The sequence below is a fragment of the Oryctolagus cuniculus genome, chromosome 1, assembly GCF_964237555.1.
Source record: "Oryctolagus cuniculus chromosome 1, mOryCun1.1, whole genome shotgun sequence".
NCBI classification, from domain to species: Eukaryota; Metazoa; Chordata; class Mammalia; order Lagomorpha; family Leporidae; genus Oryctolagus; species Oryctolagus cuniculus.
The window spans coordinates 140800901-140872989 of NC_091432.1; the positions used below are offsets into that span (position 1 = coordinate 140800901).

General features: G+C 45.2%; 2 long non-coding RNA genes and 1 pseudogene across 2 annotated transcripts; all 3 read left to right on the plus strand.

Moving 5' to 3' along the window:
- Nucleotides 1–10612: 10612 nt before the first annotated feature.
- Nucleotides 10613–11517, plus strand: LOC138843899 (uncharacterized). Its single transcript, XR_011379065.1, has 2 exons — nucleotides 10613–11000; nucleotides 11235–11517. It is a non-coding gene; the product is annotated as an uncharacterized lncRNA (long non-coding RNA).
- Nucleotides 11518–37367: 25850 nt separating this feature from the next.
- On the plus strand, nucleotides 37368–37991 carry LOC100343529 (adenosine 5'-monophosphoramidase HINT1 pseudogene; annotated as a pseudogene).
- A 5091-nt stretch (nucleotides 37992–43082) lies between these two features.
- On the plus strand, nucleotides 43083–52418 carry LOC108176738 (uncharacterized). The gene is made up of 3 exons (XR_001793458.3): nucleotides 43083–43430; nucleotides 45279–45339; nucleotides 51056–52418. It is a non-coding gene; the product is annotated as an uncharacterized lncRNA (long non-coding RNA).
- The last annotated feature ends 19671 nt before the right edge of the window (nucleotides 52419–72089 follow it).

The following is a 72089-nucleotide window of genomic DNA, read 5'->3' on the forward strand; positions in this document are numbered from 1 at the left end:
TCATAGAATGATCTCAATAGATACAGAGAAAGCATTTGATAAAATACAGCATCCTTTCTTTTTTTTTTTCTTTTTTTTTTCTTTTTTTTTTTTCTTTTTTTTTTTTTCTTTTTTTTTTTTTTCGGACAGGCAGAGTAGACAGTAAGAGAGAGAAACAGAGAGAAAGGTCTTCCTTTACCATTGGTTCACCCTCCAATGGCCGCTGAGGCCGGTGCACCGCGCTGATCTGAAGCCAGGAGCCAGGTGCTTCTCCTGGTCTCCCATGGGGTGCAGGGCCCAAGCACTTGGGCCATCCTCCACTGCACTCCCGGGCCACAGCAGAGAGCTGGCCTGGAAGAGGGGCAACCAGGACAGAATCTGGCGCCCCAACCGGGACTAGAACCAGGGTGCCGGCGCCGCAAGGCGGAGGATTAGCCTTGTGAGCTGCAGCGCCGGTCCAGCATCCTTTCATAGAAAAAAAAAAAAACCCTTAAGCAAATTGAATACAAAAGGAACACACCTTTAGATAATCGAGGTAATATATGACAAACTCAGAGCCAGCATTATACTGAATGGGGAGAAGCTGGAAGCCTTTCCACTAAGACTGAGGACTAAACAAGGATGCCCCCCTCATCATGTGTATTCAATATAATTCTGGAAGTTTTAATCAGAGCCATTAGATAAGAAAAAGAAATCAAAGGGATAGAAATGGGAAAGGAGAAAGCCAAGGTATCCCTATTTGCAGATGACATGATCCTATACTGATAGGAACCAAAGACTCCATTAAGAGATTATTAGGACTCATAAGAGAGTTTAGCAAAGTTGCAAGGTATAAAATCAACACACAAAAATCGATAGCCATTGTATATACAGACAATGACATGGCTGAGAAAGAATTTGTAAGATCAATCCCATTCATAATAGCTACAAAAAATGTAAATACCTTGGGATAAATTTAGCCAAGGATGTGAGAGATCTCTACATTGAAAATTACCAAAAAATTAAGGAAATACAAGAAGACAGAAAAATGGAAAAATCTTCCATGTTCATGGATCAGAAGAGTTAATATTATCAAAATGCCCATACTTCCCAAAGCAATGTGCAGATTTAATGTGATCCCAATGAAAACACCAAAGATGGCATCGGATCTAGAAAATATGACCCTAAAATTCACATAAAATCAAATGAGACCCTGAAGAACCAAAGTAATCCTAAACAATAAAAATAAAGCCGGAGGCATGATAACACCAGATTTCAAATCATATTATAGGGCAGCTATAATCAAAACAGCCTGGTACTGTCACAAGAATAGATCTCTATTTTGGTTATTGGTCCATTTAGGTTTTCTGTATCTTAACTCAATTTTGGTAAATTGTGTGTGTCCAGAAATCTCTGTTTCTTCTAGATTTTCCCATTTGTTGGCATATAGCTTTTTTTTTTGTAATTCCTGATGATTCTTTTTATTTCTGTGATATCCAGTGTAACACCTCCTTCTTCATCTCTGAGTTTATGAATTTGATTAGAGACAGCAGAAATCAATGCATGCATCTACAACCAAATAATCTTCGACAAAGGAGCTAAAATTACTCCCTGGAGGAATGACAGTCTCTAACAAGTGGTGCTGGGAAAATTGGATCTCTGCATGCAGAAGTATGACACAAGACCCCTGCCTTACAACACTATACAAAAATCAGCCCACAGTGAATCAGGGATCTAAACCTAAGACCTGAAACCATCACATCACTGGAGGAAACCACAGGGGAAACACGGCAAGATATTGGCATAGGCAAGGAATTCTTCCCAGAACCACAGGCCATAAAGGCAAAAATAGACAAATGGGATTATATCAAGTTGAGAAGCTTCTGTACGGCAAAGGAAACACTCAACTAAGGACACAACCAACAGAAAGAAGAAGACATTTGCAAATTATACATCTGATGGAAAGATTAATATCCAGAATATATAAGGAGCTTGAGAAACTCAACAACAACAAAACAAGCAATCCAATTAAGAAATGAACTAAGGATATGAAGAGGCATTTTTCAAAGGGTGAAATCCAAATGGCCAACAGACACATGAAAGATGCGCAGGATCACTAGCCGTCTGGGAAATTCAAATACAAACCACAATGAGGTTTCACCTCAGCCCAAACAGCTATCAGCCAAAAATCAAATACAACCAATGCTGGCAAAGTTGTGGAGGAAAAGGTACCCTAATCCACTGTGGTTGGGAATACAAACTAGTATGGAAGAGTTTGGATTTCCTTGGAAATCTAAAAATAGATCTACCATATGACCAGCAACCCCTCTCCTAGGAATTTATCCAAAGTAAATGAAATCAGCATATGAAATAGTTATCTGTACCCCCATGCTTATAGCAACTCAACTCACAATAGCTAAGATACGTAATCAGGCCAGCACCGCGGCTCACTAGGCTAATCCTCCACCTTGCGGCGCCGGCACACCGGGTTCTAGTCCAAGTCGGGGCGACGGATTCTGTCCCAGTTGCCCCTCTTCCAGGCCAGCTCTCTGCTGTGGCCCGGGAGTGCAGTGGAGGTTGATACGTAATCAACCCAGATATCCAACTCATGACGGCATAAAGAAATTGTGGTATATATACACTATGGAATACCACCCAACCATAAAAAAGAATAACATCCTGTCTTTTGCAATAAAATGGATGCAATTAGAGACCACTACGTTTAGTGAAATAAGCCAGTCCTCAAAAGATTAATGTCATATGTCTTCTCTGATTTGTGGTAACTAATATACAGAGTACCAAAAAATATAATGTATATGAGCAAAACTGATATTTTGTGATTTGATTATTATAACTCTTGTCTATACTGTGGAGGAACAGTGGTTTTTCTACTTGTTGAATTCTTCATTTAGTGGAGGGTTAACATTGAGATTATAAAGTAAACCGAAAGTATGTCATTGAAAAAAAATTGAAATAAAAAACGGGGCCAGTGCTGTGGCTTAGCAGGTAAAGCCTCTACCTACAGTTCCAACATCCCACATGAGCAGTGGTTCAGAGTCCCACCTGCTCCAGTTTTGACCCAGCTCTCTGCTATGGCCTGGGAAAGCAGTAGAATATGGCCCAATTCCTTGAGCCCCTGCACCTAGGTGGGAGACCTGAAAGAAGCTCCAGGTTCCTGGCTTCAGATCAGCCCAGCTCCAGCCGTTGCAACCATTTGGGGATTGAATCAGCAGATGGACAGCCTCTATCTGTGTGTCTCTATTTCTGTCTCCCTCTCTTTCTCTCTCTCTTTCTCTCTCTCTCTCTCTCTGCCTCTGTAACTGTGCCTTTCAAATAAATAAATAAATCTAAAAAAAATAAAGAGCAGAAAGGAAAGAGAAGAGGGAAGGAGGGAGGGCAGGCTGGGTTGGAAGTATCATTATGTTCTTAAAACTGCATATATGAAAAAGATGAAATTTGTACCATTTATATAAATAATTTAAAAAGAGGGGAAGGGCCGGTGCTGTGGCGTAGCAGGTTAAGCCACTGCCTGCAGTGCTGGCAACACATGTGGGCACTGGTTTGAGTTCTGGCTGCTCCACTTTCAGTCCAGCTCCCTGTTAATGCACCTGGAAAAACAACAGCAGATAGCACAAGTCTTTGGGCCCTTGTAGTCACATGGGAGACCCTGAAGAAGCTCCTGGCTCCTGGCTCCTGTCTGGCCTACCCCCGTCCAGTGAACCGGCAGATGGAAGAGTGGAAGAGCTCTCTAACTTTATCTCTCTGTCTCTCCCTCTTCTCTCTCTCTCTCTCTCTGTAACTCTTTTTTTTTTTTTTTTTTTTTTTTGGACAGGCAGAGTTAGACAGTGAGAGAGAGAGACAGAAAGGTCTTCCTTCCGTTGGGTCACCTCCAAAATGGCCACTACAGGAGAAATGGGGACACAACCGGTGCACCAACCGAGACTAGAACCCAGGGTACTGGCACCACAGGCGGAGGATTAGCCTAGTAAGCCGCGGCACCGGCCCTCTCTGTAACTCTTTGAAGTAAACCTTTAAAAAAAAAAAGTGGGGTGGGGAGAGAAGACCCAGAATAACCAAAGCAATCCTGAAAAATAAAAAATAGAGCTGGGGGCTGGCGCCGTGGCTCACTTGGTTAATCCTCCGCCTGTGGCAACGGTATCCCATATCCCGGTTACTCCTCTTCCAGTCCAGCTCTCTGCTATGGCCCGGGAAGGCAGGGGAAGGTGGCTCAAGTGCTTGGGCCCCTGCACCCACATGGGAGAACAGGAAGGGGAACCTGGCTCTTTGGATTGGCATAGCTCCGGCCATTGTGGCCATTTGGGGGGTGAGCCATCGTATGGAAGAACTTTCTCTCTGTCTCTGTCTCTCTCTCTCTCTCTCTCACTGTCTGTAACTCTACCTGTCAAATAAATAAATGAAAAATCTTAAAAAAAAAAAAAAATAGAGCTGGGCTGGCACTGTGGTACAGTGGGTTAAAGCCCCTGCCTGTAGTGCTAGCATCCCATATGGGTACCGGTTCGAGTCCTGACTGCTCCACTTCCAATCCAGCTCTCTGCTATGGCCTGGGAAAGCAGTAGAAGATGGCCCAGGTCCTTGGGCCCCTGCGCCCACATAGGAGACCCGGAAGAAGCTCCTGGCTCCTAGCTTAGGATTAGCTCAGTTCTGGCTGTTGCAGTCATTTGGGGAGTGAACCAAAGGAATGGAAGACCTCTCTCTCTCTGTCTCTACCTCTCTCTGTAACTTTGTCTTTCAAATAAATAAAATACATTTTTAATAAATAAAGTTACAAGCATCACAATACCTGACTTCAAAGCATCTGTAAGGCTATATTAATTGAAGCAGCATGACACTGGCATAAAATCAGCACACTGAACAATGAGACAATGAGAACAGTGAGCAGAGAATCCACAAATTAATACACATATATATAAGCAATTGATTTTTGACAAAGATGCCAAGAACATATGCTGGAAAAAGGGCAGTCTCTTCAATGAATCCCACTATCAAAACTGTATATATATTTGTAAAAGAATGCAATTAGATCCCTACCCCTCACCATATACAAAAACAAACTCAAAATGTAGTAAAAACCTGAAACTACAAAATTGCTAGAAGAAAACATAAAAGAAATACTTCAAGATTTTGGTGCAGTCAAAGACTATTTTAAAGATTTTATTTATTTATTTGAAAGGTAGAGTTACAGACAGAGGGAAAGGTCTTCCATCCACTGGTTCACGCCCCAGATGGCCACAACGGCCAGAGCTGCGCAGATCGGAAGCCAGGAGTCAGGAGCTTCCTCTGGGTCTACCACGCAGGTGCAGAGGCTCAAGCACTTGGGCCATCCTCTGCTGCTTTCCCAGGCCATAGCAGAGAGCTGGATCAGAACTGGGGCAGCCAGGGCTCAAACCTGTGCCCATATGGGATGCTGGCACCTAGGCAGAGGCTTAACCTACTATGCTACAGCACTGGCAAAGATTTTTTTAAATAAATCCCCAAAAGCACAGGCAACAAAAGTAAAACTAGATGAATGGGATTATATTACACCAAGAAGCTTCTACACAGCAAAGGAAACAATCAACAGAGTGAAGAGACAACTGACAGAATAGGAGAAAATATTTGCAAGCTATTTATCCAATAAAAGATTAATATCCAGAATATATAAGGAACTTAAAAAATCTCAGCAACAAAAAACAACCAACTCAGCTAGCAAATGGACAAAGGATCTTAATACACAGTTTTCAAAAGAAGGAAGACATGGGGCCAATGCTATGGCGCAGCAGATTAACGCCCTGGCCTGAAACGCCGGCATCCCGTATGGGCGCCAGTTCTAGTCCCGGCTGCTCCTCTTCTGATCCAGCTCTCTGTTATGGCCTGGGAAAGCAGTAGAAGATGGCCCAAGTCCTTGGACCCCTGCACATGTGTGGGAGACCCAGAAGAAGCTCCTGGCTCCTGGCTTCAAATCAGCACATCTCCAGCCGTTGCAGCTACTTGGGGAGTAAACCAGCGGATGGAAGTCCTCTTTCCCTCTGCCTTTCTGTAACTCTGACTTTCAAATAAATAAATAAATCTTTTTTTAAAATTTGTCAATTTCTTTTTTTTGACAGGCAGAGTGGACAGTGAGAGAGAGAGACGGAGAGAAAGGTCTTCCTTTTTCCGTTGGTTCACCCTCCAATGGCCACTGCGGCCGGCACGCTGTGGCCGGCGCACCGCGCTGATCAGAAGCCAGGAGCCAGGTGCTTCTCCTGGTCTCCCATGGGGTGCAGGGCCCAAGCACTTGGGCCATGCTCCACTGCCTTCCTGGGCCACAGCAGAGAGCTGGCCTGGAAGAGGGGCAACCGGGACAGAATCCGGCGCCCCGACCGGGACTAGAACCCGGTGTGCTGGTGCCGCAGGCGGAGGATTAGCCTATTGAGCCTTGGTGCTGGCCAAAATTTGTCAATTTCAATTGATCTCTATGTTTGTATCTAGTCTCTTTCTGTTATAAAACCTTTTTAATGAGCTTTATTTTTTGGAGCAGTTTAGGTTCAAAGCAAAACTGAGCAGAAAATATAGTTCCCTCCCCATATGCACAGCCTCCACATCTGTGTGTGGATAAAAATCTGTGTAGTGATGGTAGCACAACAATATAAGTGCACCTAATGCCACTGAACTATAAATTTAAAAATAGTCTCGGTGATAAAAGTTGTATATATTTTACTACAATTTTTAAAAAATAAAAAAGAAAGGTGCTGGCACTGTGGCGTAGTGAGTTAAAGCCCTGGCTTGTGGTGCCAGCATCCCATATGGGCACTGGTTTGTATCCCAGCTGCTCCACTTCTGATCCAGCTCTCTGCTGTGGCCTAGGAAAGCAGTAGAAGATGACCCAAGTCCTTGGACCCCTGCACCCATGTGGGAGACCTGGAAGAAGCTCCTGGCTCCTGACTTCAGATCAGCCCAGGTTCAGCCATTACGGCCATTTGGAGAGTAAACCAGTAGATGAAAGATATCTCTCTGTCTCTTCCTCTCTCTCTCTCTCTCTGTCTCTATCTATCTCTTTCTGTACTCTGTGTTTCAAATAAATAAATCTTTAAAATGGGAAAATAAAAATCATGAATACATGCTTTCTTTAACTGAAAAAAGCATGTTAAAAACAGTGTACCCAGCACATATGCATGCTTGTGCGTGTGTGTGTGTGTGTGTGTGTCTGTGTATATAATGGTTTTTAAATAACTAATCTGGACAATCAATGGGCAAGCAACCAGAAATGATGTTAAAACTCCGCCTCGATGAACCTTGGCACTTGTGCTGGGCCAGCTCTTTACACAGAACTCATTCAACCCTGAAAAGAGCCCCTTACGAGAGGAACTTTCATTCTTCCTATTTTCTATATAAGGACTCGGGAGGTTGACTGGCAGGCCCAGGTTCACAGGGGGTCAATGACAGGATGAGAACCTGGAGCCCAGGGCCTCCCCATGGCTTTCCCCGTGGGGCTTCAGCTAGAGACAAGCAGAGCACCCTTCCTCTGGGGCAGGTAAATTTGCTCTGTAAATGTTTTCCTTGGGGCCAGCATCATGGCTTAGTGGATAAAGTCAGCATCCCATGTTGGCACTGGCTTGTGTCCCAGCTGTTCCACTTCCGATCCATCTCTCTGCTGATGACCTGGGAAAGCCTCAGAAGATGGCCAAGGGTTTGGGCATGTGCAGCCCACATAGGAGACCCAGAAGAAGCTCTTGCTCCTGGCTTCTGTCTGGCCCAGCGCTGGCTGTTGTTGCAATCTGGGTAGTGAACCAGCTGATGGAAGATCTCTCTGTGTGTACCTCTCTCTCTCTCTCTCTCTCTCTCTTTGTTTTGTTTTAAGATTTTATTTATTTATTGAGAGGGAGAGGGAGAGACAGAGAAAGTCTTCCGTCTGTTGGTTCACTCCCCAAATGGCCACAACGGCCGGAGCTGTGCTGATCCGAAGCCAGGAGCCAGGTGCTTCTTCCAGGTCTCCCACGTGGATGCAGGGGCCCAAGGACTTGTGCCATCCTCCACTGCTTTTCCAGGCCATAGCAGAGAGCTGGATAGGAAGAGGAGCAGCCGGGACTAGAACCTGCGCCCATATGGGACGCCGGTGCTTCAGGCTAGGGCTTTAACCTGCTGCACCACAGCACTGGCCCCTTTGTTGTTCTTTTGACAACTGAGGTTGTTTGAAAAATTTTATATGAAAGAATTTATTAAATTGATTGTGATTTTATCCAGTTGCTATCATTTACATAATTTGTGATTTTAAGGGGTAGTCTAAAGTGCTATTTTGTATTTGTCATTTTAAAGGGGATAACAATACACCTATCTCATTTGGTGTTTGTCAAGTTATATACTTTCATACGTAAAACACTGAAAGTGGTACTTGATATCAAGCAAAATTTTCTAGCTAATAAATCATCACCAAGAAAAATAACAACAGCATAGTATGCTATTATAGCCCATTAGGACATCCACTATTCCATATGTTTTCTATGATTTTATCAGAATTAGTATTACAGTAAGTGACAGAAGTGACTAAAGTAATTGCTTATGCTTCTGCTTGTTTCTTGAAATACTTTTCTAGAAATCAACTTTTGGGATTGTCCTAGTCCATTCAGGCTGCCTTAACACAATGCCATGAACTGGGTCATTGATAAACAGTGCTCATGTATTTCTCATTGCTCTGGGGGCTGCGATGTTGCAGACCAAGGTACCAGCTTCACTGCTGGCTGGAGAGGGCTGCTGTCCCCTGCCAGATGGCGCCTGCTCGCTGCTCCCTCTGCGGGGAAGGAGCCCTGAGTCCCCGCAGGGCAGAAGGGGCGGGAAGGGATGAACCCAACCCTTAACTGAGGGACCTCACCCCAGCTATCCTCAGGGCTTAATTACTCCTAAAGACCTGACCTCTATTCTATGACACTGGCTGTGAAGCTTCAACCATGAGTTTTAGGGATCTGTGTGTATAAAGCACATGAAGAGTATGACAGCCTGCAGCCAAATTGCTCTGCACAGCAAGTGAACTACCAGAAGTTAAAGCAAAGTGTGTGATGACAAAAGTGTGGTAATTTAACAGGTTTCAAGACTGAAAGATGCTACTTTGCCTCTCTTATTGGCATGCACTTTTTTTTTTTTTTTTTTAATTTTTGACAGGCAGAGTGGACAGTGAGAGAGAGAGACAGAGAGAGAAAGGTCTTCCTTTACCATTGGTTCACCCTCCAATGGCCGCCGCGGCCAGCGCACCGCGCTGATCCGATGGCAGGAGCCAGGATCCAGGTGCTTTTCCTGGTCTCCCATGGGGTGCAGGGCCCAAGCACCTGGGCCATCCTCCACTGCACTCCCTGGCCATAACAGAGAGCTGGCCTGGAAGAGGGGCAACCGGGACAGAATCTGGCGCCCCAACCGGGTCTAGAACCCGGTGTGCCGGCGCCGCAAGGTGGAGGATTAGCCTATTGAGCCACGGCGCCGGCTGGCATGCACTTTTTAAAAAATGCTCACATTTTGGTTTGAAAAAGGCAAGTGATTTCCTGTATTTCTCATTTTTCATTTCTGTCAATTCTGTTTTAACCTTGGATTTATCAGTGGACAAAGTAACAATTTAACCCTGTTTTCTCACATCCTTTGGACTGTTTTTCTAGGTTGTCATTTCTTTTTAATCATTTCCTATTATGACTGGGAGACTTTCAATGATTTATCTAAGTCATTTACTTTTTCTTTATTTGCTTCTGAAATCTTAAGACCCCTCCAGAAAATGCAGGATGTCAGTGATAACTTTAACAGGTGTTCAAATATTGCAGAATGTCTTTGGTTTATGTGATAAGATTGTCAAACAGCTTTATAGTCTGCAATGACTAACTACCTTCCACAACACCATTCAGTAAATTAGTCTCAATTTCTCACCAAAGTTACGCTACCAAATTACCTAATCTGTACTTAATCATGTGTTTGACCTGAGGCTGATTTTCTTACTTGTATATTCTTTTTATTAGATTATTTCTATGCTTATCATTTCTTAATTATTGATCATTTAAGATCTTTTGTATTACTATGTACATAGGATGTATTACATATACATTCTGTGATTTTTTATATGAATAAACTGTACCGTATACAATGGAGTTTTCGAGCATAACTTATTGATTATAATTTACCATTTATTACTCCAAATGAGTTTCAAGATATCTTTTTTACTAACATAACAGCTTCAGGATTATATTTATATTAATATATTAAATGTGGTAACAAGTAGCAGCTTTTCAATATTTAGTCTTTTTTTCCAACACCCTCCTATGTTTCTCTTGGATTTTAAATTTTTTCATCATTTTCTAAGTTTAACAGCTCCTCTGTCTAGCTTCTATGTCTTTCTGTTAGACCTATAATTTCCATATTTTCATTGCTATTTGGAGTAGAATCATTCCTCTTGGTATATTCTACTTATTAACCTGAACACGTTTTCTCTTGCCCTGACTTGCTTTTGTCCTTTAAAATAGTATTCTCAGCGTTAGGAAGGTCTCTGAATTTCAGAGGAACGGAAGCAAGGACAGGCCTGGGGCGGCCCCAGGTGTGATGGGGTGGCAGAAGGACGTTTCCACGGCACGCGTGCGTTTCTGGGGGTGGAGAAAGCAGCAGCGATGCAGGGGTGGGAGAGGGGCACACACGGGCAGCTTGCCACAAGGGCTGTAGAAACTCCCTGCGTCAACAGTTTCAGTTTCTTTATCCTTAAATGTTATACTGGGAACAAAATAATCTCTCAGGTCCATTTGGAGTTGATAGAGCTTAACTGTTAAGAGCCTGGTCCCACGAGACACACAGAGTGGATGGTGACATCACGTCTCTAAGGCCACTCCGCACAGTTCAGGGGTAAACTCCGCAGTTCTCTGAGACTGGGATTGCCGTGACCTTGTGAGACAGCCCCCGTGCTGAGACAACCACAGCTGGCTTGGGCGCTGTCTTCCAGGAACCGTCCCCATACCTAGCAAACCCCTCTCTCCTTCCCCTCCTGACTGCTGCTCCCAAGGGCTCGTGTTTGTGATCAGATGGCTGCAGAGCACAAGGGTCCCTCGGTAAGTGCCTCCCATTTCCACATCTCTGAAAGTCAGGAAGTGTCCTTTACCTGGTGCTGACAGCTCGATGGGGTGCTTTGAGGAAGCGGTGGCCCCGCACAGAAATCGGGTTAATGCCCCTGAGGCCAGCAGTCAGCCTCGCTGAGCTTCTAATGCTCATTGCACTGTGCCTTTCTATACAAACATAAATGTCTTCGTCAGCTGGCCCAAATGTGCTCACATGCCACCCTACAGGACTCCCTCTCTCTCGGAGCATGGAAAACCTTCTCATGGAGATTCTACTGCCGCAGTGAGGACCAAGTGCTGTGCTGCCCGATGTTGAAGTTCCCCCCAAGTTTTCATTTTCTGTCCATTCTTCTTTTTCAGTGTTTCTATTTTCATCCCCTGATATCCACCCCATTCTCTCGTTTCCTTTTAGATTTGTATTTTTTTATTTTATAGTTTTTCTGTATAATTATTCTTTTATTATGATCTTACAACAATTTCACCACTGAAATAAAGAAATGGAGCAACATAATTCCTCATGTCAGATTAATACTTTCTCCATGTTGAACTCAGAAATTAGATAAGTATTGTCAGGAAGCTATAGTTACCCGTTCCTCAGGTTTGTCATTTGGGCAGCATGAGTAACAACAAGGAAACAGAGTAAGAATTATTTAATACTTGATTCATTCTGTCCACAACAGTTCCCCAGTTTTGTCTTTTCGTTTTGGGTGTTGTGTTGTTTTGTTTTTACTTTTCATGATCCTAATTTTTTTAAGATCCTACTCTAGTTTTCTTGCAAAATGTTTCAAATTGTGGTCACACTCTGCATTTGACTGATTATTTAATGGTCAGAATCATGTGAAACATTTGGCAAGAATATGACAAAGAGGCTGGTGTGTGCTGTAAAAGGATATTTTCACCAGACAGAAAATCCTAGGTTGCAAGTTCCTTGAGTATATGGGAACCATAAAGTTGCCTGCCAATCTTCCCATGCAAACAAAAAGTAAGTTCTAAATAACCAAATAGTTAATAAAAGTATAATTGAAATCCCCAAAATTTGAGATGTCTTGGGATTTCACAAGCAAAGTTTAAAAGACACAGAAAATGGGTTGTAATCATTAAAAAATTCCTAATGTATAATGAAGCATGAGATTGAAAACAAGAGATTAACTAGGAAAATACCCCCCCAAAATGAGTGATACAGGATAAAATTACTACATGGACCACTTAGAGCAGCTAAAGGTACAATTCACAGAAATTTTTCAAAATGAACAGATGAATCACTTGCAACTCCAATGACTAGCAAAGTGGCTATGATATAATTTAATCAATTATTTCAGTTACTACAAAAATACAAGGTGATTATACTTTCATCCAGTGGTTCACTTGCTATAGCAAGCAACTTCACCATAAGTTTTAAAATTCTTATTGGTCAAAAAATTTGATTTGTTAAAGTAGTCAAGAAAATCAGAAGCACAAACAGTTTAAATAATATTTACTGTAACACTAATGGAATGATGAACATAGTAGAGACATAATCTGAGTTACAGTTGTATATTAAGTTACCGTTACTTTGTTGCTGTTAAGGGTTATTTGCTAACATAGCTGGTTCTATGCCACTCTTTGCAGCATTTTATGTATAATAGTGTATCAGTCCCCACACATCCACTGGGGTAGCTATGATTATAGACCTCTTTCTAAAGATAAAGAAAATAAAATTCAAAGTGATTAAGAATACCACTTAAAGTCACACAGTGAGAAACGGACGCAGCCTGGTGAATCAGTAGTTTTAAATAAAGTTGCCTTATGAAAGTTTTCTCTTTGCACTGTGGTTTCTAATGTCACGGGGATCGCTCTCTCCTGTGGGGAATGCAGTATTTCAGAAACCCGGCAGTAGATTTATTTGGACTTAACCCTCTTAGATATTAATTTATCCTCTTGAATTTATGAATTTCACCACATTTGGGACACTTTTAGTCATTTTCCTTGGGAAACATTTTCACTCCTGCCTAGTCTCTTCTCTCTTCTTGAGCTTCCAATCATTCCAACGTCAGCTCTTTTGTTGTCCCAGATCTCTGAGGCTCTGTTCCAGTCTAGTTTGTCTCCTTCATCCCAATGAGACAATTTCTACTGAATTTGTCTTCAAGTACTCTGTTTCCTTTGTCATCTCTCCTAGTGAATCCCTTTAATGCAACTTTATTACTATTATTATTTTGTATGCTTCCAAAGTTCATTCCTCTTTTTTCTTTCTTGTATTTTTTTAAAGATTTATTTTATTTATTTGAAAGACAAAGTTACAGAGAGAGGTAGAGACAGAGAGAAAGGTCTTCCATCTGCGGGTTCACTCCCAAGATGGCCACGACGGCCGGAGCTGTATAGATCCGAAGCCAGGAGCCAGGAGCTTCTTCCGGGTCTCCCACATGCGTGCAGGGGCCCAAGGACTTGGGCCATCTTCTACTGTTTTCCCAGGCCATAGCAGAGAGCTGGATTGGAAGAGGAACAGCTGGGACTAGAACCGGTGCCCACATGGGATGCTGGTGCTTCAGGCCAGGGCTTTAAACCGCTGCACCACAGAGCCAGCCCCTCTTTCTTGTATCTTTTCTGTCTTTTCCAAGAAGTGATATTTTTTCATTTGTTGCAAAAGTGTCTGTAATTGTTTGATGGAGCATTGTTATCATTGCTGCTTTGGATTTTCTGGCAGATAACCCCAAATCTGTGTGTTGGTATCTGAAGACTGTATTTCTTATGGAATTCATAGTCCCTGGTTCAATAACCATCCTAGATGCTTTGAGGAGGCCTTGAGAACATCCATGGGAAATTACAATATGAAAAGCCAATTCATGGATTTCTAAAGTTTTTGAACCGAAATAAGCCTCTTTCAATTCCATTTGTCCACAGATTTTTTGAAGTATCCTCATATTGTGTCATCAACCAGTTACTGTTTGAGGCTTTTATTTTAGCCTACAGTCAACCTGTCTGGGTCCCTCACGGAGATCTGGCTCAGGTCTGGGGCTGTGGGTAACTGCTCCTTGACTTTCAGAATCTTCGAAGTGGGATTCTGGTTTTCCTAACTTGGGTACTTCCAAGAATCCCATCTCAAGCCTGGGTGATGTCCCAGACTAGTATTCATTTCTCAAATATTTGACTGTGTTTTTTCTGGTCAGTTTCATGCATGGACTGCTCCAAAAGCTGCCATGGTTTCACGCCCAGGTGGTGGGATCATTCTGAATTTTCAACCTCACCTCAAATGTTACATACTCAGTGAGGCCTTCCAATCTATTTGTTCAAATTTGTTGCCTCTTGTTATTTTCAACTTCCTCATATAATATTTTCATAATATCTGTCACAACTTATATTTTATTGCACGTTGGCTTACTTGTTACTATCCTAGCTTCCCACTTCTTCCCACGAAAATAGTAATGAGTTGGAGATGGACTTTGCTTTTTACCACTTATTCAGCACATACCACAATGTCTGACACCACATTCTGTTGAATGATTAAATGGGTGGGATCTCTTTCAAACTAAATATACATTTTTTAAAAAATTTTTTTATTTATTTGAAAGGCAGAGTTACAGAGAGGTAGAGGCAGAAGACGAAGAAGAGACATCTTCCATCTACTGGTTCATTCTCCAAATGATCTCAATGGCCAGAGCTGGAATGATCCAAAACCAGGAGCCAGGAGCTTCTTCCAAGTCTCCTAAATGGGTGCAGGGGCCCAAGTACTTGTACTATCTTCAACTACTTTCCCAGGTTCATTAGCAGGGAGCTGGATCAGAACTGGAGCAGCCAGGACTTGAGCTAGTACCCGTATGTTATGCTGGTACTGCAAGTGGCAGCTTTATCCATTACACCACAGTGCTGGCCCCAGCAAATATACATTTTTAAAAAATGTATGTAACATTGGCACTACAGTAACTGCCGTATACATATTAACTTGTTTAGCACAGTTTTTATAATGTTGGCTATATAATTTTTATTTTTTTTCAGAACAGAATAAACTTACATTAAATATTTAAAATCACTGTTGCTGGTTATAGAATAGTCTGCTGTAACTGATATCTCATTCACACAATGAGTAAGTCCTCAGCAAATATTTACTGAGCTTTAAACCTAAGGAATTACTCTAGTTAATTGAAGAAACATATAAGACTCTTTTCTCCAAGTAGCTTGCATTCTATCTGGAGGAGAGAGAGAATAAACTAGTAACAAACTAATAAGTAGATTAACAAGATAATTCAGTGTATTATTGATTTGAGGAAAGTGGAGTAAGATAGGGAGAATGACTACTTGAGATGGAGATACACTGAAAGATATCAAATCAATCATGTGGAAATCCACAAAGACCCTTTCAGATTAAGTCTCTTTTGCTTGAGAAAGCGAGGGCGTACAGTATTGCCGGAGTGTGGTGAGCAGGAGTCAGGTAGAAAGGGAGGGCGTGAGGACAGAGGAGGTAAGATCAGGCTTTGTTGTGATTGAGGGGTCACTTATTCCCATCGCAATGGGGAGCAACCTGTTGGAGGCATTGGATGTGTGGAGCTGTACTTCATTATTGTTATGAACATGCCACTATCCACATACCTGTTTTATAGTTGTCAGGCATTTCTCAGTTCTGGTCTCTGGCTGTTAAAGAGCAACTCTAGGTGCCAGTCTTGTGATGCACTGGGTTAGGCCACCACTTCTGACACTGGCATCCCTTATAATTTAGAATTGGAGTCCCACCTGCTTCACTTCTGATCCAGCCCCCTGCTAATGTGCTTGGGAAGGCAGCAGAGAATGACCCAAGTGCTTGGACCCCTGCCTCCCATGGACCGTGACGGAAGTCCAGGCTCCTGGCTTATGGCTGGCCCAGCCCTGGCTGCTGTGGTCATTTGAGAATGAACCAGTGAGTGGAATCTCTCTCTCTCTCTCTCTCTCTCTCTCTCTGTAACTCTGCCTTTCAAATAAATAAGTAAATCTTTAAAACAAAACAAAACAAAAAAGAATAACTCTACTATAAATGTCCACGAGTTTTGATGGTCATATGTACTCACTTCTTTTCAGTATGTACCTAAGAGTGATTTGCTGAGACACAGGAGAGATGGGGCGGGGGTACCTAGAGTAGGCACTCGCAAAATATTTTCTAAGTACCTACAACAGTTTATGCTCCTTCCAGCAATCTACAGCAGTTCCAGTTGATTCTCATTCTTGCCCAAACGCAGTCTTTCAGACTTTTAAATTTTACTCAATCTATGGGGCTGGCGCTGTGGTGCAGCGGGTTAACGCCCTGGCCTGAACCGCTGGCATCCCATATGGGCACCGGTTCTAGTCCTGGCTGCTCCTCTTCCCATCCAGCTCTCTGCTGTGGCCTGGTAAAGCAGTGGAAGATGGCCCAAGTGCTTGGGCCCCTGAACCCATGTGGGAGACCCGAAAGAAGCTCCTGGTTCCTGGCTTCAGATGGATGCATCTACAGCCATTGCAGCCATCTGGAGAGTGAACCAGCGGATGGAAGACCTCTCTCTGTGTGTCTCTACCTCTCTCTGTAACTCTGTCTTTCAAATAAATAAAATAAATCTTAAAAAAAAAAGTTGTTGATGCTGATACAAGTACAGCCATGTCTGCAGCTTTGCTCATTTGTAAGGTGAAAGTGAAATCCAGTAAACAGGATTAGCCCAGGTCTCCCCGTTGCAGCTAGATCTTTAATTCGATGACACAGGAACACCGGAAATGGCACTGCCCTGATTTTTCACAGGCATTTCACACACCAGTTGTCCAATAGACACAAATATGTACAGTTCTTTGTACAGCAGTTATAAATCAGTAAACGTTTTTAAAGATACATTTTTGAAGTAGAGTTTATTATTTTATTAGCCACTGTGTGGGCTTTCCCATCCAAAGCAAGGTGACCAGCTACTCTGTCAGACACTTCAGGAGCTGTCTCATTTCTGGCTAGAAAATCAGAACATATTTTGCTTTCAAAAAGCCCATAATAGGTACATTTAAAATATTCAGGAATGAGTGTTCAGCATGGTAGCTAAGACACCTGCATCCCAATCAAAGTGCCTGGGTTTGAGTTCTGACTCCACTCCTGATGACCACTTCCTCTAATGCACACCCTGCTGGGCTGCAGTGATGGATCAAATACCTGGGTCCCTGCCACTCACACGGGAGACCTGGACTGACATCCTGGCGTCTGGACTCTGTCATGGACACTTCGGGGTGGAAGTGGATAAACGATTTCTTTCTGTTCGTCAGTCTCTGTCGCCATGCCTTTCAAATAAATAATATAAAAATTTAAATAATTACTTTTAAAAATTTTAATTCAGTTTCTTTTTGTTAATCTCTGAATGAGTAATGTCAAACAATGATGTTACCTTTTGAGTATTAATTTGCTTATTGATTCTTCCTACATGTTTTTGACAGATATAGCTATTGCAACTACATTCTATAGACTTCTACTAGTCCGTTGCTTGTCTTTTCATTTTCTTCATAGTACCTTTATTTTAAAAAAAAAAGATTTATTTACTTATTTGAAAGGCAGAGTTACAGAGAGAGAAGGAGAGGGAGAGAGAAAGAGACTCTTCCATCTATGGTTCACTTCCCAAATGGCTGCAATGGCTGTTTTAGGCTAGGCCAAAAGAGCCAGGAGCTTCTTCCAGATTTCTCATGTGGGTGTAGGGACCCAAGCACTTGGATCATTTTCCTCTGCTTTCCCAGGCACATTAGCAGGGAGGTGGATCAGAAGTGGAGCAGCCAGGACAGGAACCTGCACCCAGTTGGGATATTGTCACATGTGGTGGCTTAACCCACTTAGCCACAACAAGGCCCCTTCATGGTACCATTAAATGAAGACCAGATTTTAAAATTTTATGTTTAGGTATCTAATCAATATTTTTTAAAAGAAAATATTTATTTTTTTTAAACTTTTATTTAATGCATATAAATTTCCAAAGTACGACTTATGGATTACAATGGCTTCCCCCCCCATACCGTCCCTCCCACCCACAACCCTCCCCTTTCCCACTCCCTCTCCCCTTCCATTCACATCAAGATTCATTTTTGATTATCTTAATATACAGAAGATCAGCTTAGTATACATCAAGTATGGATTTTAACAGTTTGCTCCCACACAGAAACATAAAGTGAAAAATAATAGATGATTTTTTTTAAATGATGATGAAATCAGAGCAGACCTATTGTCATGTTTAATCCCAGTGAGAGTCAAGTTGGGAGTTGATAATTTCTTTTTTTTTTTTTTACAGAGGATCAGTTTAGTATGCATTAAGTAAGGATTTCAACAGTTTGCACCCCCATAGAAACACAAAGTGAAATATATTGTTTGAGTACTCGTTATAGCATTAAATCTCAATGTACAGCACATTAAGGATAGAGATCCTACATGAGGAGTAAGTGCACAGTGACTCCTGTTGTTGACTTTACCAATTGACACTCCTGTCTATGGCATCAGTAATCTCCCTATGCTCCAGTCATGAGTTTCCAAGGCTATGGAAGCCCTCTGAGTTCTCCGACTCTTATCTTGTTTAGACACGGTCACAGTCAAAGTGGAGGTTCTCTCCTCCCTTCAGAGAAAGGTACCTCCTTCTTTGATGACCTGTTCTTTCCACTGGGATCTCACTCGCAGAGATCTTTTGCCAGAGTGTCTTGGCTTTCCATGCCTGAAATACTCTCATGAGCTTTTCAGCCAGCTCTGAATGCCTTTAGGGCTGATTCTGAGGCCAGAGTGCTATTAGGGACATCTGCCATTCTATGAGTCTGCTGAGTATCTCACTTCCCATGTTGGATCACTCTCCCCTTTATTTACTCCATCGGTTAGCGTTAGCAGGTACTAGACTTGTCTATGTGCTCCCTTTGACTCCCAGTCCCTCCACCATGACCAACTGTTTTTATTTTATATTTATTTTTTATTTATTTGAAAGTCAGAGTTACACAGTGAGAGGAGAAGCAGAGAGAGAGAGAGAGAGAGGTCTTTCATCACTGGTTCACTCCCCAGTTAGCCACAACGGCCAGAGCTGCACCAATCCAAAGTGAGAAGCCAGGAGCGCCTTCTGGGACCCATGTGGGTGCAGGGGCCCAAGGACTCGGGACATCTTCTACTGTTTTCCCAGGCCACAGCAGAGAGCTGGATGGGAAGTTGGACAGCTGGGACTAGAACCGGTGCCCATATGGGATGCCAGCGCTGCAGGCCAGGGCGTTAACCCGCTGCGACACAGCACAGGCCCCTCTAATCAATCTTTAATGGCATGAGGTAATGGTTGAAGTGTATTTCTATATGTTTATTAGGTTTTCCTCAATAAATGTGTTGATAAGAATTTTATTTCCCCCATTAAACTGCCTTACTGCTTTTGACAAAAATCAGCCACCTATGTGCACGTGAGTCTATTGCTGCAGACTCTGTGCTGTTCCAGCTTCCCTGGCTTTGCATATGCAGAGGGCTCTCGCATTCCTGAGGGTACTGAAGCCATCCTAGGTTTTGAATTGTTACAGAGATGTTAGAACTAGTATTTCAATTTCTACAAAATTGCGTACTGGAGTTTGGATTGGATTGGATTGAGAAGTATAGATCTACTTGTTGAAAGCTGACATTTTGATAGCACGCAGTACCCTGGTCTTTGAACAACTGAGTAGCTCTCTGCTCATTTTGTCTATTTATTTCTAATTAATCTGAGAAGTGTTTTGTAGTTTCAAATGTATAGCTTTTAATACTGTTATATTTATTCCTAAGTGTTTTTTCTTTTTGATGGTATTGTAAACAAAATACTTTTATTTTCTTTTCAAATACAAGTCGCCCTGTTATAGAGAATAATTGATTTTATATGTGGAACTTTAGTACTACAAACATGTTTAATTCATTAACTGATTCAGGTAAGTTTTTGTAGGTTTCTTAGCCTTTTTCATGGACACATGCACACTATCTGCAAATGAAAACAGTCTTACTTGTTACCTTCCAAACTGTACATTTTACTTCATCTTTTCACAGGAATACTTATAGGGCCAATATGTATATGTGTAATGTTTTGTTTAAATGGTCAGAAAAGGTAACATTTTATTTCTCATTTTTGGTTGCTTTATTTATTTGAAAGGCACAATTACAGAGAGAGACAGAGAGAATCTGCCATCCACTGGTTCATTCTCCAACTGGCCACAACAGCTAGAGCTAGGCCAACCCAAAGCCAATAACTTCTTTCAGGTCTCTGACGCGGGTACAGGGGTTCAAGGACTTGGGGCATCCTCCACTGTCTTCCCAGGCTTTAGCAGAGAGTTGGATTGGAAGAGGAGCCGCTGGTACATGAACCGATGCCCATATGGGATTCCATCGTCATAGGCAGAGGCTTAGACTACTATACCACAGCACCGGCCCCAACACAGTTTTATATCAACATTTTTCTGATTTTTATGTCTACTCAGAAACATAGGAGGGTACTTCAAAAAGTTTTTGGAAAATGTGCATTATCTTTTAGTTTTATTTTCCCACAAATTTGTTGAAATACCCCTGTATGTTTTCTCCTTATCTTGATTCAAAAAAATCTCACACATTGTAACTTATTATCCTGGAATAAAAGGAACCGTCTGAATATATAGGAATAGTATGAGCTGTAATATCTCTTGGTCCCCTAGGGTTTATAGTCTAGGCCCACCACCATGCTTACAGACAATAATACCAGAGCATAGTTTACAACAATTACCATAAGTATTTCTATCCCTATAGGAGTAAGGGTATTTAGTTGATTGGCAACTTTGCATGGCAGTATTATTAAATGATATTTAGCCATTTAATGAGCCATAGGCTTTACCTTCCTATTTACTGTTGGAAGCCTAACAGGAATTGTTCCAGCCAATTCATCATTAGACATTGTTCATTATACTTATCATGTTGTAGCACATTTCTACTATGTTCTATCTATAGGAACTGTTTTTGCTTTTATAGGAGGACTTACACAATGATTTCCACTGTTTTGGGGATAGCACCCCAATCTGAGCTAAAATCCATTTTACATTTATATTTGTGGATGTCAACCTCACTGCCTTCCCACATTTCATTGCACCATCAGTCATGCCCCGATGATAGCCTCATTACCCTGATACCTATGCAACATGAATGACTGTCTCATCGGTGGGTTCACTTATTTCGCTAATAGCCAGTTTAGTAACAATCTTCATGATGTGAGAAGGCTTTGCTTCAATATGAGAAGTCTCAGTAATAGAGCTTGTAAGTGTGTGGCTCTAATCATAGCCTTATCTCCACTGTACTTGAACTAGTTCCACTAGAAGATTTTGAAAGCTGACTGTGTTACATTATGTCGATGTTATAATGTCATTGTGAAGCTAAGCAGCATTACTTTTCAAAGACTGAGAGTGTCAACCCTTCCACAATGAAATACCACAGTTAAAGACATCAACATGATTCATTACTATCATCTCAATAATCTTAGCATGGTTTATCTTATTGTAATTAAAACTCTCAAGATACACCTGTTCAGTGCAGCACTGTGGCATAGTGGGTAAAACCACTGCCTGCAGTCCCATATGGACATCGGTTCAAGTCCTGGCTGCTCCACTTCCAATCCAGCTCTCTGCTATGTCCTGGGAAAGCAGTGAAAGATGGCTCAAGTCCTTGGGAGACCCGCAAGAAGCTCCTGGCTCCTGGCTTTGGATCGGTCCAGCTCCGGCCATTGTAGCCATTTGAGAGTGAACAGGCATATGAGAGACCTCCCTCTCTATCTCTGTCTCTGCCTCTCTAATAAATAAATAAATCTTAAAAAGAATACACCTGTTTTTTAAAGCCTTCACCAAAGAATGTTGGAACATGTAAATATGAGACCCTTTGAGGGGAAAAAAGAACGAAAGTTTCTTCACTTCTTTCATTATCCATATAATAGTACCTATTGCTATTCTAATTATCTCATTCTCAAATATTACCCATCCTGCCCCCAAGTGCCCAATTAGTCTCTGTTCAACAGTGACTACTGCAACTAGTACTCATAATGTTGATTAACTTGATCTTTAATACCAATTTATCTCTCTTTTTTTTTATTTGACAGGTAGAGTTATAGACAGTGAGAGAGAGAGAGAGACAGAGAGAAAGGTCTTCCTTCCATTGGTTCACTCCCCAAACGGCCGCCATGGCTGGAGCCGTGCCAATCCAAAGCCAGGAGCCAGGTGCCTCCTCCCAGTCTCCCATGCGGGTGCAGGGGCCCAAGCACTTGGGCCATCCTCCACTGCCCTCCTGGGCCACGGCAGAGAGCTGGACTGGAAGAGGAGCAACCAGGACTAGAACCCGGTTCCCATATGGGATGTCTGTTCCGCAGGCAGAGGATTAACCAAGTGAACCACGGCGCCAGCTCCACCAGTTTATCTCTTGGCTCAACTAATATACTGGGAACTATTCACCAGAAACAGGTGAAAGTTTTGAAGAAAACCCAATAACACAATAAAAATAATACTGGCCGGCGCCGTGGCTCACTAGGCTAATCCTCCGCCTTGCGGCACTGGCACACCGGGTTCTAGTTCTGGTCGGGGCGCCGGTTCTGTCCCGGTTGCCCCTCTTCCAGGCCAGCTCTCTGCTGTGGCCCATGAGTGCAGTGGAGGATGGCCCAAGTGCTTGGGCCCTGCACCCCATGGGAGACCAGGAGAAGGACCTGGCTCCTGCCATCGGATCAGCGCGGTGCGCCAGCAGCAGCACGCCAACCGCGGCAGCCATTGAAGGGTGAACCAACAGCAAAAAGGAAGACCTTTCTCTCTGTCTCTCTCTCACTGTCCACTCTGCCTGTCAAAAAAAAAAATAATAATAATACTTAACACAGTACAGTGTATGTTATAATTATTTCATGGAATTTAACCAAGGCTAATGACATGAAAAGTAATTGCTTTTTTTCAGCTGTAAGAACCCTGATGACCAACATTTGGAAAACCTGTCCCCTCATTATGATAATTAACCACTCATTCATTGTCTTACCAGCCCCATCAGATATTTCAGCATGATGAGATGTTGGCCTCCTTTTAGTATTGAGTATTCTAGATCATCACAGGCTAACATTGGCCATTCACTGTGCACCAGATACAATAACCACATTCTCCTCCCACCCAAGTCTGCCAAGGAGTAAATGGCAGCTGAATCCGCCCCTGTTGCTGTGCCAATGGAACACTCACACTGTTCATCTGCTTATTTTAACACGTGAACCAAGGGACCACAGCCCACCTAGCTTTCTAGAAACCTGGAACATTGGGATTATCCTGTTATTTGCAGCCGTGGCCACAGCATTCACGGGCTGTGTATTTCGTTAAGGGCAAATATCTTTCTGAGATTCAATAGTAATTACAAATCTATTATCAACTACTCCATACATCGTTACTGATTTAGTAAGGAGACTTTTCAATTGCCAAATCTATCCTTACAAAATTCTATTCACTTTGTGTTAGCATGTGTTATTTCATCCCAAGACATTATTCACTTTCTGTTTTTTTATGAAACAGGAGCAAACAGCCATCAGGAATCTCCTCCAATGCAGGTAAAATTCTGTCTCACAACCTTAGTTGTCTTTAGACATTCCAGGTTCTCTTTCTTACCACCACTCCTATGAACCTTAGTTCTTAGTTCTATTCTCTCCTGGCCTTTTAGGAGACCCAACAGCTAAACTGCAGTGAAGGGTGGGCACTGTGGCATAGTGGGTTAAGCCGCCACCTGCAGTGCCGGCATCCCATAAGGGCGCTGGTTCGAGTCCTGGCTGCTCCTCCTCTGATGCGGCTCCCTGTATGGCCTGGGAAAGTCACAGTTGGCAGCTGTTCCCACTATGCCATAGCACCAGCCCCAAAAGTTACTATTCTCAAGGAAATGTATGAAATTGCCTTTCCCCCAATTTCACCAACAGAAATGGACTACCAAACATGTTTATTTTTATTTATTTATTAAAGATGAGTTTATTTATTTGAAAACGCAGAGTTACAGAGAGGGAGAGACAGAGAAAGAAATCTGTCTGCTAGTTCACCCCCGTAATGGTCACAACAGCCAGAGCTGGGCCAGGCCAAAGCCAGGAGCCAGGAGCTGCTTCTGAGTCTCCCACATGGGTGGCAGGGTCGCAAGCACTCTGGCTGTCCTCCACTGCTTTCCTAGGCCATTAGCAAGGAGCTGAGTCAGAGGTAGAGCAGCCAGGACACAAACCAGCACCCATATGGGATGCTGGCATCGCAGGTGGCAGTTTAACCTGCTGCTTTACAGCACCAGCCCCTATTTTTATTTATTTTACTTGAGTAGGGGGTAGAGGGGAGAGAGAGAGAGAGAGAACAGAGAGCCCTCATCCACTAAATCACTTGCCAAATACCTACAGTGACTAGGGCTGGGCCAGGCCAAAGCGAGGGTCAGGAATTCTTTCTGGATCTCCCACAGGAGTGGCAGACTCAGCTACTTGAGCCATCACCTGCTGCCTCCCAGGGTGCACATCAGTGGAAGCTGGAATCAGGAGCAGAACCAGGACCTAAACCCAGGCGTTCTACTATGCAATGGAGGCATCCCATGTGGCATCTTTACTAAATGAAGCACCCACCACAGGATGACCAAATTATTTGCTTTAGTCCTTCTGATAGTCAAATGTGGCATGATTTTGATCTGAATTTCCCTTACTATGAATAAGGATGAATGTTTTTTCTTTACATAAGTTATTTCTTTTTCTTTTTCCATGAACTGTAACCTCATATCTTTTGCACATCTTTTTTTACTGTGTTTTTTATTTTATATCTTGATAATTTTTAAATTATCCTTTTGTCACTGATCTGAGTTTTATAAATTTTCCATTTGTGTTTTGTCATTTATCGTTTGAGTTTTTCTATGTAGAAACAAATTTAGTAAACCAATCTTTCTTTGCAGAAAATAGAAAAAAAAAGTATGATTAGAAAATTCCTACTTTGTCACTCTAATGAATGAATACATCTTGGTAATACACATTCAAGGGCTGATGAGAAACTTCTTAAGGGATGACACAGACTGACCTTTGAATCCAATAATCAACTTTACTCTCATTAGCAGACAATTATATCGCTTCTGTTTTGATGTACAGTAGAATACTGGAAATATTCTTGACAAAAAATGAGATACAGTCAAGTCTGTAGACTGAATTAAAAGCTCATAGAAAATATTGAGAATAAAGCAGCAAGTGAAATGAAGCCATGAGGACACAATCTGACTACGTGAAATTCTACATGTCAGGAATAGTGATGTGACGTCCTTGGCACATAAGTGTTATAACAAAAACTGTAGGAGGGGGTTCCAGCCAAGACAGGAGAACAGGTATTAGACTTATTATTCCAAAAACAATAAATAGATGAAGAACTCACACACAAGAATGAAGCAACCGTCTCCAGGCTTTGGAAAACAGATGGCCCAAGGCGGGGATCCTTAGGAGAAGAGACATTGGTGAACTTGACATTCAGCCCATCTCACTGTCTGGGAACTGTTTCCAAACCTTAGCACCAAGAATAGAGTCCAGACGTAGAGCAGAAATCTTGCTGGGTAAAGGAAACACCAGCAGATGTGGGCTGGGTTTTATGAGACAAGTCACAAGAGAAAAAGGAGTAGAACAGAGATGGAGTCCAGGGAACTGCATACTGGTCACGTGGAGACTGCAGTGGTATCCTGAGCAGGAAGCTGCACGTGCACCAGTGCTCTGGGCATGACACCAAGGAGCCTAACAGAACAGATATGCGGTGGGAGCTGGGGGTGGGCCGAGTTGTGAGCCCAGTGGAGAACTGGAGATTGCACTGTGCCCACAGAGTTAAGAGTTTGAGCGGAGCAGCCAGAACAGAGATTGTACATGGCTTCTTTCCCTAACACTCTAGTTCTCATCTTTATTAGGCTTATTCTTGTGCGTGGGGTGAGAAACTAATTTTTCCAACGACAGTGTAGTGTCCCCCTATGACTAATTTCATGTCAGTAAAGACAGAAGAAGCAATACACCTTTACTGTCCCACCTCAGGGACAGTTCACTCAATGTCACAATGTGGTTCACAGGAATCTTTTTTTTTAAAGGGGCGGGGAGAGGGCAGCACTGTGGTGTACCTAGGGAAGCTGCTGCCTGCAGTGTCCGCATCGCCGGGAGCTCCACTCCAATCCAGCTCTCTGCTATGGCCTGGGGAAGCAGTAGAAGATGGCTCAAGTGCTTTGATCCCTGCACCCTTGTGGGAGACCCAGAAGAAGCTCCTGGCTCCTGGTTTCCAACTGGACCAGTGGGCCGGCTGTTGCAGCCTTTCGGGGAGTGAACCAACAGATGGAAGACCTCTCTCTCTCTCTCTTTCTCTCTCTCTCTCTTTCTCCCCCCCCCCCCAGTCTTTGCCTCTGTAACTCTTTCAAATAAATAAAATAAATCTTTAAAAATATTTATTTTATTTAATTAACAGGCAGACTGACAAAGAAAGACAAAGAGATCTTCTATCCACTGGTTCAGTATCCAAATGGCCACAACAGGTTTGGGTCAGGATGAAACCAAGAGCCAGGAACTCCATCTGGGTCTCCCACATGGGTGCCAAAGGCCCAAGCACTTGGGCCATCTTTCCCAGGTGCATCAGCAGGCAGCTGGATTGGAAGCAGCGCAGCTGGGACTTGAACGAGTGCTCAGATTTGGGATGCCAGCCTCAGTGGCTTAACCATCTACACCACAACACCAGCCCCTCAAAGAGATCTTGGTTGCCATTCCCTCTATATCACACTGGCCCTTTACATTAGATTCTGACTGTACCTCATGTGCAAAATGGAGCAACTATGCTAGACATTGGTGAGACATTTGCAAATCAGAGGATAGGAAATACAGCTGACAAAAATTCAGGGACCATCTACCTCTGAAATGTCTAGGGATCCAGCGGGTGACCTAGCCCTTCTAAGGTATAGGATAGGTTGTTGCATCCAGCTCCTTGTACAACAACAACAACAAAAAAAGAGGGACAGCACCTTCTGGACTTCTTTGGACTTTGGAGATAGTATGTTCCTCATTTACGCATGCTACTCCAGCCCATTTACCAAGGTCCCATAAAGTTGCCAGTTTTGAGTCGAGCCCAAAACAAGAAAATGTCTTGCAACAGGTCCAGACTGTTCACCAACAGGTCCAGACTGCTCAGCCCCTGCAGGTGTATGACCCAGTAGATCCAACATTGCTTGAGGTTGCACAGCCAGATCGGGATGCTGTGGGGGACTTTCAGCAGGCCCACGAGGGTGAACTATACAGCAGGCCCTGGGGAGTTTTAAACAAAGTCATGCATGCAGAGTGCTACTCTCCTGTTGAGAAGCGGCTCTTCATTTGCTGCCGGGTCTTAGTGAGCCATCCAGTTACCATGCAACCTAAGCTGCCCATCGTGAACTGGGTGTTGTCTGACCCGCCAAGCCCAAAATTCGGCATGCACTGAACCACTGCATAACCAAATGGAAGTGCTCTATATGAGACCCATGCTGGCCCTGAAGGCACAAGTAACTTGCATGAGGAAGTAGCCTAAAGGCTCCACTCCTGCCACCTTACTTTCTCCCAGCGCACAGCTGTGAACTCATAGGAAATTCCCTGTGATCAGTTGACTAAGGAAGACAACACTTGGGCCTGGTGTGCAGATGGCTCTATTGGCACTACAGCCCCGTTAGGAGAAATCCTGGCAGACAGAGGCTAAGGGAGATACTCCCAGTCAGTTGAGCTTCAAGCAGTGCAACACTTCCTACATCTCCCTTGGGAGGTATAAATGGTGAGACGTGCAGTTGTATGCTAATGTGTGTGCTGCAGTTGGATGCTGAGGGACTTGGAAGGAATACGTAACGGGGACAAGATCTGGAGGGGCCGGCACTGTGGCACTATGAATTGAGCCACTTTCTGCAGTGTTGGCATCACATATAGGCACCAGTTGGAGTCCCGGCTGTTCCACTTCCCATCCAGCTCCCTGCCAATGAGCCTGGGAAAGTAGTAAAAGACGGCCCAAGTGCTTGGTCCCCTACACCCATGTAAGAGACCCAGAAGAAGCCCCTGAACCCTGGCTTCAGATCAGCCCAGCTCCAGCCGTTGTAGCCATTTAGGGGATAAACAAGTAGATGGAAGACCTCTCTCTCTCTCTCTGCCTCTCCTTCTCTCTGTGTGTAACTCTTCCTTTCAAATAAATAAGTAAATATTAAAAAAAAAGATAGGTGGACTAAACGTGTGAAGATATTTGTATCCCCTGTTAATGCTTACCCAAGAATGACCTCAACCAGAGGACTGTAATACTCAAATGGATCAGATGGTCCACTCTGACCCTCCTTCCCCAGCCCAATAGATTCATAAACAAATTCATAAACATTGCCCAGTAGATCAATAAACAAGTGTGCCTGCTAACAAGGAAAGAGGTTATGTATGCATGGGCCACAGCAATGTGGAATTCTCTTCAGCGAGCCAGACTTGGCTGCAGCCTGTGCTGAACCAGGCTGCCAGCAGCTGAACCCAACACTAAGTCCCCGGTATGGGGTGATTCCCTGAGTGAGCTGTCATCCAGCTGGGTTACTAGGTTATGTTAGGAAACTTCCGTCAAGGAATAAAGGCTGGGGCTGGCACTGTGGGGCAGCAGGTTAATGCCCTGGCCTGAAGTGCCGGCATTCCATATGGGTGCTGGTTCTAGTTCCTGCTGCTCCTCTTCCAATCCAGCTCCTTGCTGTGGCCTGGGAAAGCAGTGGAAGATGGCCCAAGTCCTTGGGCCCCTGCACCTGCATGGCAAGACCCGGAGGAAATTCCTGGCTCCTGGCTTCAGATTGACAGCCAATTGGGGAGTGGACCAGTGGACGGAAGACTTCTCCCTCTCTCTCTCTCTCTCTCTCTCTGCCTCTCCTTCTTTCTCTGTATAACTCTGACTTTCAAATAAATAAAATAAATCTTTTAAAAAAAAAAGTACCTACCATACAGCATTCCTTCTGAGCAAAGAACTTGAGAACTTGGAAATGGACATATGCTTACTATGTTCCCCACCATCCTGAAGCAAACTGACTTTATAGAATGGCTGGACAACTTTTGCAGACTCAGTAACAACACTAGCTAGTTAGTAATACCTCACAGGGCTGAGGCAGGGTTTTCCAGAAGGCTGTGCATGCTCTGAGCTAGCACCCAACACGTGGTGATGTTGCTTTCATAACCAGGATATGCAGATCCTAGAAGCAAGGGATGAGAGTGGAATGACACCCTCAATAGTACCCGTAGTGATCCAACAAGCAATGTTTTTGTCCCTGCAACTTTATACTCTGTGGTTGTATACTAATCTATGTGCTACATAAATTACATATATTAATTTATGGTCTACAGATCATAGCAATGAACCTGTTGAACTGAAAGTTAAAACTGACCATTTGGCCGGCGCCGCGGCTCACTAGGCTAATCCTCTGCTTGCGGCACCGGCACACCGGGTTCTAGTCCCAGTCGGGGCACCGGATTCTGTCCCGGTTGCCCCCCTTCCAGGCCAGCTCTCTGCTATGGCTCGGGAGTGCAGTGGAGGATGGCCCAAGTGCTTGGGCCCTGCACCCCATGGGAGACCAGGAGAAGCACCTGGCTCCTGGCTTCGGATCAGCACGGTGCGCCGGCCCCGGCGTGCCAGCCGGAGTGGCCATTGGAGGGTGAACCAACGGCAAAGGAAGACCTTTCTCTCTGTCTCTCTCTCTCACTGTCCACTCTGCCTGTCAAAAAAAAAAAAAAAAAAAACTGACCCTTTGGGTTCCTCATGTCTCTGAATCAACCAAGATGGGAGTTGTGCTGGTTGGGATGACTGACCCTGATGACCAACGGGAAGCTTGGCTGCTACTCCACAGCAGTGGTAGAAAGATCAGGGAAAACAGGACCTCCCACAGGGCATCACTTAGTATTTGTATGTGCTGGGAATAAAGTCAGTGGCAAACTACAACATAAGCAGGACGTCTAATGGCCCAGACCCTTCAGGAAGGAAAGCTTGAGTCATTCTACCTGGTAACCAGCTGGTACCACTGCAGGCAAAGGGAACACAGAATGGGACAGTGGAGGAAGGCAGGTACAGGGGCTGGTGCTGTGACATAGCGGGTAAAACCCTGCCTGCAGCGCCGGCATCCCGTATGGGCACTGGTTTGAGTTCCGGCTGCTCCACTTCTGATCCAGCTCTCTGCTATGGACTGGGAAAGCAGAAGATGGCCCAAGTCTTTGGGCCCCTGCACTCATGAGGGAGACCTGGAAGAAGCTCCTGGCTCCTTGCTTTGGATCAGCCTGGCTCCGGCTGTTGCGGCCATTTCGGGACTGAATCAGTGGATGGAAGACCTTTCTCTCTCTCTCTCTATGCCTCTCTGTAACTCTGCCTTTCAAATAAATAAATAAATCTTTAAAAATAAAAAGGCAGTTATAAATACCATGTGATGAGTTATGAAAAATAAAAAAACTATAATTGCTAGGAATATTTTTCATTATAATTTTTTATTTTTATTCTTATTATTTATTATTCAATTACAGCTTGTAAATATATATAATATAGATATATGCTTGTGCTTCTCTCTTTGATCCTTTATCATATAACATGGATGGGAGGCCTGGCACTGTGGTAGAGCAGGTAAAGCCATCGCCTGCAGTGCCAGCATCCTACATGGGCGCTGGTTCGAGTCCCGGCTGCTCCACTTCTGATCCAGCTCTCTGCTGTGGCCTGGGAAAGCAGTAGAAGACGGCCCAAGTCCTTGGGTCCCTGCACCCATGTGGGAGACCTGGAAGAAGCTTCTGACTCCTGGTTCCTGTCTCCTGGCTCTTGCCTTCGGATCAGCGCAGTTCTGGCCGTTGTGGCCATCTGGAGAGTGAACCAGTGGATGGAAAACCTCTCTCTTTCTGCCTCTGCCTCTCTGTAACTCTTTCAGATAAATAAATAAACCTTTAAAAAGAAAAACATGATGGGCCAACTTTACAGAATAGTATTTAAGTCACAGCATATTAAGGAGAAGAGTGAATATCACCCAAGAATTTGATCCCCTTTGGGATAAGATGTCCATACATTTTCAGTTGTAGGCTGCATAGCTGCATCACATAAGGCAAAAATATAAGGGTACTTCAAAAAGTTGTGGAAGACAGAATTAAAAAATTTTATGTTGCAAAAAAAATTTGAAACCCATGCTTATTTTCATCATATGCATTTTTATGAACTTTCTGAAGACACCTCATATGCATGCTTTTTCTTTTTCTTTTTTTCTTTTTTCTTTTCTTTTTTTTTTTTTTTTTTTTTTTGTTTGCTGTTGTAGATTTATTTGAGAGACAGAATTACAGAGAGAAAGAGAGAGAGAGGTCCTCCATCCACTGGTTCACTCCCCAGATGGCCACAACATCCAGAACTGGGCTGATCTGAAGTCAGAATCCAGGAGCTTCTTCTGGGTCTCCCACATAGGTCAGGGGCCCAAGCACTTGGGCCATCTTCCACTGCTTTCCCAGCCCATAGCAGAGAGCTGGATTGGAAGTGGAGCTGCCATATGGAATACCTGTATCACAGGTGGCAGCTCTAGCTGCTGTACCACAATGCTGAACCCTCCACAGACTTTTTGAAATACCCTCAAACAACATTATTTTTATTTGGAGATCAAATATGGTTTAATGAGATATGTATGGGTAACAAGTAGGAACGGAGGGGCCAGAGCTGTGGCTCAGTGGATTAATGGCCTGGCCTGAAGCACCGGCATCCCATATGGGTGCTGGTTCGAGACCCGGCTGCTCCACTTCCAATCTGGCTCTCTGCTATAGCCTGGGAAAGCAATACAAAAAGGCCCAAGTCCTTGGACCCCTGCACCCGTGTGGGAGACCCAGAGGAAGTTCCTGGCTCCTGGCTTCGGATCAGCACAGCTCCGGCCGTTGCAGCCAACTAGAGAGTGAACCAGTGGATGGAAGACCTCTCTCTGTCTCTCTGCCTCTCCTCTCTCTGTGTGACTCTGACTTTCAAATAAATAAATAAATCTTAAAAAAAAAAAAAAAAACTAAGTTGGAATGGAGCATGTACTGGTAGTTAACTTCATGTGTCAGCTTGACTAGGCTACAGTGCCCAATCGTTGGTCAAAACGCCAGTCTAGATGTTGCTGAGAAGGTATTTTTTTAGGTGTGATACCATTTGAATCAGTGAACTTTAAATAAAGCACCTATGTGGGCCTCACTCAATTTAGACTGCCTTCATAACCAAGCCTGCAACAAGCTCTCCTGGTAGAATGTACTTCCAGCCCAACAGATTTCAGCATGCCAACTCCTACAATCACGTGAACCACTTCCTTAAAATAAATCTCTGTACTTCCTGTTTCTCTCAAGAACCCTGACTATTACGACACCCTTTTCTCAGTAATTGATATAACAGCTAAACAAAAGATCTACAAGGTCATCAGACTTTCAGACAACTTGACCTAAACATTTGCAAATGCATGTAAAACATTTTCACCAAGAGTTAGGCAACAAAAGTCATAACAGATGTGCAAACACTAAAATTTTGGTGTTTGTTTTCTCTCTTCAGTGGAGTTGTTTTTTAAAGATTTATTTATTTATTGGAAAGGCAGAGTTACACAGAGGGAGAAGAGGCAGGGAGAGAGGGAGGTCTTTCATCCACTGGTTCACTCCTACTTGGCCGCAACAGCCGAAGCTGCGCCAATCAGAAGTCACAAGCCAGGAGCTTCTTCTGGGTCTCCCATGCAGGTGCAGGGGCCCAAGGACTTGGACCATCTTCCACTGCTTTCCCAGGCCATAGCAGGGAGCTGGATCAGAAGTGGAGCAGCCAGGACTGGAATTGGCACCCACATGGGATGCCAGCATGGCAAGGGCCGCAGCACCGGTCCCTGGAGTTGATTTTTAAAATATATAATCTAGGGGTCAGCCCTGTGGGGTAGTAGGCAAAGCCTCTGCCTGCAGTGCTGGCATCACATATGGAAGCCAGTTCATATCCCAACTGCTCCTCTTCTGATCCAGCTCTCTGCTGTGGCCAGGGAAAGCAGTGGAAGATGGCCCGAGTGCCTGGGCCCCTGCCACATACATGGGAGACCGGGAAGAAGCTCCTGGCTCCTGGCTTTGGCCTGGTCCAGCCCTGGACGTTGCAGCCATTTGCAGAGTGAACCAACAGAGGGAAGATTTCTCTCTGTCCATAACTCTATCTCAAACAAATAAATTAAAAAATTATAATAAAAAATAAAATCTATAATCTGGGTATAGCAGTTAAGATGCCACTCTGCGACTTCCTGCATCCCATATTAGAATGTTTGGGTTTGAGGTCGGCGCCACGGCTCACTAGGCTAATCCTTCGCCTGCGGCGCCAGCACCCAAGGTTCTAGTCCCAGTTGGTGCACCGGTTCTGTCCTGGCTGCTCGTCTTCCAGTCCAGCTCTCTCCTGTGGCCCAGGAGGGCAGTGGAGGATGGCCCTGCACCTGCATGGGAGACCAGGAGAAGCACCTGGCTCCTGGCTTCGGATTGGTGCAGTGCGCTGGCCGTAACGTGGCAGCCGTAGTGGCCACTGGCAGAGTGAACCAATGGAAAAAGGAAGACCTTTCTCTCTGTCTAACTCTGCCTCTGTGTTTGAGTCCTGGCCCTGCTTCCATTTCAGAGTCTCCAGTGATGATTTTTCCATTGCCTTCTAACTTAGTGCCTGCGTATCACCTGAACATTGCCTCAAAACTCTTTTACTGTGAGATGGCAATTCTCTGCCTGACCAGAATGGTTCCAATTGGTCTGAGTTAACACCAGTGATGAAAATGTAATTAAGTTTATCCCCTGTCTATAGCTAGATGGACCACATATGATTACTTCTCCATCAGTGACCAATCGTAACTTTTTCCTGGGAATTTTGAAAATGAAATCATTTTGGGGGCCAGTGCTGTGGCATATCGGGTAAAGCTGCTGCCTGCAGCGCTGGCTCCTATATGGGTGCCGGTTCGAGTCCCAGCTGCTCCACCTCCGATCCAGCTCTCTGCTATGGCCTGGAAAAGCAGTGGAGGATGGCCCAAGGACTTGGGCCCCTGTACCTGTGTGGGGGACCAGGAGGAAGCTCCTGGCTCCTGGCTTCAGATCAGTGCAACTCTGGCTGTTACAGCCAACTAGGGAGTGAACCAGTGGATGAAAGACCTCTCTCTCTCTCTGCCTCTGCCTCTCTTTCTCTCTCTGTGTAACTCCTAGTTTCAAATAAAATAAATAAATCTTAACATATAAAAGAAAATTAAATCACTGGGGAAAAGTGAAGAAAAAAATGATGAAAAATTACTGACAGAGGAAATACTAATAGATAACAACAGTTAATATCTAACTATAGTTTTAACCAAGACCACATGTCTCCTATCATCCTCCTACATCAGAGTTGTTTAGTCCTTCTTCTGGTTTTGTGCGTCAAAAAACTCATCTGTTGCTCTAAACTAATTTATAATATTAGAATTTAAGGTCTTGAAGTATCACAGAAATACACTTAAACTTCCATTATTCTCTCCCATCCTGTTCAAACCATAATCCCTCTGCCAAGATTCTGAGACTCAGTTCTCCTATAGCAACCACCATCGACTTCTATTCTCTGACTTTATATGTGTGTGAATATATCAGTGCAATATGGAGGACTATTTACATAGCACAGTGTTGAGGAAACAAAATGATAGTGAATAAACCAATAGTTTTTTTGTCTCAGAATGACAACCAGGAGACACTGCTAAGTTAAATTTTCATCACTGACCTTAACCTGCAGTGTTCTTTATTTCTTCTGTCCTATTATACCTGCTGAAATACAATTTCACTAGCGACAGTTCTGACTAATCAACCATGCCAGTCAGTGGCAGAGTTCAAACTTTTTTTTTAATTGAATGTTAGGAGTGGGTATTTAGTCTAGTGGTTAAGCTACCTGCTCCTACACTGGAGTGCCTGTGTTCAATTCTTTGCTCAGGCTCTGGACTCCAGCTTCCTGCCAATGCAAACCCTGGGAGGTAGCACGTGACAATCCAAGTACTTGGGTCTCTACCACCCATGTAGGAGACCCAGACTGAGTTCCTGGTATCCTGGTTTGGACTGGCCCAGTCCTAGCTGTGTGGGTAAATCTAAAAAAAAAAAAAAAAAAAAAAAAAAAAACCTTTAATCTTGTGCTATCAGCTCTAAGTTAGGGATGCCCAAATATATTTTAATTTAGTGTTTCATGTACTTTCCATGGACAGTCTCTTAACTGAATCAGTAAAAATAATGAAATTGTGTTCAATCGAGTTCATCTTCTGACAGCAAAGCTGCTCTGCAGATTGATTGTGTCTGAAGTGACCCAGCCACATTTAGGCATTAGCACAGCTCCCGCCCCAAAGCAACAGTAGCCTTCTGTCTCTTGGGAATTAAAATGTGAAATATAGATTATATATATATATATATATACACACGAGCCTCATAACCAGAAATCAAGTTGTGTCTCAACTGATATATCGAAAGGGATAGAGGAGACAATTTTATATCTGAGGGTGCTTCACAAAGTTCACAGAAAATGGAATTAAAAGCAAGTTTATTTTGGTGCAAAAAAAAATTTTAAGGCCCATTTATTTATTTTGAAAGTCAGAGTTACAGGGAAAGAGGGAGAGACACACACACAGAGAGAGAGAGAGAGAGAGAGGTCTTCCATCCACTGGTTCACTACCCAGATGGCCACAACAGCCAGGGTTAAAGCCGACTCAGGAGCTTCATCCAGGTCTCCCACATGGGTGTAGGGGCACTTGAGCCATCTTCGATTGCTTTCCCCAGGCCATTAGCAGGGACGTGGATCGGAAGTGGAGCAGCCAGGGCTCATATGGGATGCCAGCACTACAGGCGGTGGCTTTACCTGCTACACCACAACACTGATTCCTGTAAAATCTTTCTAAATCCATACATTAAAAGAATCTATTTAAAAAGTTCATAGATAATGTGCATTTTGAAAAACTACCCATGAATTTTATTTTCTTGCCCCAAAATAACTTTATCTTTTAATTCCATTTTTCCATGAACTTTTTGACATTCCCTCAAACGTAAGCCTTATTGCTGAGGACCACCCCAGGCCCTTCTCCCAAGTCTCTGGCTGGCAGGTAAGACTTTACGGGAGGGCTAGCCACCTGTCAGCCACTTGTTTACCCCACAGGACCACAGAGGAGGCACAATGCCTCTCCTCAAAGACCCTCTGTATCCTAGGGCTAGAACTTCCTGAAGGAACTGGCATTTTATGGTAAGTCACTCACTTGCTTATAAAACTGCTCAGATCTGGTGTTATGTTCCATAGAAGGAGAATAATAGAAAGGACCAGAAATCAAACTATCAACTCCTGAAAAAAATAAATAAACCAAGACTTCTGAATTGGACCAACAGGAAATCTGAACCTACAATCCAGTAGACCTGTGTGAAAAGTGTTCCTACTTGCTATAGTTTGTCTATTAGTGTGGAGGTTAAATGCTCCTCCGATCCCCCACCCAAAGGCCCATGTGTTAAAGACTTGGTTCCCAGAGTGGCACTATCGGGAGGAGATGGAACTGTGACAGGTGACTCAAAAGTTTAAACTGTCTACATGGTATAGCACACCTGGGTGGTTATAGACTATAACTTGGTTGTTTTAAAAGCAGGGCCTGTTGTTGATAAAAATAAATGTTTTTAACTGGCCCATTCTGGCTTCCGCACCTCAGCTTGCTTGATAATGGCCAAGGCCACCAGACTGTGGTTTCCTCTGTCTTCTCCCGGCTGCAGCCAGGGGACAGCACAGGGGGTGCCAAGGTCCGTGAGAGCATGCTTGACCCCGACCAAGAACAACTGAGTACTTGAATTGTTACATTTTTCAATAAGGTTACAAAGAAACTGTCTGATTGGCTAACTGCTTCTCGCTTCTGTATGCCTGCTTTCTGCTTGCACTAGCCCTCACGCATAATTTTTTTGCCTTTAAAAACCCCCCAGCACTGCAACTCGGGGTCGTCTTCTCCAGACTCGCTCTGTGAGAGGGCAGTCGCCAGCTGGCTAATGAAGACTCCTAATTTGACCTCAAAGCATCGCTGTGTTTTTAATCTGTGTGCCCCACAACAGAACATGTAGGAGGTGGGGTCTAGGGCATTGAGGACATTGTCCCTTAGAGTAGTTCTCAGGGAGGGGTAGTTAAAAAAGCCTGCGTTTGGGTCTACCACTCCCTCTGCTCCCGAGAGCACCGTGGAGGCTCCTTCCTCTGCACTGCTCCACCAATGCCAACCCTTGCCCTCACAGAGGCTGAGCCAAGGGGGCTGCCCAGTCTTGAACTTGGGCCTCCAAAACTGTGAGCTAGTTATAGCTTTTTACTTTATAAAGTTAGTTGCCTAGATATTTCAATAGAGTGATAAAAAGCTGAAGAATACTCTCGTATAAAGAGTCTAACAAAAATGTTACAATACACTGATTACAGTTTTAACAGCTGAAGGAGACAGCAAATAGAAATGAACAGAAGGGAGGCACTCCCACCCTCTGCCAGCTCTGCAGCTTCCTCCCTCCTCTGCGCTTCTCCTGTGGCCAGTGCGCGGTGCGCGGGAGGCAGCCTGAGATGGCAGATGAGATCTTCAAGGCTCAGGTCGTCCGGCCTGGTGGCGACACGATCTTCGGGAAGATCATCCGCAAGGAAATCCCAGCCAAAATCATTTTCGAGGATGACCAGTGTCTTGCTTTCCATGACATTTCCCCTCAAGCACCAACACATTTTCTGGTGATACCTGAGAAACATATATTCCAGATTTCTGCAGCACAGGATGCTGATGAAAGTCTTCTTGGACATTTAATGATTGTTGGCAAGAAATGTGCTGCTGACCTGGGCCTAAAGAAGGGTTACCGAATGGTGGTGAATGAGGGCTCCGATGGCGGACAGTCTGTCTATCATGTTCATCTTCATGTTCTTGGGGGTCGGCAGATGAACTGGCCCCCTGGTTAAGCATGTGTTAGGGCCAATTGTTCCTTTTCCAGGCAGTGATAAAGTTTGCAGTCCAATGTCAAACAGCATACTTTTGCCTATGTATACAGATTGAGGAAATACTGGAGAAAAATAAAAACATACATAATAAAAGACATTATTGCATAAAAAAAAAAGAAATGAACAGAAGGGGCCAGTGCTGTGGCGAAGTGGGTAAAGCCACCACCTGCAGTGCTGGCATCCTATATGGGTGCCAGTTCCAGTCCTAGCTGCTCCACTTCTGATCCAGCTCTCTGCTATGGCCTGGGAAAGCAGTAGAAGATGGCCCAAGTCCTTGAGCCCCTGCACCCACGTAGTGAAAGGAATGGCCGAGAGCCAAGAGCCGCCATAAAAAAATGGCCTTAATAAAACAGTCCTGGGAAATGGGGAGTAAACTAAGTTCACAAGAAAGCAGATAGCTACTACCCAGAGATAAGGGCTACTACCCAGAGATAAGGGCGACAGAACATCCTGGTATGCACATAAGCCCCCTCCCCTGTGCTTGTTCAAGCTTAACAAAGAAACCGTGAGGCACGTAGGGCACGTAGCCCCCGTTTCTCCCCCTCCTCGACGACCTCCTCCCCTTGTAGTTGCCCAATAAACTTATGCCACCCTATAGTATGTTAATTTTGTGGTTTTGCCCTTTAAAAACTGTGTAAAATGATTGTTCGGGGCTCCTCTCTCTTGCTCGCTGCTTGCAGCAGTAGAGGGCCCATTTGCACAAATGAAATAAAATTGCCTCCTGCCTTTTGCATCGTCTGGTCTGGAGTCTGTGTTTCTGGGGTCGTCACAAAAGGACACCGCTTTTGGGGTCCTTCAGTAGGAGACCTGGAAGAAGCTCCTGGCTCTTGACTCCGAATTGGCACAGCTCTGGCCATTGCGGCCATTTGGGGAGTGAACCAGTGGATGTCTTCTCCCTCTCTCTGCCTCTGCCTCTCTGTACTGGATCTCTGGGATATGCGTCCAGGAGGGGTGATATTGAGTTGTGAGTCCCCAGTGGCGAATGCTAAGATGACATCTACCACAGAGAACCTAAATGAGGGCCCAAATGAACTTTGCCTGGAAGGCCTAGGGTCTTTCCTCTTTCCTTATGCTTTCTGTTCCTTCCTTCCTTCCTTTCTTTTTCTTTCTTTCTTTCTTTCTTTCTTTCTTTCTTTCTTTCTTTCTTTCTTTCTTTTCATTTCTTTCTGTTCATTTCTTTCTTTCTTTCTTTCTTTCTTTCTCTTTCTTTCTTTCTTTTTATTTTTTTAAAGATTTATTTATTTTATTTGAAAGGCAGAGTTACAGAGAGGCCCAAGGACTTGGGCCATCCTCTGCTGCTTTCCCAGGCTATAGCAGAGAGCTGAATCAGAAATGGAGCAGCTGGGACTTGAACCGGCACCCATATGGGATGCCAGCACTGCAGGCGGTGGCTTTACCTGCTACCCCAAAACACCAGCCCCAGATTTCACATATTTCTACAAAAAGAACCAGTTTAAAGAAAGGCTTGTGTGAGAGTCCCCAAGATCACCTTCAAGTCCAATGAGAAAGACTCATGGGACCCAGGAGTTGCTGTACTCTGGCCACTGTATATCACAGTGAAAGAATGCAAAGAATCAGCAGGGAGAAATCCAGAGCAAATCAACCATGGCTTCCAAGACCCTCTCCCAGCAGTGCTGCCCAGGACCCACTTAACTCCTCCAGCAACGATGTAAGGCAACACTTTACATGTGTGTGGTCTCATTTTATATCCAGGGTAGCATTCTAGAGACTCAGGGCCCCATGCTGGTAAATAGCCACAGAGACTCCCTAGACTCCCAGAAAGAAACAGCCTAAAACACATGCTGTGCACCAACCATTTAGATGCAGTAAGCCTTGTAAAACTAGTTCCCAGAGCAAGCCCAGGACTGTCCTGGCAAGCAGGCATTTCTAACGCTGATTATCTGGGGCCTGGCTCCATTAACTCTGCTGCACAGTCTATCCACCTTGGCCCTTGGTCAAACTATTTTATAGAAATTATCAGCAGTAGGACTCCGTGCAACAAAGCAAGACCAACCTTCATGATTGATCTCAGTTATGTTCCAAAGAGGTTAAAACAAGTCCCAATCATTATAAACCTTGATCTTAGAAAGCCAGGTGGTTTGAGTGCAAGTTCTTCTATAAAATATTTTTGACAAGAATAAGCCCAGAGAGTAAGTTGAAGCTGACCTGCCTGCCTTCCAGGCGGAAGCAGTAGCATGATAAGTTACACTCAAAGGAGTCCCAGAGAGCATCCCAACTGTTAGTGCACCCCAAGTGAGATATGCATGAGGCAGCACAGGTTAACAGTGTCTAATGTGGCTTCCCACAGTGTGGCCTCTGCCCCAGGAGTGCTAGTGCAGTCTGAAATTGTTGAGTCCTTGGACTTAGAGGGACCACAAGAAGACAGCTGGCTCCAAACAGCATTTCAGCTGTCTCCGGAGTGTGGACATCAGGAGGTGTTCTGCATGAAAAATGCAGGAGCTGGAACTGTTAAGGGGAAATGGCGACGAAGAGGAGTGACCTCAGTGCTGTCTCACACGGAAGAAGAATCTCCGTGCAGACAAGGCAGGAAACAAAGCAAGATTTATTGTTGTCTGTGCCAGCCTGCGGCACAATGAACTGGGTCTTCCTGAAACAGTGGGAATGCGGGGACAAGGACGCAAAGAATGGAGCCAAGACAAGTCCTGATCAAGGCTCGTTTATTGAATAAATCCAGTAGTATTTAAACAGGACCAGTTGTTTACAAGAAGGAGCACAAAAGATTTACATATCAAAAAGGCTCTTAAGGTTACAATAAAACACTTAGGTGATAAATGCAGGTTTCAGGTGTGACTATCTATATCATCTCTTGTGAGGGGTTTAGGTTCTTCCTGCCTCTTCCCGGAATCTCCCTAGCCTAATTATCTGTGCTGGGAAGTCTCCATTCATACGTTTAAGTGTAAACAAAGGGAGCGACTACCTGTGGCTGCCCACAGCTGTCAGTAACCTCCTGCCCCAGCAGCCAGGAGGGCGCTCCAAGAGACACAGACCCAAGAAACCGGTGGTGGACGCGGTATCTTTTAAGCACAATTCAGGGAATGATCAATCAAAGGGCAGGGACAAAATCCATCAGAGGACCTGAACTGTGATCCTGTCTAGTCTGCTCCTGATAAAATAAAAGCCATCAAAAGGATGGGCTAGGTAAGCTCTTTCTATTTTCATGATAAAACTGGAAACTCAGAAAGGTGGGATCAGCAACTTTGTCTTGCTAAAGGCAGCTTCTGGGGAGAAGCATGCATCTTGTCCACTTTTTTTAAGATTTATTTACTTATTTGAGAGGTGGAGCTATAGACAGGGACAGGGAGAGACAGAGAGAGGTCTTCCATCCACTGGCTCACTCCTCAAATGGCCGCAACGGCCAGGGCTAGGCCAATCCAAAGCCAGGCTCCAGGCGCTTCTTCCAGGTCTCCCACATGAGTGCAGGGGCCCAAGGACTTGGGCCATCTTCTGCTGCTTTCCCAGGTGCATTAGCAGGGAACCACATGAGAAGCAGAGCAGCTGAGACTGGAACAGGCACCCATATGGGATGCCAGCTCTGCAGACAGAGGCTTAAGCCTACTATGCCACAGCAACAGTCCCTGTCTTGCCACTCTTAAAGGGACTCCCTGTTAGTAAAATGGCGCAGTCTTATCTATGGCATGATGTACACCCTGACACCATCCTAGGCTCTAGCCCCCACTGCCATTGCTGGAAGCCAGGTGGCCACATAACCACCAGTGTCAAGCTCTATCCCATCCCACTGGGATTCACTGCTCCTACTTCCATGCCCCCCCACACAAAGTTTTGAAAGGACCTGTCCCTGAACTTGTGGCTCGCCCCCCCCCCCTTCTCCTGACCTCTGTCTCTCTTACACTCTCCTTCTCTCTCTTTTCTTTCCTCGCCCCTTCCCTCCAGTCTGACAGGTTTCCCCCAATAAACTCTTTCCCTTACTCCAGTGTTGGTGCGTTTTGTGGCGGCCTTACACTCCCCCTTTTCTAGTTCCAACATGGACCTGTCCTAACCACCTATTAGCCTCTAACTGTCACAGAACCTCTCCTGCAGTTTCAGTGACAAAGATTCCTTGAAATGTCAAGTCAGGGGGCCAGCACTGTGGCTCAGCAGGTTAAAAGCCCTGGCCTGAAGCGCCAGCATCCCATATTGGCAACAGTTCTAGTCCCAGCTGCTGCTCTTCTGATCCAGCTCCCTGCTATGGCCTGGAAAAGCAGTAGAAGATGGCCCAAGTCCTTGGGCCCCTGCACCCATGTGGGAGACCCAGAAGAAGCTCCAGGCTCCTGACTTCAGCCTGGCCCAGCCCTGGCTGTTGCAGCCAATTGGGCAGTGAACCAGCAGATAGAAGGTCTCTCTTTCTCTCTCCCTCTCTCTGTAACTCGGCCTTTCAAATAAATAACATCTTTAAAATTGAGACAAAGGGCCGGCGCCGCAGCTCACCTAGCGGCGCCGGCACACCGGGTTCTAGTCCCGGTCGGGGCGCCAGATTCTGTCCCGGTTGCCCCTCTTCCAGGCCAGCTCTCTGCTGTGGCCAGGGAGTGCAGTGGAGGATGGCCCAAGTTCTTGGGCCCTGCACCCCATGGGAGACCAGGAGAAGCACCTGGCTCCTGGCTTCGGATCAGCGCGGTGCGCTGGCCGCGGTGCGCTGGCCGCGGCGGCCATTGGAGGGTGAACCAACGGCAAAGGAAGACCTTTCTCTCTGTCTCTCTCTCTCTCTCTCACTGTCCACTCTGTCTGTCAAAAAATAAATAAATAAATAAAAAATAAAAATGAGACAAAGAAGCAGAAGTAGCAGCAGCAGCAGCAGCTGCGGTCTCTCTTCCCCCTTTTGCAACAGTTCCTCAGGAAAACTTGCTTTCCCTGCTTTGACTTTTGTCTGACTCTGGGTTTTCTCTGACAGGCATCAGCACGGTCCCACCTGATCAGTTCAGCGGGCAGTCTGAATTCAAAACAGGCTCAGCAGCTAGGTAGACCAGCACAGAGTTTTTCTTTCAGAGGAAATAGTTTTGAGAAAACAAAAAACAGAAGATCATTTTTTAATAAATGTTTTTATTTTATTTTTTTTTAGCCTAGTGAGCCGCGGCGCCGGCTTAAAACAAAAGATCATTAATGCCTGCCTCTTCCCTCTGCCTTCTGGGGGAACTGGGTTGTTTCTCCCTCTTTCTCTCTCCCGGTTCATTGTTGCAAAATCAGTGGGTCCTTTTTAGCAAAAATAACTACACTTTACAAATCATGCCCTATTCCCACCCAGACGTTTCCTCAGGAAGCGTTGCGTGCAAGAAGAATAAACTCATTGGCACACACACACACACACACACACACACACATCTTTATGCAAGTTAGTTTAAGACATGTCACGTCCAGGAATTGGACAGGACAAAACCATGAATTTTACAGATTTCAAAATATGTTTACGTAGCCTCCCACCCCTTCGTCCTGGTGACTCATCCAGCTAGCAGCCTAGCCGAGATTAATCCTTTCCTTGCAAGGATCTTCACTTAATGGTCAACCCACTTTCCTAAAGCAAGCGGACCAGGAGTAGGATGAAGAAAGGTGAGTCAGTTTAGCAGTCCGTTGTTGCAATCCGAAAAGCTGAATACGGTGATCAACAGACAGCCACGAGACATTCGGAAAAGGAGGTCAAGAGTGCAGGCTGCCAGGAATGGGCGGGGAGTTCAAGGTCCCTGTGATCTGTCCACACCAGCTTGTGGTTTGGGGCAGAAATAACAAGTAAGGAATGCAATTAGTTTTTGTGTCAGAAACACAGGATGCATCAGAAGCCTCGCTGCAGATGGGTCCCATTACAGAACAAGTCCTTTCTTGTGGGCATTTGTATGTTCCCTAGACAAGCCAGCCGGCATCCATGCTTGTTTTCGTAGTTTGGGGAGCCACAAAGATGTGTGGGGTCTGAGCTTTGTGTACCGGGCTCTGCAGGCTTCCAGTTCAGCACAGTTTGCAAGGAGGCTGAACCAGCCCCGCAGCAGGTGGCATCAGGTTTCAGCGTGGAGTCAAGTCCAGGCGATAAGCGGCTGTGATTGCATATTCCCCAAAACAGCCTGGGCTTCTGTTCTGTGTTCCGTGACTCAGTGACAAGCAAACAAGCCCTGTGTGACTTGTTAGCGTCCAAATCGGTCAGCTCAGAAACACGCACAGAGGCCTGGAAATGACCAGCCTCTCAGGAGCCACCTTAGTTTACAAAAGCTGATCAGCAACTAAAAATCCCATTTAGAGATTACCTTTCTTCAGTTTGTCTGCTTTTTGTCAGAATTTCCAATCAGCAAACAGTCGATCAAAAATCATCAGAAATGGGAACTTAACTTCTTTTAATACCCAAAGATTCCATTTGGAGATTTGTTTTGTTTTGTTTGGACTGCTCTCCTAATGAGGATGATCACTCTGACATGAGATTGAAAGCATAAAATATTATACCATGTAAATATTTTATCAGATGCATATGCAATAGCCATAAAGTACAAAGCCATTTTTTAAATTTCCTTTCTGTGCCATTTCCCACCACAGCAAATTTAGCATTTACAGGGTTAACCTTACAGCTGCCAAGAAATGCCTGGGCTGGGGGAGGGGAAGCTGTAGCAGCTCAGGAGATGAATTTTTTTTTCTTCTCTAGTTTGTCTAAAGCTTTGCTGTAGCCTTAGGGCCCGGTTTCATTTTTTTGCAGAAGAAAGCAACACAAACTTTGATGTGGGGCTCACCCAAAGCTCTCCTTTGGGAATGAGTGGGCCTTTTCCCCTCTGATGCAATACCAGGGCTTTTGTTTTTCCTACTCAAAGGTTTCTTACCAGTTTATCTTCCTACTAACAGGTTTTGAGAGTCTCTACCCTTTCAAGGCAAGCTCTTCTCAAGAGGTTGGAACGTGTGCTGTACACAGTTGAGAATTTGATTCTACACAATCTTGTGTTTAACCATAGCAAAGTATGTGTAACATAAGATTCGCCATTGTAACTACTTTGAAGTGTCATTAACTATGTTCACAGTGTTTTTGCAACATCACAACATCACCACTATCTCCAAAGTTCTTCCAGCACCCGGGATTAAGCAGTAAATCCCAATTCCTCCTCTCCCACCACAGCACCCAGGGAACCTCTGTTCTGCCTGGCCCCTTGGGCATATTGTGTGTGTTTTAGGTGAAGAGGATCATACAAGTTCTGACATTTGGCGTCTGACATATTTCACCTGGCATGTTTTTAGATTCGTCTATGTTGTCACATGTCTCAGAACTTCATCCTTTTTATGGCTGAAAAATACTCCACTGTATGCATGAAGGTACTTCAAAAAAAAAAAAAAAACACACACACAGAAAATGCATATTATGGAAAAACTATGCATGGATTTCAAAATGTTTGCACCAGAACAAATTCATCTTTTAATCCAATTCTTCCACAGACTTTTGGAAGCATCCTTTTGAATCCTACATTTTGCTTCTTCATTCGTCCATTGATGGAGGGTGAGTTGTGTCTCCCTTTTGGCTGTTTGGATAATGCTGCAGGAAACATCCATGTCGGTGTCTGAGTCAAGCTTGTGAAGAGTGTTCTCAGCCTCCGTGATTTACCGGGCCCAGGAGTTCTTATGCTCATGGCTACCATTTAGCAAGGGGAAAGGGGGGGGGGGGGGCAGAGGAAACCAGGCACCTGCTTCTAGGACTTCTCACATTTTGTGATGGTGTGAGGAGTCAGATGGGTTAATAGCTAGGGGACCCCAATGGAATTTGGGGTGTAAAATATTTGCTTCCTTCCCCAAAAACGTTATTTTTAACAAGAACAAACAGCCTGCCCTCCTTCCTTCCAGAATCACCAAATTTACCATGAGATTAGCAAGGAAGCTCTTCCTGAGCTCCCGGCTTATTGTGAAAACAAGTTATCTACCCCACCCTTAGCAGGCCAGACTGGATGGAGAATTGTAAATAAGGTCTTATGACGGTTTTTGTCCCCACCCAAATGCCAATCTGATTGCCAAGTTTTTTTTTTTTCCTTTGAAATTGTACTTAAAGCCCACTGCCACCAGTCCCCTTTGTTTTCCTCTCCTGGATGCCCCCTCCACACCACTCTGGCTGGAGGTTCTTGATTCTACTAAACCCTTTTAGATCTCTTGGAAATTTTTCTTCCGGGTGAGGCCAAGAACCAAGGTAACAATAATTTCCATGCCGCCAAGTTCCTGTAATAATGGGGCAAACCCAATTCTGAATTTACAAATTGCTGTGGGCCTGCCTGCCCCTTTCTACATAGTCGTGTGACCTTGGCTAAGGCATGTCTCACCATCCCCAGTTTCCTCCTCTGGGAGATGCTTAGATATGGTTATTTTTAACCAGAGTCCCGTTAAAGGGTATTTATTTCCTGAAGTAATCTACATCAGTTATTTAACGCATTGCACAGCACAGAGTAAGTGGACAAACAGTAGTAAGGATTATCGCCATCTATTTTATTAGTCCTGTTAATATCAAAGTAGTGATATGTGTTTCTGAAAGGAACTTGATGCAAGTCATAGCATGTAATAAAACACAAGAGTAAATTAGAGTTGCAGGAGGCTTATCCTCCATGCTGCAACCTTATGGAAGGGCCTCACATCTGAGGCCCGGACATTGGTGGTTTTTTGCTTGTTTTAAATATTTATTTATTTATTTATTTATTTGAAAGGCAGAGTTACAGAGAGGCAGAGAGAGATGTCTTCCATTTGCTATTTCACTCTCCAAATGGCTGCAACGACCAGAGCTGGGCCAATCCAAAGCCAGGAGCCAGGAGCTTCTTCTGGGTCTCCCACATGGGTGCAGGAGCCCAAGGACTTGGGCCATCCTTCACTGCTTTCCCAGGCCATAGCAGAGAGCTGGATGGGAAGTGGAGCAGCCAGGACTTGAACCGGCGCCCATATGGGATGCTGGCATGGCAGGAGGTGGCTTTACCTGCTAGGCCACAGCGCTGGGCCCAACATTAGTGTTCTAGGAGCACTCTTTGTTGGTGACACCCATTCTTGAAATCAAGGCACCCCGGGCCTTATTTGCTTCTGTTAGCTGAGTCACATGACTGGCCTCAAAACGCAAGTGCTTTCAAAGTTATCTACTTCCCAGTAAATAGGTTTTCTGCAAAAACAACAGAAGCTCCTCGCCCACAGTGCATCCCTCCCCTGGAGGCTTTTAGAAACTGAAAGAAACCTGGTGGACCATCAGCCCTGGGTCCCTAGGACAGTCCAGGAGAATGGCTACACCCCCTATCTTCACACATTTTTTGTTGGGTGGGGTGATCGGCCTAGCAGCTAAGATACTACATCCCATACTGGAGTGCACAGTTCACATGTCCAGTACCCTGCTTCTGATCCAGCTTCCTGCTAATGCACACCCCGGGATGCAAAAGGTGACAGCTCAAGTAGTTGGGTCCCTGCCACCCATGTGGGTGACATGAACTGGGTTCCTGGGTTCAGCCTGCCCAGACCCGTCTGTTGTAGGCATTTGGAGACAGAATCAGTGGAGGAAACATTTCTCTCTGTCTCTTTGTCTGTCCCTCTGCTGACTTCCAATAAAATTAAAATAGATAAATAAAAATGTAAAAAACATTTAGTAATAAAAACAGACTTCAGGATACATCAGTCAAGTCCTAGCTTGTAATGGAGATGATTTTATTAGCTTTTGGTCAATCGTTCTAACTGAGAAATTGTATCCCGAGCTCTCTTGGCTAGTGGAATGACATTTCAGTGCCCTCCGTGACAAGGAAAATTCAGCAACTGGAAACTGCTTTAGCTCTGAGACATTGGCAAAAGTCATGCGATTTCACAATGGTAACAGTCATCTATCACTGCACTAAAAATTAGGATGAGGGAGCCAGTACTGTGACACAACAGATTAAAGCCCCAGCCTGCAGCGCTGGCATCCCATATGGGTGCCAGTTCAAGTCCTTGCTGCTCCACTTAAAAACCAGCTCCCAACAGATGATGGTCCAAGTCCTTGGGCTCCTGCACTCACGTGGGAAACCCAGATGAATCTCCTGGTTCCTGCCTTTGGATCGGCTCAGCTCCAGCTGTTGCAGCCATTTGGGAAGTGAATCAGCAGATGGAAGACCTCTCTCTGTCTCTATTTCTCTCTGTAACGCTGTCCTTCAAATTAAAAAAAAAAAAAATTAGGATAAACACAGCAGCTCAAAACAATGCACACTTCTTATCTCACAGTTTTTAGGCAAGGGGCTGGCTCTGTGGTGTAGTTGCCTAAGTCCCTGCTTGAAGTGCCAGCATCCCATATGGACGCCAGTTCTAGTCCCGGCTGCTCCACTTCCAATCCAGCTCTCCGCGATGGCCTAGGAAAGCAGTGGAAGATGGCCCAAGAGCTTGCACCCATGTGGGAGACCCAGAAGATCTGGAAGAAGTTTCAGGCTCCTGGCTTCAGATCAGCTTAGCTCTGGCCGTTGCCATTATTTTGGGAGTGAACCAGAGGATAGAAGACCTTTCTCTCTGTCTCTCCCTCTATCTGTCTGTAATTCTGCCTCTCAAATAAATAAATAAAATCTTAAAAGAAGAAGGAGGGTAGTGGAGGGGAGGAGGAGGAGGAGGAGGAGAAGTCCAGGCAAGCTTAGCAGGTCATCAGCTCAGGGCCTTGCGGGGAGGCTGCAATGCCTGAGAGGCGGGGCCCCGTGCGGGGTGGCCGAGGGAAGAATGTGCTGCCACGCTCCTGTGTCTGGGGCAGAATTTCAGTTCTGCAAATGGCTGAGGGACTGAGGAGCAGATGTGTGAACAGTTACACCAGGGTGCTTTGGGCGGGGGGGTGGGGGGGAGTATTCCCGGGCAAGGAAGCACTGATGTCTAAATAGAGCAAATAAGCCAAATCCATTATCTGCTGGTATGTACCTTTTTGCCTGAAATAGCTATTTTTATCTCAATTTTTAAATTAGTGTTTGGGTTCTTCACTGCTGAGAGTGACCAAGTCCCCTGTGAATGAATATGAGTAACCCGTCCCTATAACTACAGCTCCCTTCCGGCCAAGGCTGGAAATTAATTTCACATCACTGTAAAATTCTTGAACAAACAAAAGTGTAAGGATATTATTCAGTGGAGGGAAAAGCATTAAACAGAATGTAACATACTACTTTATCATGAAAAAGAAAAAGACATTAAAATATTTCTATATATAAATATATTTATATATTATGTATACCTATATAGAATATATTTGTATCTTATATACTAATGTACATTAATATACTTATGTTACTATATTTTTTATATATTATTTTAATGTATAAATATGTTGTGAAAGGGTACACAAAGAAACTACAAATAGGGGTCCCGCGCCGTGGCTCACCTGGTTAATCCTCCACCTGTGGCGCCGGCATCCCTTGTGGGCACCTTGTGGCTCCTCTTCCAGTCCAGCTCTCTGCTGTGGCCTGGGAGTGCAGTGGAGGATGGCCCAAGTGCTTGGGCCCCTGCACCCGCATGGGAGACCAGGAGGAAGCACCTGGCTCCTGGCTTCGGATCAGCGCAGCGCCAGCCGTGTCGGCCATTTGGTGGGGGGGGTGAACCAACGGAAGGAAGACCTTTCTCTCTGTCTCTCTCTCACTGTCTATAACTCTACCTGTCAAATAAATAAATAAATAAAAATCTTAAAAGAAACTACAAATAGATATATAAGTGGGGGTGATGAAGAGACTCAAGTTTTTTGTTTTGTTTTGTTTTGTTTTTTGACAGGCAGAGTGGACAGTGAGAGAGAGAGACAGAGAGAAAGGTCTTCCTTTGCCGTTGGTTCACCCTCCAATGGCCGCCGCAGCCAGCGCACCGCGGCCGGCGCACCGCGGCCGGCGCACCGCGCTGATCCGATGGCAGGAGCCAGGAACTTATCCTGGTCTCCTATGGGGTGCAGGGCCCAAGCACTTGGGCCATCCTCCACTGCACTCCCGGCCACAGCAGAGAGCTGGCCTGGAAGAGGGGCAACTGGGACAGAATCCGGCGCCCCGACCGGGACTAGAACCCGGTGTGCCGGCGCCGCTAGGTGGAGGATTAGCCTAGTGAGCCGCGGCGCCGGCCTCAAGTGTTTTTTTTTATATAAGATTTATTTACTTATTTGAAAGGCAGAGTTACAGAGAGGCAGAGAAAGAGAAAGGGTCTTCCATCTGCTGGTTCATTACCCAGGTGGCTGCAATGGCTGGAGGAGCTGATCCAAAGCCAAGATCCAGGAGCTTCTTCCGGGTCTCCCACGTGGGTGCAGGGGCCCAAGGACTTGGGCCATCCTCCACTGCTTTCCCAGGCCATAGCAGAGAGCTGGATGGGAAGTGGAGCAACCAGGACTTGAACCAGCACTGCAGGTGGCGGCTTTACCGGGTAGGCCATAGCGCCAGCCCTGAGACTCAAGCTTTTAAAAACTTTTCAGTTTTTGTATTTGGAGAGGGTAAGAAAAATACTAAATCGCATGGAAAGAACATGAAACGTGCCCCTCAAACAGCTCCCTAACCCCCATCAACACTCGAGAGATTGCTAATAGTTTGCTACATATTCCCACAGACCAGGGCTTCTCAATGCCATACCAGCAATTCGGGGCAGTTCAGAATACTCCCCGTCCCGTACCTAGATACCAGTAGCATCCTCCTGCCGTCATGAAAATAAAAATGTCCACTGACATTGCCAAATGTCCCGGGGAGGGCGTGAACATCTCTCCCAGTCCAAGGCCACTGTAGCATACACCAAAACCTAATACAATAAACACACGGACGAGGTGTTGCAGTCTGAAGAGCATGTGGTGCAGGTGTTTAAACCCCAAAATTGCTGGGCTAATTTTAATGGTTGATGGAGTAAGGGTAGAGAGAGCTGATGCAGTTATGGTGCCTAGCAGCCGGGTCCAGTGGGAGGTCTTCAGGCTACTGGGGGCATGTCTCAAGAGGGCTGGCTTTTCAGCTGAGTTCAGCTCAGCTCCTCTCTGCTTCCTGGCTGCCCATGATCCTCCCTCAACACACATTCTGCCACCCAATGCCTGAGTCAGACAGCAGACTCCTGGAGCTGCCTGATCTGGGGCTGAGAAACTCCAAAACCTTGAGCTGAAATGTACTTCTCCCTTCCTGGGCACCTGTCCCCAGGAGCAAAGTTCACAGAAAGCCAAGTGATGCATACAGTGACTTGTGATTGTTTTGGCTTTAGTAGGTATGATTGACAAAAAGCCAAACAACATCATCTTTGTTGCTTTCTTTTGTGTTTTACAGATAAGAACATTGCAGTTCAGAGAATTATTGCATTTTGGACACCTGATTTCCCAACAGCGCCCTTTCAACACTATCTTTATTACTTCTTTAAAATTAATGGTGGGGCCGGCGCCATGGTTCACTTGGTTAATCCTCCACCTGCGGCGCCGGCATCCCATATGGGCGCCGGGTTCTAGTCCCAATTGCTCCTCTTCCAGTCCAGCTCTCTGCTGTGGCCCGGGAAGGCAGTGGAGGATGGCCCAAGTGCTTGGGCCCCTCACCTGGCATGGGAGATCTGGAGGGGGCACCTGGCTCCTGGCTTCGGATCGGCACAGCACCGGCCATGTTGGCCATTTAGGGGGTGAACCAGCGGAGGGAAGACCTTTCTCTCTCTCTCACTCTCACTGTCTAACTCATCTGTCAAATAAATTTTAAAAAATTAATGTTACTGTGGATTGATAAAGTAATAATTATATCCATGTATATGGGGCATAATATAATGTTTTATGCACGATAATCCCCCTTTAGCCACCATCAACAAAGGTCTAAAAACATTAAGTAAAAACTTCAGATATAAACAGTTTATAGTTTAACTTGTGCATCATTCTGAACAATCTAATGAAGCCTCTGCCAGCCCCACTCTGCAACACCAGAATGTGAATCATCCCTTTGTCCTGCATGTCCATGCCACGCATGTCTATATAGCATATCTGTGCCATGCATGTATGCACAGCACGCCTATGTAATACATGTATGGATAGCATGTCTTGCCAGGAGTGTATGCATAGCATGTCTGTGCCATGGGTGTATGTATAGCATGCCTTGTCATTCATGTATTCATACCGTGTCTGTGGTATGTGTGTATGTGTCGCATGCCTGTGCCATACATGTATCTGCAGTATGCCTTGCCATGTGTGTATGCATAGCATGCCTGCATCATGTGTGTATGTGTAGCATGTCTTGCCATGCATTATGCCTAGCATTCTGTGCCATGTGTGTATGTGTAGTATGTATATGCCATGCCTGTGTAGTGTGTCTGTGCCATGTGTAGACATGCTACATGTAGACATGCTACATGCATGTCTGTGCCGTGTGTGTATGTGCAGTGTGTCTACCATGTGTGTATGTGAAGCATGTCTGCGCCATACATGTGTAGCATGTCCATACTATATGCGTATGTTACCTGCCCACTAGTCCTAGTAAGCCCTCTCCATGATCAGATCAACTCTCACAGTGCGAGTTTATTGTTTCATTTGTTATGTTTGATTATTAGTTATTGTTGTTAATCTCTTACTATGCCTAATTTATAAATTAAACCTCATCACAGGAATGTATATATAGGGAAAACATAGTATGTATAGGTTTAGTGCTATCCATGGTTTCAAGCACTCACTGGCGCTCTAGGAAATAAATATCTTTGGGGAAGAGAAATCTCCTGTATGGATTCAATGTGGCAAGATTAAATCAATCTAATCAACATATCTGTCCCCTCTCTTTTCTATCATTTTTAGAGTGAGACGTTTGAAATTTACTCCCTTATTTTGAAATACACAGGGGCCATCATTGTGGCGTAGCAGCAGGTTAGGCTGATGCCTATGATGCCAGCGTCCCATATCAGTGTCAGTTCCAGTCCTGGCTGCTCCACTTCCAATCCAGCTCCCTGCTAATGCACCTGGGAAAGCAATGGAAGATGGCCCAAGTACTTGGGCCCCAGCCAACCATATGGGAAACTCAAAGGAAGTTCCTGGCTCCTGGCCTCAGCCTGGCCCAGCCCCCAGACATTTAGCGATTTGGGGAGTGAAGCAGCAGATGGAAGATCTGTGTGTGTGTGTGTGTGTGTGTGTGTGTGTTCTTTCTTTCTCTGTAACACTGCCTTTCAAATATTGGGGCAGACGTTTGGCCTGGTGTTTAAGACATCACTTGGAACATCTGTATCCCATATTAGAGGGCCTGGGTTTGAGTCCTTTTTCTGCTTCTGATTCCACTTTCCTGCTAATATGCAGTGAGGCAATGGCTCGAGTACTTGCCACCCATGTGGAAGACTTGGTTTGAGTTCCATGCTCCTGGCTTCAGCCTGGCCCACATCTCCAGGAGCTGTGGGCACCTGGGGAGTGAACCAGTGGATGGAAGATCTCTCTCTCTCTCTCTCTCTCTCTCTCTATATATATATATATATACACACATTTATATTTATATTTATATTATATTTTAAATATAAATGAAAATAAATAAATAAAAACATTTTTGAAAGAAATATAAAATCCTTATAGTCACCCTGCTGTGCGATAGATCTAGAAACCTATCCCTCCTGTGTATGTGAAACGTGGAATCCTTTGATCAGCATCTCCCCATTCCCTCTTCCTCATCCTGCCCCCACCTCTGGAAACCATCACATCACTCTCTACTTCTGTGAGCTCATCTTTTACAGAGTCCAGGTGCAATGAGACCACACAGTTGTCTTTCTTTACCTGGCTTTTTCCCGTTAGCGCAATATCCTCCAGGTTCATCCATGCTGTTGCAAGTGATATGATTTACCCCCTGCCAGCCTTTTTAAAGCCGAGTAGCATTATTTTGTGTATATATGCCACATGTTTTAAATCAATTCGTTCACTGATGGACACTTACGCTGATTCCATATCATATGAGTAATGATGCAATAAACATGGAAGTGCAGCTATCTCTTTGGTATTCTGACTTCATTTTCCCGAGAAATATACCCAGAAGTTGGACTCATGGCTAGCAGTCCTATTTTTAGTTTTTGAGCAGCTGTCATACGTTTTCCCACACGGCTGTACTAATTTACATTCCCACAAACCACGTGCAAGGGTTCCCTTGTCTCCACCTCCTGGTCAGCATGTGCCTTTCATCTTCTCAACCACAGCCCTCCTCGGGGTGGGTGTTTGGCCTAACAGTTAAGCAACAGTTGGGATGCTCGCACCGCAGGTCAGAGTCCCAGCATCACTCATGACCCCAGCTTCCTGCTCATGCGCACTCTGGGAGGCAGAGGCGATGAGTCAAGTTCTTGGGTCCCTGCCATCCCCACCTAAGACATGGATTGAGTTCCTGGCTCCTGGCTTTGTCCTGGCATAGCCATGGCCACTGCAGGCATTTGGAGAGTGAACCGGCTTCCTCTGTGTCCCTCTCTTCTGTCTCTCTGCCTCTCAAATAAAATAATTGATAGGGGAGCCGGCGCTGTGGCTCAATAGGCTAATCCTCCACCTAGTGGCACCGGCACACCGGGTTCTAGTCCCAGTGGGGGCGCTGGATTCTTTCCCGGTTGCCCCTCTTCCAGGCCAGCTCTCTGCTATGGCCCAGGAGTGCAGTGGAGGATGGCCCAAGTGCTTGGGCCCTGCACCCGCATGGGAGACCAGGAGAAGCACCTGACTCCTGCCATCGGATCAGCGCAGTGCGCCAGCCACAGTGCACCAGCCAAGGTGGCCATTGGAGGGTGAACCAACGGTAAAGGAAGACCTTTCTCTCTGTCTCTCTCTCTCACTGTCTACTCTGCCTGTAAAAAAAATATAAATAAAAAAATAATAATTGATAGGGGCTGACACGTGGCATAGTGAGCAAAGCCGCCACCTGCAGTGCCCGCGTCTCATATGGGCGCCAGTTGGAGTCCAGGCTGCTCCACTTCCCATCCAGCTCTCTGCTGTGGCCTGGGAAAGCAGTACAAGATGGCCCAAGTCCTTGGGCCCCTGCACCCACATGAAAGACCCAGAAGAAGCTCCTGGCTCCTGGCTTTGGATCAGCTCAGCTTCAGCCATTGCAGCCAACTGGGGAGTGAACCAGTGGGTGAAAGATCTCTCTCTCTGTCTCTCCTTCTCTCTCTGTGTAACTCCGACTTTCATATAAATAAATAAATAAATATTTTTAAAAAGAAAATTATAAATAAAAATAAAAAGCCCTTTAAATAGTTGTGAGGTGATACCTTGTGGTTTTGGCCATTTGTATGGCTTCTTTTGAGAAATGTCTGTTCAGGTCTTTGCCTATTTTTTTTTTCCAGGTTCATGATTTATTTTACAAATTGACTTATCACATATTGAGTTGGCGTTAGCTTCTCCAGGCATGAGAACCTAACAGATGAGATACAGAGAATATAAAATGCATTTTTGTCTCTTTCAGAGCTGGAGAATTTTAAATTTTGGACATTAGCTTGAAATATAAGATGTGGGTGAAGTTAAATGTCTGTTGCCCCATGCAATTGATTTTTCTGTTGATTTTGTATCCTATGATTTTACTGAGTTCATTTATTATTTTCAGCAGGCTTTTTTTTTTAAGGAGTCTGTGTGGTTTTCTGTATACAAGATCAAGTAATCTGCAATCAGAGGCAATTTTACTAACTCCTTACTGATCTGAATACCTTTTATTTCTTCCTCTTGCCAATTGCTCTGGTTAGGACTTTCGGTACTGCATTAAACAATAAGCATCCTCACATTGTTCCCGATCCTAAAGGAAAATCTTTCAACTTTCCACATTCAGTATGATGTGAGTTGTTGCCTTGTTATGTATAGCCTTCATTATATTGTGGAACAATGCTTTTATATCTAATTTGTTGATTTTTTAAAAACCATGAATGGGTGTTAAATTTTGTCAAATGCTTTGAATGTTTGATTTTTGTCCTTCTGTTAATGTGGTTTATCACATTGATTTGCGTATGTTGAACCAAACTTGCATATTAGAGATAAATCCTGGGACAGGTGTTATGGTGTAGTGGGTTCAACTGCTGCTGGGATGCCTGTTTGAGTCTCAGCTACTCCACTTCCATCCAGCTTCCTGCTACTGGGATCCAGTGAGGCAGCAGGTAATGGCTCAAGAGGTTGAGTTCCTGCCACCTATGTGGATGACCCAGATGGAGTTCTGGGTTCCTGGCTCTGCCTGGCCCAACCGCTATTGTGGGCATCTGAGGAGTGAACCAGTGGGTTGAAGATCTCTGTCTCTCTCTCTCTCCCTCTGTGTGTGTTGTGTGTGTGTGTGTGTGTGTCTTTCAGAGAAATAAAAATAAATAAATAATAATTTTTAAAATCTTGATTTTTCATGCTGTATGGTCATTTTAATGTGTGGTAGAATTCAATTTGCTAGTATTTATTATGGATTTTTGCATTTATCTCCATCAGAGATATTGGCTTATAATTTTCTATTCTGATAGTGTTCTTCTCTGACTTTGGATTTAGGGTAATTGTTGACTTCATGAAATGAATCTGGAAGCATTCCCTCCTCTTCAAGTTTTTGGACAGTTTGAGAAAGACTGGTATTAAGGTTATAAATGCTTTGTAGAACTTGCCAAGGAGGCTGTTAGATCCAGGGCTTTTCTTTGATGGGAGGTTTTTGTTTGTTTGTTTGTTTGTTTGTTTTTAAGACTTATTTAATTGTTCCTCTGGAATGAGCAACAGAGAGGGAGAGAGCCTCCATTCTTTGGTTCACTCCCCATTGGCCACAACAGTCAAGGCTAGGTCCAACCACAGCCAGGAGCTGGGAACTCCATCCAGGCCTCCCACGGGGTGGTAGGGCCCCCAAGTACTTGAGCCATCTTCTGCTGCATTTCTAGGCACATTAGCATGGAGCTGGATCAGAAATGGAGCAGTAACCAGCACTCTGTTATGGAATGGCAGGCTCACAGGCAGTGGTTCAACCTGCTGTGTCACATATCAATCCTGGGAGATTTTGTATCACTGACTCAATCTCTTATCTTTAATAGTCAGTTCAGATCTCCTATTTCTTCATGATACAGTGTTGGTAGGCTTTATGTTTCTATAAATGTATCCATTTCTTCTGGATTATCCAATCTGCTGGCAAATAGTTATTCATAGTAATCTTTTAGGATCGTTTGTGTTTTTTATAGTATCAGTTGCAATGTCTCCTCTTTCATTTGGTTTTATTGATTAGAGTCTTCTCTCCTTTTTCCTCATTCTAACTAAAAATTTACCAATTTTGTTGGTCTATTCAACTTCTAGTTTCATCGGCCTTGTTTATTGTTTGTCTAGTCTTCATTCCATGTATTTCTGCTCTGATCTTTTTTATTTCCTTCCTTCTGTTAACTTTGGACTTAGCTTATTCTTTTTTATCCCCTTGAGATATAACCTAAGGTTGTTAGAGATCTTTCTTCTTTCTAATGTAGGCATTTATCTCTATAAACTTCTCTCTTAGAATTGCCTTTGGGGACCTGTGTTGTGGCACAGCAGGCTAAGTTGTCGCCTGAGATGTCAGCATCCTATTTGGGTACCAGTTCATGTCCCAGCTGTTCCACTTCCAATCCAACTCCCTGCTAGTGCACCTGGGAAGGCATTGGAAGATGGCCCAAGGGGTTGGGACCCTGCCACCCATGTGGGAGACCCGGAAGAAGCTCCTGGCTTCTGGCTTCAGCCTTGCCCAGCTGTTGCAGCCATTTGGGGAGTGAACCAGCAAGCGGAAGCACTCTCTTTTGCTCTCTCGCTCTCCCTCTCTCTATGTAACTCTGACTGTTAAATAAATTTTTTTTTCAAAAATATGATAATAAAAAGGAATTGCTTTTGCTGCATGCCATACACATTAAGCTCTGGTATGCTGTGTTTCCATTTGCACTTGTTTCAAAATATTTCATCAATCCACCAACAAGTGAGAGGACTCATTTCTCCATACTCTCACCAACCCTAAATATACCACTAATCTTTTTACTTTTGCAAAACTTAAAGTGAAAAAATAAGAGGGGCCAGCATTGTTGGCATAGTGGGTTAGGCTGCAACTTGTGATGCCAGTATCTCCTATCCCATTGCATGCACCTGAGAAAACAGCAGAACACGGCCCAAGTGTTTGGGCCCCTGCCACCCATGTAGGAGGCCTGGATGGAGTTTCAGATACCAGGCTTCAGCTTGGCCCGGCTTGGCTGTTGCAGCCTTTTGGGGAGTGAACCAGCAGGTGGAAACTCTCTTTCTCCCTCTCACCCTCTCTCTCATTATTGCTCTCTCTGTCACTCTGCCATTCAAATAAATAAAATAAATTTCTTTAAAAATTAAAAGATACTGCAATTTGCCTCTTTCCTGGGACTTTGTCTCCTTTGCTCACACTTTGAGAACAAGAAAGGGCCACATGGGTGCACTTTGTGGAGACAAGCATGGCTTCCCTTCTGCATTTCTTGACTCAGAAGGTTTTCATCGCACTGGAAGAGGAGCCGTGAGACCTGGTGTCATTAAGATCGAGGGTGGACACTGAGCTGCCTGGAGGGGGCCTCTGGAAAGTCTGAGTCAGCGCTGAAGGGACCTATGGATCACAGTGAGGACTTTGCTACCTGCAGAGTACTGCCCTTATCTAAAGAAAGTCACATTCAACCATTCACAGTTGTGCAGACTCCCAGGGACCTGCGTGTCATAGCCAGCCACCAATTTACCCCTGATGTAAAGCAATGAAGAAAGACTGACTGAAGGGGGCTGGCGCTGTGGTGTAGTGGGTAGGGCCGCACCTGCAGTGCCAGCATCCCATATGGGCACCAGTTCGAGTCCCAGCTACTCCATGGAAGACCTCTCTCTCTCTGCCTCTTCTCCTCTCTCTGTGTAACTGACTTTCAAATAAACAAATAAATCTTTTAAGAGAGAGAGAGAAAGTGCTGACTGAAGGACTGGATTTTGGCCTTTCTAAGAAATAATCCTTAAGGTCAAAATTCCAATTTTCAACTAAAATTTTTGACATTAGCTTTTAGAAAGATGTGTGAATATGTTTTCTCCCATACTTAAACCAGAAGATAAAGAACACAAATTTGCCAGGAAACAAGTATTAGAAATTTACTTAATTTTACATTAGAATCATCTATATTTACATTGCAAGTTATCTATATTTAAATATACGTATCCTGAGTAGAGGATTCTTAAATTTTTATTGGTTTGAACCATATACTATTGTCATTTTAGGGGCAAGGGCTTGGCATAATGGTTAAGAGACAATTCGGAACAAACACCCCTGTATTGGAGTGTCTGGGCTTTAGTCCTGGGTCCAGTCTTGATTCCAGGTTTCAGTAAATATGCACCCTGGGCGATAATGGTGGTAGCTCAAGTACTCAGGTCCCCATCCCCCATGTGCAAGAGACCTGGATTGAGTTCCAGGCTCTTGGCTTCAGTCTGGCCAGCCCTGGCTGTTGTGGGCATTTGGGGAGTAAACCAGCAGATGGGTGATCTCTCTACCTCTGTCTCTCTCCCTCTGTATCTCTGCCTTTCAAATAAATTTTTTAAAAAAGAATTTTTTTAAGATTTCTTTTATCTATTTGAAAGGTAGAATTACAGAGAGAAAGGGAGAGACATGGTGATAGAGAGATCTTCCATCCATTGGCTCACTCCCCAGATGGCTACAACTGCCAGGGCTGGCCCAAGCCTGGAACTCCATCCGAGTCTCCCACGTGGATGCCGGGGGCATAAATACTTGAGCCATCTTCTGATGCTTTTCATAGGCACATTAGCAGGGAGCTGCATCTGAAGCAGAGCACCTGGGACTCAATCTGGCATTCACATGGGATGTCAACATCACCACAATACTGGCCTCAAAGAATTTTTTCAAAACTGTCATTTTTAAAAAAGGTAAAGAATGATCAAAGTTTGAGTAAACCAAAAGCCTACCTATAGATAGATATACTCCATGGCCAATTTATTTTAAAATGTCTAGATCTTTCCATAATACCATTAAAGTCTTGAGACTCATAGGAGTTAGGTTATTTGTTTTTATTGTCTGATTCAGTCTTCTTGCTTCATCTTTTTGTTTATTTGATTGCCGACTGGTATGGGAACTTTGGTAGCAGTTTTGGTAATATCCTGAACTGAAGGAAGCAGCTGTGTCTCTCACATGAAGACTCTGCCCACAGGGGCAAAGGTTCCCAAAAGTTCTTCCGTCTACAGAGGAGGCTTTTTGGCTGGGAGTGGAAATAATGAGTAGGCACTGGCAGGCAGAATGTTCTGTGTCGCTCCAAGGTATGAAACATTACCTGTTTGGTGAAACAACATTACATAACCACTGAACCTGGGCCTCTCCAGCTGTATGACTCAACAGTTTCACAAGGTCATTTATCAACATCATTATCCCAGGCCCTACCAATTAGCATTTGCAGAGCACCCACACGGAGATGACAGTGCACTTGATGCCCGACGGAATAGAAGGAAGACAAAGAGTACAACTGATGAAGTAAACTTGGCCCTGTGCATCTGAACATGAAACACAGAACAAACATACTTGTCAATCCATGCCTCTCTGTGTCATGCATGAGAGAATAAACTCTTTGAATCTCACCACGGAGCTTCACAGTGGCCATCTGTGTCACAACAGAAGATGAAGCAGATGGGCTTTCCACCTGAAAGGTGTTGAGAAAGCATCTGGTCTCACCAGGACCCCAACGGCAGACTCTAGAGACTTGGAAGGGCCTTCATTGACCACTGAGTCAAACTTTTCAGAATCCTTGGACAATGCCCCTGACCAGGTAGTGACCATCAAGTCTCTAAAGTCCTGAGGAATTTCCACATTCTTGGGAAGATTCTGTAGGTTGACATAAGAAGGATTTTAGGGGTGAGTATTTGGCTTGGCAATTAAAATGCCACTCAGGACACCTGCATCCCATATCGGAGTGCCTGAGTTAAGAGTCCCAGTTCCACTTCCAATTCTAGCTTCCTGCTAATGCACACCCTGGAGGGAAGCAGGTGATGGCTCAAGTACTTAAGTACTTCCTGCCACCAACATGAGAGATCTGAATTAAATTCCTGGTTCCTGGCTCCTGGCTCCTGGCTGTTGCAAACATTTGAGGAGTAAACCAGATCTCTCTCTCTCTCTCTCTCTCTGTGTGTGTGTCCCCCTGCATTTGAGAGATGGGAAATTTGGAGCATTCCATAAAAAAAAAAAAACTTGAAATTATTTTAAGAAAACTATTGCGCAATTGTTTTCCAGTTAATAGCTCTAGATCAAATAGATTTTAGGTGGGCTTTGGAGTTGAACCAAGATGATTTTTTTCATTGTCATCATTCTAATTTCAATTTGCTCATTGTTGGGGCCAGCACTGTGGTGTAAGCATGTAAAGCCACCACCTGCAACACTTGGCATCCCATGTGTTTGAGTCCCAGCTGCTCCACGTCCAATCCAGCTCCATGCTCATGGCCTGGGAAAAGCATCCGAGGATGACCCAAGTGCTTGGGCCCCTGCCATCCATGTGGGAAACCTGGATGAAGCTCCTGACTCCTGGCTTCAGTCTGGCTCAGCCCTGGCCATTGCAACCATTTGGGGAGTGGACTAGCCAATGGAAGATTCATTCTCTCTCTCTCTCCCTCTCTCCCTCTCTCCCTCTCTCCCTCTCTCCCTGTTCCTCTGTAACTCTGACTTTCAAGTAAATAATAGATCTGTTTAAAAATTGCTCATTGCTGCTTTATATCCCCATAAGTTCTATTTTGGACTAGAAAGAGGCAGAACAGAAAGACAAGCTGAACAAGATCCCTTTGTTCCTACCAGAAGGTCAACACCTTCCTTCCTTTCCTTCTTTGAAGCTAGTCCACCATACAGGGTCTCACGGCTACTTCTGGCTGGGACTGCAGAATCTCTTCCACAACATCCCACACGACTGACTCCTCAGATGAGACCACGTCAAGTGCATCAGCCCATCTTTCCAGTCTTCTTTCTTATTCTGCCGCCCTCTAAAGCAATTTAAACTGTAAACTGTTGTCACCAAGCAAACAATCCATGGGCACTGTATGATATCTAGCACATATAAAGCACTTTCATTTTTAACACATCTCCATTATTTTAAAGGGAAAGAAAGAACTGTCAAGAGAGGTTCACAGCAAGGAGCTGATTTATGCGATGGAGGGGCTGAAGTCCCCAGGAAAGGCCATGAGGAAAAAGCAAGCTGGATCCTCCACCACAGCCAGTGCCACAGGAGACTTGCTTCTTCCCCAGGGAAGACTGTTTCTGCTCTTAAATTCTTTGTTACTGATTAAATCAGATGCACCTAGGTTATCTGAAATAATCGTCCTTGTTTAAAGTCTTCTAATGTGACTTGTATCACAATACAAAGTACCTGCACAATACCCAGATTAGTGTTGGATGGAGTAGACGGGGACCGTAACCTATCCAAATTGACAAATAAGCTGACCATCACCCCTGTGCAGTAGATAAGGAAGATTTTATCAATCCTTTTGCTACAAGGAAACTGGAAGCTCAGAGGACTTAAAGTATTTTCCTGAAGGCCACTGCTAACCAACATTTTGTTTTTCAGTTATAAAGTGGATTAGCAATCTTTCTTGGTGTGGTTGTTTTGATAAGTGAGTTCTCAGTGTAAAACAACTATTAAATCCCCTTCTGTCTGTGAAGTCAGCTGGTTTCTGAGCTGTAAGGATATACATACTCTCATTTGGTGCAAGGGAGAGTTCACATTAGAGTACCTTTTTTTTTCCAAGTAGTTCCATTTGCAAGAATTAACTTTATAATAATATTTGCACACATCTGTAAAGATACATATGCAAAGATATTCATTACAGTGTTGTTTGCGAGTGAAAAAAACTAAATGTCTATCAGTAAGAGAAAATGAGATTGTTTAAATGAATTAGGATTTGGTCTAACAATGGAATGCTAGCTAAGTATTGACAAAGATGGATGTCTGTGGTATAATACAGGATCTAAAATAGAAAATTTTTCATTATGTGATGCTACATAGTATCCTAGACATTTTGCTACCGTCTTTGGTGGTGCGCAGAGGATGGATTCTGTCTCCACACAGTTAAAATTAACATTTTGCCCTTGAGAAAGAACTCCAAGATGGGGATAGTGTTTGAATTGAGCCTCAAAAGCTGTAGGCCCCCAACAGCTGCACCATCCCTGCTGTTGCCTGTTCTCTCTGGGAACATCTGCCCTTGTTTCCAGATCACCACCAGGACTCACTGTGAAGGAGCCTGCAGCTCAGTGGGCGGTGATGCCACAGCTAGAAAACTGAGACCAGACACCAGGTCACAATAGGGAGAGCAAGAGCAGGGCCAAGCGACCGAGGTGGGCTCTCATCATGAGGCAAGAGACACGTGCATCAGAGAAACATGTCACACCCATGGCGAAGGGAGTCTTAGCTGGAGACAATGGGTAACACAGTGACTGACGCCACAGATGAGACCACGTTATCTAATGTCCTTCAGAACTTCTCTTTTCCTGATGAAATCCCTGGAAGAGGAGGCAGCCACACTTTCTGAGATTCTATTAGGGGATGCAATGGCTACAGGGAAACCGCAAGGACCCACAGATGAGAGAAATGCCCAGACTGTTAGATCAAAGGGGAAAGGAGTAAGTATATATTATTTAAGGATGATATCAGATTCATGACTGTAAGCCCATAGAGAATATCTCCGTGTTTGTTCATTGCTGACTTCTAGGCACAAGGCCTAATATAAAATATTCAATAGGGAGGGATTCAATAGGGAGAATAAATGGCAACACATCATTTCCAGCACCCAGGCATCTCACTTCCATTATCCCAAGCTCCCTGCCCATCCCACCCCTACATTTTACACCGTCCTCCTAAGTGGACCAGAGTGGAGACCACTTGCAAAGGAAGAAATGGAGACAACACCCAGCCCCATCATGCTGTTAAGGACTTCAAATCCTTTCACGGCCCATGTAGAATCTGTGGAAGGCAGAGCTTCCTACAACAAATGAAATTCCAAAACATAGGTGGAACAACCTAACAGAGAACGACCCTCCATGGGAGGAAGGCAGCACGCGTGGCTTATGGTTATTGAAGACTGTTTCCCTCAATCAAATCAATCTGATGCATTACAGCAGATTTCAGATGTGTAAGCATGGTCAAAGCAATGAACAGGATCAGCACACAGTGCCTCAGGTCAGTAGTTTTCGCTGATGTGTTTGTGTGCCCTTGGATTTGTAAGGTAGGAAGTTAGACATTGGCCTGTATGTATGACAGGAGCCCACAGAAAATAAAGCACCTGCAGAAGCTCATCTTTTAAAAAATATTTATTTATTTATTTGAGACACAGAGTTACAGACAGAGAGAGGGAGACACAGAGAGGTGGGTCTTCCATTCACTGGTTCACTCCCCAAATGGCTGCAACAGCAGTAGCTGGGCTAATCCAAAGTCAGGAGCCAGGAGCTTCTTCTGGGTCTCCCACATGGGTTGCAAGGACCCAAGCACTTGGGCCATCCAGAAGCTCATCTTGGAAGCAGACCAGTGTTTTACACTGACAAAGTCCTACCCATACTCACCTCCACCCCCCAACAATGTTATGGGTTGGAGAAGCTAGAAGAATTTGACCCCATTCCCTTATAAGCCCCAATCTGAATACAGACTGCACTGCCAGCTGTCAGCCCCGTGTTCACTTTCACCATTTCTCTTATACACCCCAAGCTGCTTCTTTCTCTCTCAGTGTCCCTCTAAGGCTCTCTTGGGAGAGGGACAGCCAAAGAGGGTCTCACCTCCCTGGACTCCTGCTGGCTCCTGCTTTACTATGGAGGACTCCAGCAGAGCACAAGGGACCACCACAACCTTGGGACAGTGTTATGAGACCTCAGGAGATCCCTGCTGAAGGTGCTAGCTAACTGGGGTCTCTCCCAGGAATAGGGGAGATCCAAGTCCATGAGGCTTTTCTAAGCATCTCCAGGACAAGAGGAGAGGCTAGAATTTCTGCATCCTGGGGAAAGGAGAAGCACCCCTTCAAGTCCACCTGAGAGCCTCTGAGCTTGGGGTAAACTACCAGAGTCCCCAGGAAGCTGCGGCCAAATTGGCAACAATTCCACTCTTAGCCTAATACTTACCATTCTGCAATGGTCTTTTCTGGATGCCACACACCAGGGGCTGCAGGCAGAGTCATGAAACCACATCTCTGGCCTCAAGATGCTTCTCTTGGAGAGATGGGGTGTGTAATTCAGTTTTTCTTGTTCTCCTGCTCAAACTAACCTACTTTCCATACGTCACTCAAATCATCATTCAGTTCCATTTCCATTTTTGAACTTAGCCAAAGACGCCTCCTTGCCTCTCTTCAAACACTCTTGGTCTTCCACAAAGCCATGAAAGCATCATGGGACAACACCAGCGGCTGTTGCGCGTTGGCGACTTTCTCACGGGGCTCAAGGACATTCAGAAGCTGGAAGACGGCAAGTAAGGAAGGCGCCCTGCAGACGGCAGGTGGATTTAGAGGACACACAGGCCAGATCCCCAGTGTAGATGCTAATATGCCTGGGAATGGCCAACTTGTGTGGCCCCTGCTCCCTGGACAGCAAACCTAGAAACACCCAGGGAAACAGGAAACACCCAGGCAGAAAGAGCAGATCCCAGGTCTCACTCACTCACTGCCCAGCAAGGCTGTGACACTGGGAAGATCTGAGCTTCCGCCATGGCCGAGTCTCACTCCTGCAGGGAGAGGACAGCACTTGGGTACAGGGTCCTTCGGGTATAACTTGCAGTAGGAAGACACATCCACGGATCAGGGCCCTATGTTGTTTTTGTTTTTAATTTTTTTTTAATTTTTTGACAGGCAGAGTGGACAGTGAGAGAGAGAGACAGAGAGAAAGGTCTTCCTTTGCCGTTGGTTCACCCTCCAATGGCCGCCGTGGCTGGCACACCACGCTGATCCGATGGCAGGAGCCAGGTGCTTCTCCTGGTCTCCCATGGGTGCAGGGCCCAAGTACTTGGGCCATCCTCCACTGCACTCCCTGGCCACAGCAGAGAGCTGGCCTGGAAGAGGGGCAACCAGGACAGAATCCGGCGCCCCGACCGGGACTAGAACCCGGTGTGCCGGTGCCACAGGCGGAGGATTAGCCTAGTGAGCCGCGGCGCCGGCCCTAAGGGCCCTGTTTTACACTGAACTCTCCTCTGGCATCTTAGGGATGATCCTGAAAAAGAGTCGATTCCTTGTTCAAGGGAGCTTGTTCTCAGAGTAGGAGCTGGTTCCTCCGTGGGTGCTGGTGACTCAGGATGGAGTTGGATAAGCTTGGACCACAGCTTCAGGTCCGACAGGGAGGCAGCAATTACTGGCTTGGGGAATCAGTGAGGGCAGCAGGACACAACAAAATCAGGGAAACCATCACAGTGGAGCCGGGGACGTAGCGGAAGTGCCAGAGTTTGTGTGGAGAAGATGAACCTTGTGTTTTGAGGGGATCATAGAAGAAACTGGGGGTGCTTGGTTATAAGGTTCTATTTGCTTCTCGTGGTCTCAATGCTTTTAAAAGAATGTTTTGTGTGTTGATTTTAGAATTGGTGAATGAATGAACCTCGCTGTTCTAATACCTGAGCTTCCCAAAACCATGAGTCACTGAAACGTGGTCATCAGAGCCAGGCTTAAAGACCTAGCAGCGAGCTGATCCAGGCATGGAACAGGGCTTTCGTCCAGAAGTGATCCAGCGAGAAACTCCCTGGAGGCACCAGGCAGAGCAGCCTCCTGGAAGCTGCTGCAGTAGGAGGAGGCAGAGCCCAGCCCAGCCCAGGCAGCTGCCTGTGGCATGGCTCACCTGTCTCTTCCTCCTTCCAGCGTGACACCAGATGAGCTGGCATCTGTATCAAAGCCAAGACACCGGCCCTGGGAGCCTTGGGGCTTTACCTGCTGTGGCCTCAGTGCTCACGTCCACTTCCACCGGTGCCCGTGGGCTCCTAGTTTGCCAAGTGAGTGATGGGGCTAGGGAAAGAGACGAGGGCAAAGGCCTAAAAGCTGAACTTCCTTTCAAGGCCCTGCTGCCCTAACGCGCATTTCAGTGGTTTCTTCACTTTAGAAAGGAACCTGACACCACCCTTGATTCTGCATCCCCCACTGCTGGAACCCTCTGCCCTGTCAAATGGGGCTCATAAGACCATCCTTGCCCTGGGGCAGTGGTTCTCAAAGTGGGGTCCCTGCCCAGTCGCATCTGCATCTCTTGGGGGACTTGGGACTTGTTATAAAGCAAATTTTGAACCCAGACCAGACCACCTGATGCAGAGTGATGGTGGCACCAAGTCATTCAGGGGCCCTCCAGGTGGAGTGTGAGAGCTGCCATCCCAGGGTTGTGGTGAAGATACCGTGAGGATTGTGTGTAACAGGCTCAGTACCCACACCCAGCACCCGAGCAGCAGGTGCTGTTCCTGTCTTCACCATCATCATCATCATCATTATCATCATCCTGGCAGGACTCTTTTCTAATAAAGCTTGATTTCCAAGAGTACCAGGCACTCACCGACACACGTGCCCTTCCTCTGGAACCCCCACAGGAAGGACATGGGCAAACTGTGCCTCTTTAACAGCACAAGGGTCAGAGCCGGCGCTGTAGCATAGCGGGTAAAGCTGCTGCCTGCAGTGCCGGCCTCCCATAGGGACGCTTATTCGAGCCCCAGCTGCTCTACTTCCGATCTAGCTCTCTGCTATGGCCTGGGAAAGCAATAGAAGATGGCCCAAGTCCCTGGGCCCCTGCACCCACGTGGGAGACCCGGAAGAAGCTCCTGGCTCCTGGCTTCAGATCAGCGTAGCTCCGGCCATTGCGGCCATCTGGGGAGTGAACCAGCGGATGGAAGACCTCTCTCTCTCTCTCTCTCTTTCTCTCTGCCTCTCCTTCTCTCTCTATGTAACTCCAACTTTCAAATAAATAAATAAATCTAAAAAAAAAAAAAAGGCAGCACAAGGGTGTTCTCTGTCTATACCACTTACTATAATGACACAGGGAATCCAGAGGGGGAAAATGCAATTTCTGTGAGTACAGTAATAAGGAAAGACTTTGTCAGTGGGGCCTACTGTAGTAAGGAGATGCCCACAGCCTAAAGTGGAAATTTGTCAGGAGAAAGGTGGGGCCGGCGCCGCGGCTCAATAGGCTAATCCTCCGCCTTGCGGTGCCAGCACACCGGGTTCTAGTCCTGGTCGGGGTGCCGGATTCTTTCCCGGTTGCCCCTCTTCCAGGCCAGCTCTCTGCTGTGGCCAGGGAGTGCAGTGGAGGATGGCCCAAGTGCTTGGGCCCTGCACCCCATGGGAGACCAGGAGAAGCACCTGGCTCCTGCCTTTGGATCAGCGTGGTGCGCCAGCCATGGCGGCCATTGGAGGGTGAATCAACAGCAAAAAAAGACCTTTTTCTCTCTCTCTCTCACTATCCATTCTGCCTGTCAAAAAAAAAAAAAAAAAAGGAGAAAGGTGAATGAGCCATGCTTTCAGGCCATGAGATAAATGGTCATGGAAAGAGTAGGGGTCTGGGGAGTGGTAGAAACTGCATTGTAAAGTCTCGAAACTTTAAAAACAGTGTCAGACATTGCAAGGGAAAGTCGAGGCAGGAAATGCTGTCTGCAGTCAGGCACAGAAGGCAGGGATCTGGGCCTCAGCTGCAGCAAAGAAGTTACAGTGTGGAGCTGGTGCTGTGGCGTAGTGGGTAAAGCCACTGCCTGCAGCAAGGACGTCCCATGTGGATGCTGGTTCAAGTCCCAGCTGCTCCACTTCTGATCCAGCACCCTGCTAATGCACCTGGGAAAGTAGTGGAGGATGGACCAAGTCCTTAGGTTCCTGTACCCACGTGAGAGACCCACATGAATCTCCTGGCTCCTGGCTTCAGTCTGGCTCAACCCTGGCCATTGTGGCCACCTGGGAAGTGAACCAGCAGATGGAAGCTCTCCCTCTCTCTGCTTCTCTGTAACTCTGCCTTTCAAATAAATAAATAAATATTTAAAATAAATAAATAAATAAAAAGAAGTTAGTGTGTGGAGTTCCCATAATGTTTAGGGACTATCTGCCCCAGGGAAGCCAGTCTTGAGTCATGGTCAGGACAAATGTTTCAGTTACCGAAAAACTCACTTTTCTCTATGCCATATTTAACAGGATGAATAACAGTTCTGGAAATACCAGGTCTTCATTCCTGGAACCTATCACTGTTACCCTCTGTAGCAAAGACTATACCTGTGATTAAGTCGAGGGCTCTGCGATAGAGTGATATCATAGATTACCTGGGGGAGCCCTAGAAATGTCATGTCTACATAAGAGGGAGGCAGAAGAACTGACACAGACACAGGAAGAGAGGGCAGCGTGACCAGAGAGACCCCAATGATGTGGCCACAAGTCAAGAAATGCAGGCAACCACCAGAAGCTGTAGGAGGGAAGGAACAAATTCCCCCCAGAGTCCCTGGGGAGAGGAAGTGCAGCCCCTTCCAACACCTGGTTTTCAGCCCTGGGATGCTGATTTCAGACTTCTGCCCCCATAGCTGTGAGAATAAAATCCTGTTGTTCTAAGCTACCATAAGGAAAGACCATCTTTTAGATTTGAGGAAGAGCCCCTCTGGCCTTCAGCTGATAGTTTGTGGACTTAGAATCTCAGGGGAGGGGAGAAATACCCTTGTCATCTACTACACCGAGGTGCTTGGCCAGGATTTCCTTGGAATCTATCTGCCCAGGTTTGTGCCCTTTTGCTGTAAAAGCAAGATTCCTATACGACTGTCCTGTTTACAATGGGAAGGCTGAGCCTTGGGAAAGCTGTTAGGAAAGCTACATGTGGAGTAAGTAAATACTCAAACTGCCCCCAGAAAAGGACAAGGAGCACAAACCAGAGCTCAGTGAATCCTAGCTGACTGATTTACTTGACAAATTGGCTGATGGTTTCACCTTCCAGGAAAATGAAGGTTACAGTAATTTGGAAGAGTTAGATTTCATCAATGATTTCATTTGAACATCAAGCGGGCTGCTTACAAGATGGTCATCAATGTACTAAACCATTTTGCAAATGGATACTTTACTGGATAATGTTTTATAAGGATTATTCTTGGGGCCAGCATTGTGGCATAGTGGGTTAAGCCTGTAGTTCCAGCAATGCCAGCATCCCATATGGGTGCCAGTTCAAGACCCGGCTGCTCCACTTCCGATCCAGCTCCCTGCTATGGCCTGGGAAGGCAGTAGAAGATGGCCCAAGTCCTTGGGCCAGGGAGCTGGATCAGAGGTAGAGCAGTTGGGACTTGAACTAGCACCCATATGGGATGCCAGTGTCGCACGTGGAGGCTTTACCTGCAATGCCACAATGCTAGCCCCTCTTAATTTATTTTTTAATATTTATTATATTTGAAAGGCAGAGTGACACAAAGCAAGAGAGAGATCTTCCAGTCACTGTTTCACTCCCCAAATGTCTACAATAGCTGGGGCTGGGCCAGGCTAAACCAGGAACCTGGAGCTACATCCAGACCTCCCTCACGGGTGGCAGAAGCCCAAGCACTTGGGCCATCTTCTGTTGCTTTCCCAGAGTGATTATCAGGGAGCTGTATCAGAAGTGGAACAGCTGGGCTTAACCCCCACTGCACCACAGTGCTGGCCCTTCTTCATTTTAGATGTTAGGTACACTTAGTATCAAAAGTGTCCATGTTTTCTCTAGTGCATCTGTACCACATTCCAAGAAACAAAGGGCACACCATTCTTCAGGGCAGCACCTTCCACATAGCCTGTCGGGCTGTTGCTCAAGGCCTACAGCTCAATGGGGTGACAGGTTTTTCTACCCTGTGCAATTTGAGCGAGCTGTGGCCCAAGGGCAGCTGTAAAACCCACGTGTTAGAATAACTTAGATTTCTTGTGATAGACTAACTAAACAAACATACAGTGGGCAGAGTATATGGCAACAGGACTGTGACCCACAGAGACACAGAAACATAATCTCCACAGTGACCAGCTCAGAACAGTCAGGACTGCTCAGTGCCTGGTGATTGTTCTTACTTGTTGCCTCTACTTCCAACCTAAGACAAACATGAGAACACCAAAAGTACGCCCCAAAGCAAACTTATAAAATGACCTATTTCTCCTTAGGCCTCTTCCAGCTAACTATGCTCCCCTAATCAATCACATACGACGCTCCCCTCCAGATACCCCTACTCCAGCTTCCCCACGGGAACCTCCAGTCAGGGCTTCCCTGAAGTTCCCCTTTCTTCCCACTGTAAACCTGGGAACAAACATCTGTCTGTGCTTCCAGAAATGCTATCAAACTTAGCTTTGTTAGCTTTTAATTAACAAATAAAAATTGCAGAAATAGGGAACGACACTGTGGTGCAGCAGGTTGAGCTGCTGTGCCACTTATAATTCAGATTTCTTTTTTTTTTTTTTATTTGACAGGTAGAGTTACAGACAGTGAGAGAGAGAGAGAGAGAGAGAGAGAAAGAAAGGTCTTCCTTGCGTTGGTTCACCCCCCAAATGGCTGATACGAAGCCAGGAGCCAGGTGCTTCCTCCTGGTCTCCCATGCGGGTGCAGGGCCCAAGGACTTGGGCCATCCTCCACTGCCTTCCCGGGGCCACAGCAGAGAGCTGGACTGGAAGAGGAGCAACTGGGACTAGAACCCGGCTCCCATATGGGATGCCAGTGCCACAGGTGGAGAATTAACCAAGCGAGCCACAGTGCTGGCCCAATTCAGCTTTCTGCTGATGAGCTCCCAGGAGGCAGTAGAAGATGGCTAAGTGCTTGGGCTCCTCCACCTATGTGGGAGACCCTAATGGAGTTCTGGGCTCCTGGGTTTGGTCTGGTCTAGCCCAGCTGTTGTGGCCATTTGGGGACTGAACCAGCAAATGAAAGATCTCTCTGTGTATATCTCTCCCTTTCTCTCTCTCACTTTCACTCTGCCTTTCAAATAAATATTTCTTTAAAATTGTATATATATTTATGTATATAATTAAATTAATTTTGCTTTTAAACATTTACTCATTTATTTTTCAGCCAGCTGAAAGGCACAGAGGCACAGACACACACACACACACTTAGTGAGAGACAGAGATTTTCCAACCATTGGTTTACTCCCCAAATGCCAGCAATAGCCAGAGCTGGGGCGAGCCAAAGCCAGGAGTCAGAAAATCCATTTGGGTCTCCCACATGGATGGCAGGGGCCTAAGCACATTAGCAGGAAGCTGGATCATAAATAACGTAGCTGGGACATCACTCCCATATGTTATATATTTGTTCTAAGAGGTGACTTAATCCACTGCACCACAATACCTGCCCCTCATTTTAAAGTTGAGTTCACAAACTGATAAGCACTGTGGCTCCATTTTTTTTCTAAAGATTTATTTAATTTATTTGAAAGACAGGGTTACAGAGAGAGGTAGAGACAGAGAGAGAGGTCTTCCATCCGCTGGTTCACTCCCCAGATGGCTGCAGCGGCCGGAGC